This window comes from Chionomys nivalis, chromosome 13 (assembly GCF_950005125.1).
Source record: "Chionomys nivalis chromosome 13, mChiNiv1.1, whole genome shotgun sequence".
Classification (NCBI taxonomy): Eukaryota; Metazoa; Chordata; class Mammalia; order Rodentia; family Cricetidae; genus Chionomys; species Chionomys nivalis.
The window spans coordinates 45,724,044-45,796,132 of record NC_080098.1 but is presented as its reverse complement, the minus strand read 5'-3'; the positions used below and the strand labels follow the sequence as shown (position 1 = coordinate 45,796,132).

At 35.4% G+C, this 72,089-nt stretch overlaps 3 protein-coding genes across 4 annotated transcripts; 1 reads left to right on the top strand and 2 right to left on the bottom strand.

Annotated features, from left to right (window-relative positions):
- The first annotated feature begins 19,205 nt into the window (after positions 1–19,205).
- LOC130885516 (prolactin-3D1-like) lies at positions 19,206–25,023 on the top strand. The gene is made up of 5 exons (XM_057787054.1): positions 19,206–19,236; positions 20,187–20,344; positions 21,722–21,829; positions 23,664–23,843; positions 24,829–25,023. The coding sequence occupies exons 1-5, from the start codon at positions 19,206–19,208 to the stop codon at positions 25,021–25,023; spliced, it is 672 nt and encodes a 223-aa protein (XP_057643037.1).
- A 12,398-nt stretch (positions 25,024–37,421) lies between these two features.
- LOC130885515 (prolactin-3D4-like) lies at positions 37,422–42,092 on the bottom strand. The gene is made up of 4 exons (XM_057787053.1): positions 41,943–42,092; positions 40,396–40,503; positions 38,716–38,895; positions 37,422–37,610 (listed from the first exon to the last, which is right to left on the bottom strand). Exons 1-4 carry the CDS (start codon positions 42,090–42,092, stop codon positions 37,422–37,424), a joined length of 627 nt encoding a protein of 208 aa, XP_057643036.1.
- A 3,756-nt stretch (positions 42,093–45,848) lies between these two features.
- LOC130886172 (prolactin) lies at positions 45,849–54,009 on the bottom strand. Of its 2 annotated transcripts, none has more exons than XM_057788078.1 (5): positions 53,936–54,009; positions 52,084–52,253; positions 50,396–50,503; positions 47,455–47,634; positions 45,849–46,050 (listed from the first exon to the last, which is right to left on the bottom strand). In XM_057788078.1, the coding sequence occupies exons 1-5, from the start codon at positions 53,961–53,963 to the stop codon at positions 45,859–45,861; spliced, it is 678 nt and encodes a 225-aa protein (XP_057644061.1). In that variant the 5' UTR covers positions 53,964–54,009; the 3' UTR covers positions 45,849–45,858. The 2 variants fall into 2 exon arrangements, with proteins under 2 accessions (XP_057644061.1, XP_057644062.1); XM_057788079.1 differs by having other exon boundaries at positions 52,084–52,256; positions 53,936–53,963.
- Positions 54,010–72,089: the final 18,080 nt, after the last annotated feature.

Here is a 72,089-nt window from a genome sequence, read left to right as displayed (position 1 = left end):
CTTTAACCAGTAAGCCACAGCCTCATGGCAATACATACACTACTAGAAATGGGTTAAACTAAGATTTAAGAGTTAGCTAATAAGAAGCTAGAGCTAATGGGCCTAGCAGTGATTTAAAAATTTTAGATATTTACTTCCAAAATAGTGTTACAGTTTAGTCACTGATGAACCCTGAAATCTTTCTAAGTTTTTCTAAATGTGACTTCAATGTAGAACTTTCTCCTTCACCACAGCTTTCCAAAGTGCCCAATAATATGCAGATATGCATTTTCTACTTGAAATCATTTGGTGTGGGAGTTCCTTCTGTCTGTATGTTGCTTTTATTGGTTAATAAATAAATAAACTGCTTTGGAACTATAGCAGGGCAGAACTTAGCTATGCAGGGAAAACCAAGCTTAATGCTGGTACATGCTCAAAGGATTTTTCATCTTCTCACCCAGAATCTTCCTCAGATATATTCATTCTTGCTCATTCATAGTATCTAAAATTAGAAATAGCATTAGTGTCAATCATCTGAAAAAGAGACAATGATGAAAATGTGGCAAATTTATACAATGTAGTATTATTCTGTTCTTATGAAAAATGAAAATTTCAAGTAAATGGATGAGGCAAGAACAAACCTTGGATCCAGAAAAGCAAATATTAATTTTTTCCTTATATGTGGATGCTAGATTATATAATGTAGAAAGGTGAATGTCTTTAGACTACACAGCTTACCTGATTTATATCAACTTGACACAATAAAGAGGCATTGTGGAAGACTGAACATCAATTGTGCCATGTTCTTTGCAAACCCATTGAGTTCCAGTAAGTCTTACTTTCTCATAGACAGGGTAAACAACCAAAGAAAACTGATCTCATTACTAAAAATAGTAGAATGAAGAGTAAACACAAAGTAACATTATTTTGAACAAACAATATTAATAACCATATTAATATCTAATTAGTTTTCTTTAGCAAAATGGAGTACATAGTTGAAAATTTATATTTCTACATTTAGTCTATATTATGAAATGATTAACAAAGATTTATCAAATACAAATGCGTACTGTAGTCCTTGTCCTTTCTGCAAAAAAAAAAAAGGTACCTTTGAAGTTGCATGTCACCTAGTTCACCTAGTTTAATATGATGTCCAATGATGTTTGCTAACACTGAAGACTTTCTGAAATCAATCATTAATATTTCTCATGCGTCGGAAGAACTGCTGAAACACCTGGCGTGCGCAGTGGCTGCTCTTCGGGGGGCTTCTGGTAATATGCTGAAAACAGATACCTTTGTGAAGGACAGAAACCCTGTGCTTCTGGAGGAACCCAAGACTATACTCAGCGGGGTTAGCAATTTCTACCAATGTCCTTGTTTGATCCTATGCATAAAATTGGTGAATTGTGTAATGTGAAAAGAATTTTGAAGTGCTTATTTACAAGAGTGAAATATAGCTATCCGATTCGTTAGCAGTGCTAGAGAGGCTGCATGCAACGTCAGCAGTCTCCAAGTTTCTCTTCTAAGAAGCCCACACACAAGCGTTCTTAATAGAAAGTAGCGGCACGGCACTGTAATTTAGACAGTACATTTCCTGGATGTGCTGAACACTCTTCCTAATTCAGGTCTTATAACTGTCATTATCTGGATCTCCCTCACCTCTGCACTTTAGATGAAATGCTCATGTTGTGTAAGAATACAGACAAGAACATAAGATGTAGGATGTGTTCAGTAGAAACTTAAGAGACAATCAGGGCACACTATCAGAACCCCTGAAGTATGAAGGACACATCAAGGAATGCCCTGAGGACACCTAAAACTCACCAAAGTGAAAGAATTGTTACATGAACCTAACTGTCCTTTAGTTAAATTCATATCTATAGCTAAGCAGCACCTTGCTCGTGCACCGTGTGTCTACTTGTGTGTGGATATACATCATCTGAGATCAGTGATACATCAAGAAATCTGAAATTGTTTCCCTTCTCAGTTATGAGGGTTAATCAATTTACCTAAAAATTCAGGATTTCTTACTAAAACTTTATACTCTACTATTTTTTTTTACCAAACCTTTTTCAAAACTTAGAAAATTTGTGCTGGGTCTAGGTCGATGTCTTATGTATGTAAGTCTCTTTTTTCCATGTGTGAGGGCCTGAGTCCTGTTTCAGAATTTGTAAGAAAGAGATACGAGGGATTTGATATTCTCCTTCTAACCCTAACAGTAGATAGGCAGAATGAAGATTTTCTATGACTTCCAGATAGAAGTAATGTCAGTTATCTCAAAAATACAGGAAGAATTCCTTGAAGTAACTTTAACCAAAGTTAACCTCTGACAACAGAAACCATGAGCATATAAATATTCATGCACATATACCCATGTATACATACAGTCTTACATACTCGCATAGAAACAGAAAGTGTTAAGGAAATACCCCTGGTAATAATGTTAATAATAACTTTCCATTTGATGTTTAGTGTTAGATTAGAGTTGTAGAAAATGCCTACCATGCTTGGTCTGGACGGGCAGATTTGCAGTCATTTGACGAAAATACTCAACTTTTTTTGCCTTTATAAAACAAACCGGACTTTCTGAATGTGGCTGACCGAGAAGCCAAGGACAATGGCACTGGGTTTTGATCATACTGCATGAATGGGCTTTGTGGGAGCCTAGTCTGTTTGGAAACTCACCTTCCTGGACCTGGGGGGAACAGGGAGAACCTTGCAATTCCCATAGGGTAAGGAACCCTGACTGTTCCTTGGACTGGAGAGGGAGGGGAGGGGAATGGGAAGGAGGAGGGAAGTGGGAGGAGGTGGAAATTTTCAATAAAAAATTAAAGTAAAAAACTACTTAATAAGATATTTTTTAAAAAATAGAAAGATAATTAAGACATGGTGTTAACCTCCATTTTTCCCATGTACCTATACAGGTAATCACAAGCAGACACATGTATATGTGTACACCACACACATGTATCCATGGATATCTAGTAGTTTACAAAGGCAACTTTCTATGAGTGAATTTTCAGTCTAATAATAGAAAATACAAGTTCTATTCTACTGTAATATTGATAAGTATCCTTAGTTTTACATGTTCCCACAAGTACTAAATGCATCAAAATTCCTCCAGGGACCATCTGTAAACTTTATCCTCCTTAGGGACGTCTTAGACCAATTCCACATGTTTAGATTCCTGTGATTCTAAAAAACATGTCATGTTATATGTATTAAGATATTAAGTCATTCTTCCATCATCCTCTAGTTTTTAATTCACATAGCAGTGAAGACTCAATTTATATATTTGTGTCATTATCTCTGTCTTTTTTCTCTTCTTCACACTGAGGTTCATGACAGTTTGATTAGATAAGGACAAGTGTGAGACTAAGGCACTAAAGTTGATAACTAAAGGGTTTTATGGACAATGCCTCGCTACCTCTGAGAATCAGATGATTCTGTTTCCGACACTACTGCTGTCATGACACATTGAATGGTAAAATATCAAGGAATAGTGCTTTGATTAGGACCCACCCCATGATAGACTGTTCTCTCCATCTGTGTCATCCTTTCCAGATGCTGTGGATAGTCCTCTCTCCAGGAGGGCACACTGCTCATAAAAACAAGTAATTCTCAAAACGCCCTTCCTCCAACTGATGCACTTGTCACAGGCTTCAGTTCCAGTCCAATACTGGGACAATACAGCACTGAGACACTGTGGATGTGATTTTTACATATGAACCCCAATTACCTGATTATATCTATACCACATTTTTAACTGGGTTATTTATTTTCTGGGTACCAAGTTTTTCAGATTTTTATAAGGTTGAAATACTAGTCCTGGTAAACATCTTTCCTTATATTGTAGCCTGGCAGTTTATCTGAATGATGCTGTCCTTTGCAGTAAAGAAGTTGTTCAGTTTCTGGAGTCCAATTTATCAGTTGATTTTAGTGCCTGAACTATTGGAGTTCTGTTCAGTAAGTCTTTTCTTGAGCCGATGAGTTCAAGAGCATTCCCCACTTTCTCTTTTAACAAATCAGTGTATCTAACTTTATGTTGAGGTCTTTGATTTATTTACACAGGGTTATAAGTATGGACCTATTTATACCTTCTACTTTCAGCCATCTATTTGAGCAATACCATTTTTTTGAAGACGTTGCCTTTTTTCAACACATATTTCTAGCTTTTTGATATAATACTATATCAGGTATCTGTAGCTATAGGGACTTATTCCTGGGCCTTCTATTTGATTTCATTGATAAATGCATCTGTTTTTATGCCAATACCATGCTGGTTTTATTGCTATAGCTTTATTGTAATAAAACTTGAAATTGGGCACAGTGATATCTGTAGCAGTTGTTTTATCGCTTGGGATTGTTTTAGTTGTACTGAGGTTTTTTTTTTTTTGTTTTTTTGTTTTTTTTTTTTTTTTGCTTTTCCATATAAAGCTGAAAACAGTACTTTTAAGTGCTGTGAAGAATTGTTTAGAAAATTGATTGGGCTTGTATTGACTCTTTAGAATACTTTCGGTAGAATGGCCACTTTACTATATTAATCCTACTGATCCATAAGCATAGGATATCTTTCTTATGATATTATCTATAATTCTCATTTCTTCAATGTGCTTAGTAACTACCAAACTCTTTTCTTTTTTTGGGGGGGGGTTGTTTTAGGTAGCGTTTCAATTGTGATTAACAAAATGACCAAAGGCAACTAGAAGAGGAAATGAAATGTTTATTTCACTTCCTCTTCCAAATCACACTTCATCACTGAAGGGATTCAGGGCAGGAACTAAAGATAAGAACCTGGCGGCAAGACCTGAAGCAGAGGTCATTGAAGAATGGTACTTACTGGATTGTTCTCTATGACTTGCCTTCCATGCCCCATCATATTACCCATCTGGGGTGCTGTTCAAATCAATAATCAATCAAGAAAATGCACAGCAGGCTTGCTCACAGGTCAATCTGGTGAAGGCATTTTCCTCAATTGATGGTCCCACTTCCACAAGGCCTCTAAATTGTATTATGTGACATATAGAGGCCAATACAGAAGTCAAATAACAATCACATTAATAAATATGAAGTGAAATCTAACGTCCACATATAAGCAATAACATAAAATGTTTGTCTTTTTGGACCTAGGGTATCTTAATGACTCTGAGAATGAACAGCATGATTGATTCTGGCTCCATTCACTTAACCCCATTTTTTTAAACAGCTGAATGACGCTACACTTTGTAAATGTAGCAAATTTACTTATATGGGTGAATTTTGTGGCATATATATTTTTAGTTTTATGACTATCCAATCCTACTGATTTCCTTAAATGCCTGTACTACCAGAAATCTCTTTCTTTGCATTTTTATCACCATCTAATGTCATTTGTTTTATTATTTTTCCTATTCTTACTGATGAAGAATAAAATATGAAAGTAGTTCTATTTGACATTTTAGTGACATTGAACATTTTTACATGTTTTTCAACCATTTGTGTTTCAATTTTGAGAAAAATTTATGTAGGTAGGTCCATGTACCATATATAGTTTTTTGTCTCAAAGATCAGTTATTTTAAGTGATTTGAATTTTCTGTATACTGGACATCTGTCGAATGTAACTGATAAAGATGGTAAAACCCTTTTGTTGAAGATACGATTTAATTTCATAAAATAAGGTAGAAAAATCTAGCTGGTACTCAACTGGAAGCTTTACCCCTACTGGCTAGTGTTTTCATGCTAGAGATGCTATTAGTCCTACCAGAGTAGAAAAGAAGTCTGCTCTCAAACAGCTTTCACTCAAGAACTACAATAATGACCTGTCTGCAGGAAATGCCTACTGTGGCATATAGCACCAATGTTACATTGGCAACAATGTTTTGATTGGACTCAAAGACTGCTCTATGAGATGGAACATACATAGACATGGTATGTAAACATAGCAATACTCACAGAGATTGTGGCAGTATGTACAACCTCTGCATTAGATCAAACAAGACAATATCCTATCAAAGAGGAATGGATATTTGCCCAATGTCTCACCCATTACCAGACAACTGTTGGCAACAGATAGATTCCAGGTGAAAAATAATCAGTTTTCTTAAGTGTTGTGTCAATGAATATATCTACCAAACAAGAGCAGTTCATAGTCTTAAGAGTGGTTACTCTAGATAAGTTCTATGTTTTTGTTTATTATTTTTTTACCCTTTTAATTGAGAAGTAAAATATGAAGTTGGATGTGTGGAACATGGAGGAGGATCTAGAAAGAGTTCAAAGGAGAAAATATATGATCAATAATTTGTATACAATTTTCAAATATTATAAAAATCATTATAAGGGGTAAATGATTTTAGGCATCTGCTTTAAAAATAATACTCCACTTTAATCACTGCTGAAAGTTGAAAGTTTCCTGAGTTTTTAAAAATGAAGCTTCATAGAGAACTGATTCCTTCCTAGTAACTTTCTCAAAAGCTCAGTAGTAGCCAGAAATGCCATTTCTATATAAAATCTTTCACAGCCACAAAAAAAAAAAAATGTGTATAGAAAAGGCAGGAAGTCAAAAGAAAACAATGGAATATTATGGCCATTAATTCATAAGCAAGTGGGAAACGTCACACATGCATAAAAGCAGGACCATAGTTTACATATCAACTGCAATGAGCAAAGGCATATGAGCCTATTTGGGAGTGGCTCATGTTTTTGATTAGAAAAAAGAAGTAGTTTGTTTGAATTAGTAAACTTTCATTCTACTTAAACAGTGTTTGTTAAACTTTATCTCCAAATGTAGTTTTTACCTTCACCAAGATAGTGAATATAAATGTTTTCTATACATATTTGCTGAAGGAAAATAAAAATTTAGTTGTATTTGTTCCACACTCAGCTGTAGAGAAATTGTTATAGCAGTTTTAAATTTGATAAAAAAGAAATGAAACACAGGTCCGAATATAGGCAGCTTTTCATTTTTCTTTTAGGCAAAATTATGTTTTCTTCAAATCTATTTTCCATTACTTCCCTTCATTTTTTTCCCTGTGTGCTTCCTACCAGTTTTCTTTCAAATTCATATCTTGTGATTTTACCTTTTGGAATACATCCATTTAGTGCAGCTGGTATGGGTCACGGGGTTAGCATCATCTGCTTGACCACGGGTAGCCTCTCATTGGGTTAATTCTTCTATAAAATTATCTCTCTTTCCTCGAATAGTCACCATTGACATTTCTAATTTCTTTAATATGAAATTTCTTGGAGCACTAACTGAGAAAACTGGCTCAGCAAGCTGTAGGCTTTCATGAAGTCCCTTTTCAGCAATGATAGGTTTTTTACCGCATTGATCATACACAGCACTTATCATAATATTCACAGTTGTGATTTAATATGTGCAGTGGACCAGTTATATCCAGCAAATATTATCTTACCACAGATATCCATTATCTTCAGCTCTGACATTATTTCAAGTTCATCTTCCATGATAATCCCTGAGCCTTTTGAGAAGACAACAATATTTGTTGGAGGCAAACACTATTTTATGTATTTTACTGTTCCTGTTACCAATTGTCAGTTTCTGTACAAATACACACGAGGCTTCCTGGGTGTATGACCAAAATGCTTTTCCTAATTTGTGAGGTTGAAGTTGACAAAACAACATGTTCTCTGGCCTCTATAACTGTACACACACCTTACACATGAAACACCCACACACATACACACAAACACACACATACAGACAGACTTGAAAATGCCTGAGACCATCAGAAAAAAAACGACCCACTTATATGAATTTTACTTAGTCATAAACTATGAGTCAATGTTGAAGTTACAACCTCTGTTTGACATCAGACCACCTTGGCAAATCTACCAGTGTAAAGGAATTCCCTGAAAAGTAGAAGTCTGGGAACTGTTGGTCATGAGCTTTCCCAATGGCAGATTTACAGGAAAACTGACCATTTACGGATGGATTCTCTAACCCAGTTTCCAAGATTTTCCTAGAAACCAAGGAAAAAAGAATTAGTAAAGGAAAATGAAGTTAATTTTGTTTTTTACCTTCTTCCAGAACTGGGGAGAGTGTAAATTGTAAATTTTTTCCTTCCACCAATGCTTGGGATGATCCCACAATTTCTGAAACTATTTGGACGGAGTGTGGATTGTATCTAAGGCTGACTAGGATGCTGAGAATCTCACCCTATCTTAAGGGTTAAAAGCTACAGTCCCCATGTTGCGCTTGTTCTCAACTGCATACATATTTTTTTTCAGGCTATAAGAAATTCAAACATCACTGGTTTGCAAAGTTCTAAACTGGACAGACAGAAGATAGGAACTTCTCATCTCTTTTTGATAGTTTCTACTGAGCTGAAATGATACACAGCTGAGATATATCATACTGTGTCAGAGAGAAAAAGAGACATTTTGATAGCCAAAGAAGGGACACCATAACTATGTTCATAAAGTATTCTCAGAAATCATAACTTAATTAACTACAGGATGATGGTTACTATATAAGATCCAAGTAGTAAAGCAAACTGAACTGAGAAAAGAAAAGAAGCCAAATGGCCTACTATTTGTTTGAATTCAAACCGGTCCTGTGACATCGATGCATATTGTAATATTTTTTTCTCTTAAAATAAGAATATTGGTTTCTCAGAAAATTGAAAATCAACCTACCTCAGGACCCAGTAATACCATTCTTGGGCATATACCCAAAAGATGCTCAATCATACTACAAGAATATTTATTCAACTATGTTCATAGCAGCATTACTTATAATAGTCAGTATCTGTATAAACTCTAGATGCCCCTCAACCAAAGAATGGATAAAAAAAATGTGGCACATTTACACATTAGAGTACTACTCAGTGGTAAAAACAATGACATCTTGAAATTTGCTTGCAAATGGATGGAACTAGAATAAAGCATCCTGAGTGAGGTAACTTAGACTCAGAAAGATGGACATGATATGTACTCACTCATAAATGGACACTAGCTGTAAAGCAAAGAATATTGACCCTATAGTTTGTGATCTTAGAGAAGCTAAGTAACAAGGTGAACCCTAAGAAAAACAAACTTAGATCCACCTGAAGAGGGTAAACAGACAAGATCGGCTGACAAAAATGGGAGTATGGGGGGGGGTGGGAATAGGGAGGACAGAGGGGAAGGTGAGGGGAATAGCGGATGGGTGAGGAGAACTTGAGGGGACAGGATATGTTGAGATGGAGGAAAGACAGAGATGAGAACAAGAAAAGAGATATCTTGATTGAGGGAGCCATTGTGGGGCTTGCAAGAAAGTTGGCACTAAAGAAATTCCCAGGAATTCACAAGGATGACCCCAGCTAAGACCCTAAACAATAGAGGAGAGGGTGCCAGAACTGACCTTGCCCTGTAGTCAGACTGATGAATATCTTAAATGTCACCATAGAACATTCATTCAGCAACTGATGGAAGCAGAGATGAAGACCTGAATCAGAACACTGAACTGAGCTGCCAGTTGAAGAGTGGGAGGAGTGAGAATATGAGCAAAGACTGAAACTGTTTGCCCGAGCTAATGGGAGCTCACCAACTACAGCCCAACAAATAAGAAACCAGCGTAGGGCCAAACTCCTCCTGCTGAATGTGGGTGACAGTTTTAGGCAGTTTTAGAGTTGGGGCAGACTGTGGAGCCTCTGGCAGCAGCACCAGGATTTATTCCTACTGCTGTACTGGATTTTTTGGAACCTATTCTCTTTGAATGGATACCTTGCTCAGCCTCGATATAGTAGGGAGAACCTCGGACCATACCCAAAGTATTGTGCTTTACCCTTTCTGAGGAGCAGATGAAGAATGGGGTGGGGGCGTTAGGTAGAGGGAAGAGGTGGAGGGGAGGGAGTTGTAACTGGGATTGGTATGTAAAATGAAAAAAAATTGCTTTCTTTTTAGAATAAATAAATAAAGAATAAAAATAAACAATAGAAAAAAGAATACTGATATGGAGTGAGTTTTGCAGGTTAATATTTATATAATATTGAGGAGGTTAGTTTAGGGTGGAATGTATGAAGTGCATTTTTTTATAAGTAACAACAGATACTGCGATGGAAACTCCTCACCCTTCTTAAGTTGCCTCAGTAAAAAGACTTGGTCAGTAAGCAACCTGTAGACAGCAGACCCATTTAGTACAAATATACAGACCGAGTTGGAATCAACACTGCGGTGGAAACCTCCGAGATGCAGCTGTCTTTGACTCTTGCTGTCACTAGAAAGTGGTCATTTGTCTATGTACCTCAAAGGAAATGTTATCAGAGCATCTTTGTTCCGGAGTATATTTTCTTTGGTATGATCAGCTATGCATCTCTGTTGAATAGTTATTCGATCATGCTTCCTCTAGAGACATGGCAACACAGTAATTATATAATTTTAGGCTGTATTTGCTCAATTAACTTTGAAATCAGTGTTTTCAAATGGGAATCATCTTTGTGTTACAGACACATGACAACGCTCATAATTACTTTGCATTGTCTTTATTATGAGGAAAATATAGAGGACAATGTTACTAGTATTGAAAAAGCACCAGCTGTTTAATACTTTCATTTGCAAACATCACCTTCCAGAACAAAAATTAATACAACTCAGAATGATCTATTTATATTATTGAGATTTTGGGCTTTATTTAGAATACAAGATTAAATGAAGGATTTAATGTATTATGTACAAAAACAGGAAGCTTTAGTATTTCCAGGTCTTGGATATGTGTGCACAAATAAATCCACCTGAACAAGCAATCATTTATGAAGCCTAATGTAGACAGTGATAGTTTTGTATCTTTAGGAGTTTGGAGTATGTCAAATGAAATGCTAAAAAGAAAAGAAAAGAAAATAAGACTGGTGCCCTCAAACCATTTTGCCTAAGTGTTACATGAAAAGGTAATATATTAGTTAGGATCAAAAATTTATTTAATTAAAAATAGTTTGCCATAAATTACCAATACTTTCACAATGACATGAAGACTGGCTCAGAGTAATCAACGCTCCATGTATTTGCAAAGTGTAGAAGTTCTCCCAGAGCAAGTTCAGAGTGTGGGAAGTCTCTAATTTTTCCTACTCTGTTCTGTACTGGGAAATGTAACTATTGCTCTATACTATCCTAGTTGTAAAAGTGAATACTCTGTCATTAGAGAAAAACAAATGTAACAGAGGGTCCTGAGAACAATGACATTCCAAGATAATTTAACCATTGCAACTTCATTTGAATACACAATCTCAATGTTGTTTCACTGACAGCAGGGATGCACCTCTAGCTGTTGGTATTAAATCTGCTCCTCTGGTAGCTAGTAACCTCCAAAAAGATGTCTTTGTATCTACTGAAGACGTGTATTGTTTGGTGGGTGAAGAGTCTCATACTGCAAATGTCCTATACACGGAAATGTACCATGAGTTTGTAAGTGCTTTCTTTGGTTCTGGATTCTTATTCAATTCCAAATAATACACTCGTATAAGTAATAAAAAAAAGTCAGAAACTAAAATGTGGAATGCACACAATGGGGAGATTCATAAATTCTCAAGAATTTATAAAGAATGAAATATTTCAAGGTTTGCTATAACAACTTTAACAATAACAACTTGATTTCAAATTCTTCTTTAGATATCAATTCCTAAAAGTATTCCAGAGAACTGTGATTTCCTGAGTATACATTCAGAGATTCAGTCTTTGGGGGCTTTCATTACTCATATTTCTGAAGATATCTAGTTCAGGAGAACTGCATCGCAGGTAGTTGTGTGTTGAGAATATAATCAAAGTAAATTGAATCTCTATAAACAGGGCAAAATGAAAACAAAACAAAACAAAATTATGTTTTAAGGATTTAGCAGTAATAGTCTTTTTTTAAAACTTTGAAAAGAAGCTTTTATTTATTTTGTAGCATGTGCATTACAGACAACAAAACACAAGATGCCAAGAGCAGTCACCCAGTCATGTGCAGCTCAACTTGATGTGTCCCTCTGGGTGCTGCGAGTGTACATACATTTAGTAATTGAGGTTGTACAGTATGTACCATGCTTACCCCACATAAAGAGTTTTAATACAATAGATGGATAGAGTAGATGAAAAGAAATACATTCTTTCTTCTTTAGGGATGTAAGTGACTTTTTTCAAGATCCGTCAATGAGAAAAGCACAAAGAGGAATTCAACTCCAAATCTGACTTCTGAATATTTTTCTAGATTTGCAGGGAATGTAATTTCCTGTTGCTACTTCCCCTCGGTAGAGTCTTTTTTCTAAAATTCCTTATTTTTCATTCGCAGTCTCTCAACTGCACAGTATTTTTAGAAACCCAATATATTTTATAAACTTTCTGATAGTTATAATGACATAATTTGCATTTTAAATAATAAATAACTGAAGCATATATAGTTTTCAATTGTTTAATATATAAGCCTTTTCTTTAAGAATATTTTATGAATCCTTCATTCAGTAATTGCTAGTTAAATACCTTAAACTATTACTAGAATTTTAGGATTTACTGTTGATTATATCAGACTCCAGAGTGATAGTCATTAAACAATAGAACCCCCTCTAATGATCAGGTCAATTTTGATGAATTGTACATATATCACAAACTTGCTAAAGACATAAAGGAAGGTTTGATGATATTTGAGAACAATGTGATAAATACACAAATCATAATTAAAGGAAACAGAAAAGTTTAACACCAATGAGAAACAAGATATTAGTAAATACATATGAATAACAGCAATCTTATAACACAAATCTCAACTCCTAAAGAATGTTAATCAAAACCTGAATGAGAACTCTCTCCCTCTACTCCACTCCTCCAACACCTGATCACCAACTTCTGCCCTCACCTGACCCCAGTTTGCTCATAAATTCTATTTTATTTCCCTCTCTAAGGAGATCAATGCTGTTGGGAGCAGTGAGACCCCCAGATCCTGAATTTCTTGTAAACAACTTGTTTTCCCCTGATCTGAGTGCCTACAGCTGCTCTGAGCACGAGACCTTCAGGAGTTCCTAATGGCAGGAGAGTGGTTTCTGGTGAGTTTGGCTGGGGCGTGACTATCTCTATATAATCTGCCCCTGAACACAATAAAGGGGGCATTCTTGGGGAGTTCAAGGATGACCCGTGCCGCTGTCTCTCTGTATGTGTCTGTGTATTTTAACCTCCAACCCCCTTGCCAGAAGCTTGCGAACTGGGTGCCAGCGCACAGAGCGCAGACACGAGGGCTCGGGGCGCGGCACAATGCATCTCCAAGACCCTTCATTTTTACCTAATATCTCTGGGTATCTAGATTGTAGCTTGGGGCTTGATTATAATTGACTTAACAGCTAATATATGCACTTATAAGTGAATGCATAGCATATTTAACTTTCTAGGTCTGTGTTATGATTTTTTTCTAGTTCCTTCCATTTGTCTGCAAATTTCATTATGTTATTTTGTTAGCAATTGAGTAATACTACATGTGTAAATGTATCACATTTTCTTTATCCAATCTTATGTTGAGTGACATCTAGGTTGGCTCCGGTTTCTGGATGTTGTGAATAAAGCATCAATCACCACAGCAGTAATTTTTAAGACCTCTCTATGTTTTTAATGTTGCTTTCAACTTTAACATGCACACTGATTTCTTTTATAGACAATACCAAAGGATATTGACAGAGCTGAAGGAAAAATTTGAGCTTGAAAGCAGAGAGTTTTCTACTTACTGAGAAAAATAGACTATGTTGAAATACAAAAGTAACAACCATCATGTATTTGAAGAAAATACCGACTAAACATCAAATTATGTATACTAGTGGATATGGCAGTGAGAATTTTATGTAAAGAAACCTAGATTCTTTCTTGTCTGTGAACCTAGTCTCTAATGACTGAACCATCTCTCCAGCTCTGGCATAGTGGTGCACATCTTTATTCCCAACACTTGGGAGGCAGAGGCAGGCAGATTTCTGTGAGTGCCAGGCAGACCTCCAACCTTATCTGCAAAGGTACCAGAACACTTAGGACTGTTACACAGAGAAACATTGTTGCCAAATAAGCAACCTAAAATTCTTGATTCTGTAGTAAATACCTTTTAAATTTCTGTGTCTCAATAAATCCCTATTAGTGTCTCCCTTCTACCTCCAATCTTGTCCTTAATCTCTTTTTAAATAAAAGAATACTACTTTAAAAAAATAAATGATTTGGAGGTTGAATACATTTTAGTGCTTTTTTCAAACAACATTATTTAGGAGGAAAATACATTAGTGAAGAACAGAAAAGATTGACAGGCGAGCAATTCAGTTTGCATATATAGAGTGAAGAGAGGTAGGCAGATGGTGTTTCCTTCTTTCATCTGTTTCTAATTTTGTGTAGTTACAGACTTTTAAGAAATTAAAGTTCAGCCGGGTGGTGGTGGCGCACGCCTTTAATCCCAGCACTTGGGAGTCAGAGGCAGGCAGATCTCTGTGAGTTCGAGACCAGCCTGGTCTACAAGAGCTAGTTCCAGGACAGGCTCCAAAACCACAGAGAAACCCTGTCTCGAAAAACCAAAAAAAAAAAAGAAAGAAATTAAAGTTCATCAAATCCATTCATGTTGTGGTCATGTTTGTTTCTATTCAATTCTAAAATCCCAATAAATTGAATCATTTAATTTCTTCAAGGATTGAAGGTTTGACACAAGAAGTTGGTTAAGGGACAGGACACTCAGCATGTGTCACATTGTCTCCATCCATATTCCAAAGAACTATGAGCAAGTTCTCAAAACAAAAGTAGATTTCCTCCCTGGTCTCACCAAACAAGTGAAGCTAAGCAGAGGATAGTTGTGATGTGGTGTGTGTGATTACTGAGACCATAAGGTGTGTGCTTATTTCAAGCCCAGCAGATGAGGAAAGATGCAACTGTCAGAGAACCATCACATCATATAGAATCACTGAAATACCTGGTGTCTGAAGTGGCTATTTTCCCAGGAACTTCTGATAATATACTGAAAAGAGCCAATAATATGAAGGACAGGAATCATGGATTTCTGTAAGAACTCAAGACCATACTCAGCAGGGTAGGCCATTTTTTACATGTCTTTGTTGATTCTGTGCCTGAAATTGGCAATTTTTAAATGCCAATAAATTTTGAAATACTTCATTTGCAAGAGTAAAAATTTCTCTACAGTTCACTGGCTATTATGCTAGTTAAGGTCTGCTTGCAAACCCAACTTTCTCCGAGGTTCTTTAATAATATTTTCACATAACAATGATCTCAATAGAAAGTAACTGTGCTGCATAATAATTTGAGAGATAACTTTTTAAATGAGTGGACACAACTTTTTTTTTATTATGATCTTGTGACAGTCATTGCCTAGTTCTTCTTCAGCTCAATACATTAAATGACATAATAATCAAGTATAAGGATTCAGAAAAAGTACATAAGATGTAGAATACATATAGCTGAAATATATAAGAAAGTCAGGTTACTTTCTGTGCCAGAACACATGAAGTGTGAAGGACAAAACAGCAAATAATTGAGAATATATAAAACCTAAGTAACATGACTACAATCTTGACTATTATAGATGACTATCTATTAAGCTATATTTTTTAATTATATATTACATTTTTAAATGAACTTCACAATCACAATACCTTAGTCAAGATCAGAAATACATCTAACAAAATTGACCTCAAATTTGTATCAGTAAACCAAGACCATACCAGTGCAAATTATTCATATCTATATCATATCCCCTTTTAAATGTAAACGAACAGTTATAAACAATATTTGGGAATATGGACATAGTTCTGTCCATACTACTTCCTGCTGTTTGGGGCACTGTTAATCAGGTTTTTCATCGTGTATCCTGTGTGCTAGGTTCATCTCAGTCAGCAGTTGGGTGAAGTGATTTTTTTGAGGGTATTCACAGCAACCTTTCAGAAGTTCTTGTCACATCAAATTCTAGGAAATGTCCTGCTCTAAGTACTAGTTACTCTGAATGTATTGAATTTTATGTTTCAGTGTCCTACTTTCTTTACCATTTATTTAGAGGGAGAGAGAACATGAAGTTGGCAGGTAGGACATGAAAGACTTCAAGAAGGAGAAATAATAATCAAATAACTTGTATGCATTTTTTTTTTTTTTTTTGATTTTCGAGACAGGGTTTCTCCGTAGCTTTTGGTTCCTGTCCTGGAACTAGCTCTTGTATACCAGGCTGGACTCGAACTCACAGAGATCCGCCTGCCTCTGCCTCCCGAGTGCTGGGATTAAAGGCGTGCGCCACCACCGCCCGGCTACTTGTATGCATTTCTTAGAGAATAACAGAAAATAGGTTTAAAGTTAGATAATTTTAGAAATCTAATGCTCAATCTTAGTCACCGTCGAAGCCTGAAATGTTTCTAAGTTCTTCTAAATCCTACTGAGTGTGATAAATTTCAGCGTAGGCCTGAATCTGTGGAACTGTTTCCTACCTCAGCTGGATGAATTTCCCCAAATGGAATTTTTCACACTCTCTTAGGACATTTTGTTTCACTTCCCTTCTATCATTCTTTTTCTTAATAAATGTCTCACCAAGATGGACGGATTTAGTTTTAATGGCAATAACTGAATAGATGACTGACTTCATATAACTTCAATCTAAGTTGATTCCACATAACTTTGACTAACAGTTAGGAAAGAAAAAGTTTTTTAAATAAACACAAGATTGCCACATAAGGCTAAGCATAATCCCGAGTCTCAAGAATCTTTTTTGTATCGCGAAAACCTGAAATTTACAGCCATATATAAAAACAAATTGAGCAAAACATTCAACCAAATTATAAAATATACATTGTTTACAAATTGTTGAAAGAAAAAAACTGAATTTCATGATATTCGGTAATCACAGCATTCTTTACATATAAAAATCAGCATGCTAGAATAGAAGGCTCTCTCTGTGCATTGTTTTCTTATAAAGACCTGAGCTGGATCCTCAGAAATAATGACGCCTGGCATGGTGACATGCACTTGAATCCTAGTACTGTGGAGAAAGAAGTACAAAGATTCCTGGATGCCTGTCCATTTAGTTTAAACTAATTAGTGAGATTAAGATCAACAAGGCAATCTTTGTAAAATTATGTCAGCAGTATTACTGAAAATGGCATAATTTGCTGGTCAGGGTAACTGTACACACATACAAATGCACATACATGAAGACATAGAAACACCTGAAAGCATCACAAAATCAACCAGTGTGTATGTGTGTGTGTGTGTGTGTGTATGTGTAGTGTATAAAATGTGTGTGTTCAGATATATGTGTGTTTACCTATTCATCAAATGTGCTTTGAAGTAATAGTTACAGCCTCAGTCTTACATGAAAATACCAGAAAATAAAATTTACTAACTTTAAGGAATTTCCTGAAAGTGACCATAGGGACAGTTGGTCATGAGTTTTCTTGATCAAGAGTTTAGAACAAAGCTGTCTATTTGCAGGGGATCCTTAAAACCAATACTATCAGTTTCTACAATTTCATCAGAAATCAAGTAAAAGGAGAATTAGTAAAGGATAAGGAACTAAATTTGTTCTTTAATTTCTGAATAAACTAAGGGAGAATGTAAATTTCTCCCTCAACCCATGCCTGGGGAGATCCTACAATATTTGAAACTATTTAGGACAGAGTTGAGATCATATCTACATATGACTGTGATGCTGAAAAAATGTCTCTATCGTGAGCTTTAGGATCTGTGACCCCCATAGTATATCTGTTCTCTAGTTCAGACAAATTTTTTGTACCATATAATAAATTTAAATAAAATTGATCTGCAGAGTTATATTTTGGCTAGACAGAGGATAGGAATTTCTCATCTTTTTGGAGATTGCTGCTGAGCCAAACTGCTACATAATTGATGGATATGTTATAATGTGTCCACAGACAAAACTGATAGTTTGATAATCCAAAGGGTAGGGCACAGTCACTTTAATCAGAATATAATCAGAAATCAGAACTAAACCATAGGATGATGGCTATCATACACTTATGTATGATCCAAGTATTTAAGCATCTATGATAGGCTGTGGGGGAAAAAAGTATGTCTTTGAAAACTAAATCAGTTTTGGGTGAAACAAGTACAAAGGCATCAAAGTATGCTGTCATAATACCCCTTTTTATTAAGAATATGCAAGGGAATGAATTACGTTGACATGTTTATATAATATAAAGGTTGCATCAGGATGGCAATAGGCAAACTTATGTTATTGCAAGCAATTGAAAATCTTAAGATGGAAATCTTAAGATGGAAAGTATTTCTAAGGCCCTCTAAGTAAAACTATTTGGTCAATAAACAACCTGTAGCCACCAGAATTGTACAATTAGACCAATTACTAAAGAAATTGAATATTACTCTCAAGTAACAAGAATATTTTGGGATCTTATGATATGGAATCTATTACAAAATGGAGTAGCTTTCATGATGCCACCAGTCACTATGTAGATTATTTCAAGTTAATGACCTGAAATAGCTATAATTCAGGGATATGATAAGGACATCAGCAAATCTGGCAAAATGTAGAAAGTAGAGAAACTACAGCACAGCAGTGACCATTGCAATTGATAAGAATCTGAAGCCACACAACGAGTATGTTATATTGTAAAACAGCAAAAATAAACTGAACAGCCTAAAAATGTTATCATCTGCTTTTATAAGTTGACTTTTCATAAATAAATATGATGTGCTTGTCAAAATGCCTTCTAAACCTTTGTGATTAAAACTCCTGATTACTGGAACTGTTACCTAGTCTATTAAGATAAATATTTTACAATTTTAGTAGTTAATGTAATATAGTTGTTAAAATGCAAAGTTAAAGCAATCTGTAATAATTGACTTTTGTGATAAAAGGGTGAAATATTGAAAGCAATTATAATAACCAGAACCAGTAGGAAACTTTGTAGAAGGCGTGGCAGACCTATAAGATCTGGAACTAGGGGAAAGTATTGTGGAAAAAGCTTTCTCCTGCTTACCTGGAAATGAGTAATCAACCAACAAAGATGGAGTTGTTGATTTGGATAATGACTGGAACTCTATTGATCATATGGGGGAATGCAGTCTGATGACACATATTGACAAATAATTGTGGCAAATGTAAAGAAGATGTTAATCAACCCCGAGGAAAGAACGTCACCGATCTATAGGCATTGATTCAATATGGCCCCCAGCTCCGCATGGCTTTGGGCACAGTCTGGTGGTATATATGGGAGGTGGAAAGGCGACGAAAGGCAGAATTTGGTAACGCAGCTTTCTTGAATTGAGGATCACACTGTGGTGGATCTTCTCAGAGATGCAGCTCACTATGACATTACCAAGCTCCGGTAAGTAACCATTCATTATGTACCTCTAATATATAGAGTCTAAGTGAGCATTATTGTATATTTCTTCAAGGTTGTTTCTACGGTATATTTTCTTTGCTGTGACCTATTCTGAAATTTTGGGAAAATTATATTTGATTATGCTTCATCTAGACACAAGTAAACACAGAAGTGAAAGCCATCTCTATATTCTACTTGCTCACTTCGTTTCTTCTAAGAGTTTATCAACTAGAATCTTCATTGTGTCGCAGAAACAAGGCAGTTCTCAGTTATTGTGTGTTGTATTTAATAACAGTAGGGTAAAATAGGACAGTGTTACTAGTATTTAAGCGTCATTAATTATTAAAAACCTTAGAATTCAAAAGTTGCCATTTGAAACATAAAGAAAATACAAATACAATGCAAAGATGTTACAGAAAAATTATGCTATATTGAGAACACAGGGCTAAATAGGTGGTCTGATTTCTTCAAGCACAAAATCAGGAAGTTGTAACTAATTTGTGTGCCAAGGTTGGATATCTACGGAAATAAATCAAATGGAATAAACTATCAAATCACCTAACTCTTAAGTAATGTATACACAGAAAAAGAATTAGTTACAATAATAAAGTATTTTTAAAAAATGAAAGACAACCATAAATTTTCTAGAATTTCAGATACATGCAGGTAATGACTTGGAGTCTCTGGCACATGTTTAGACAAACTCCTTGTGTTTGTAAACCTGAGCAGCTCCTTTGGAGCCAATGCAAACTTTGAACTACCTCCCCCATTTCTAACTCTCTTTTGGAGACATCTATCTATTTCTCTGTATTTTCCAAATTGTAAAAGTGAATAGTCAGTTAAGGTTCATCAACCCAAATCACATAGCAGAGGCCGTAGGAGCACATTCACAGCTTCTTTAACTGTGTGCTACTTCCTTTGCATAGCTCATCTCATTGTCATTTCTCTGACAGCCGGGATGTGTGTGTTGCTGATAGTGTCAAGTCTGCTCCTTTGGGAGCATGCAGCCTCCAAACCAACTGGTGTTGTGTCCACTAAAGACCTGTATGATCGTGTGGTTGAACAGTCTCACACCACATATGGCCTGGCTGCAGATATCTACCATGAATTTGTAAGTAATGTCCTTACTTTGGGATCCTTATCTAAAAGGGCCTTCAAATAGCTGACCACTAATTAAACTGGAATGACTCATGTGTCCAATTACAAATACTTCACTTTTTCAGGTAATAGAAATAATCGTGTAATGGGAAGAATGCGGTTTCATAAAATATCAAAAAAATTGTAAAGTTTTAATGATATTTCAAGTTTTCCTGTACTAAATTTAGCAATAACAACTTTGAACTTCTTCATTGGAATTTTGATTTCCTGGTCATATTTCCAGGGATTCTGTCTTCATGGGCATTCCTTACTTACTGATCTGAAGATAACAAGAGCATGAGAAATGAAGTGAAGTTAGTTGTGTAGAGAGAAAACAATGTAAAGAAAATTGAAACCATATAAACAGTGAAAAATGAAAATGAAACAAAATAGCTACACATAAGTTAGTAAATAAAAGAATCCCAGTTTATTGTTTCAGTAATGAGTGTCTTAGTAATATTGAAGGACTGCTGTAGAAAGAAAATGTGTTCTCTCTTCCTTAGGGATATAATTCATCTATTCAGGTTGTGCGATTGAGGAAACAGCAAAGCAAATTTTCATTTTACATTGAGTATATAGATTACATATCTCAACATTTATAGGGAATATATATTCCCATAGTTATTTTTTGTTATTAGTTTTTCTCATACCCTTTATTTTTCTCTCATAAATTTTCAGATTCACACATTTCTAAGAACCCATTAACTATTTTAATTCGCTGATAGGTAGAATTAAGTAATTTGTATGTTCTTAATAAATACCTTATGCAAGTACATCCTTCATATCTTTAATAAATAAACATTAAATATTTTCTAAATTCTTACTTCACTCTTTGCTGAATATTTCCTTAGAATATGCCTAGAATTTAATGATTCATTGCTGACTGTAACAACATGAGTGAATCCTATATTTATCATGAACTTTTTACGGCATTGACACTTGGTGATGCTTGAAAGCAAATTTATGCATGAACATAACATTTTTAAAAAATAAAAGACTAATTTTTGCAAACAAAAAACAAGATATTTTAAATATGTATAAATAATAGCAATTCTGTGACTCTCAGCCTAGTATAACTGATCCTTAAAGATGTAGGTATTTACAAGTTTTGGTCCATTTTAGTGTTTTCTTTCCAAACAATGTCATTAACAAGCACTACAAGGGAAGAGAATGGAGGGTAGTCAGTTACTTTACTCATGTAAAGGAATAAAAGGTAAGCAGATGATGTTTCCATCGTTCTAGTGTTCCACATTTTGCTCTTAAATGTGAAAAATCTGCAGGTTATCAAACTATCACCTTGGTTTTTATTCAGTTCTAAATTCCCAAAAGTTAAATATTTAATTTCTTCCAGCATGTAAAGTTTTTCAAGGGAAGCTGGTTTACTGAGAGGATGCCCAGGATATGCCACACAGCTTCCATCCATACTCCAGAGTCTCGTCAGGAAGTCAATGAAACAAAAGTATGTTTCTTCTCTGTTTTTTTTTTTTTCAACTAAAACTGTCATGCTATACCCATGTTAATTGTGCTGTGTGTGATTACTGAGCCTGTAAGAGTTGTGATAATTTCAGACAGAATAGTTAGAGGAAGATGCCGCTGTCAAAGAAGAATCACATAATACTTTTGTTAATGTTAGCACTCAGTAAAATGCCTGCCAACTCACATGGTCCCAGAGTTGTAATTGTCCACATAGAAAACTACTTTTTACCAGCACCTTCTGCTTATCCCTGGAAAGTTTTGATCTGAACTGAACACACATTTCTAATATATTCATATAAATGTGAAGTAAGTACAAATTCCCCTCTGTTTGTGATATAACCCTAAAGAATCTTCCTATGGCATCATGCGACTAAACGAGCAACGTGTCCTCTAAAATTCCTAAACTATCCTGAACCCCTTGCTCTTTTGTCATTCTTTCTACAGTCCTGCCTCATGGATTTGCCTTTCCTATGTCTTAATTGAAATTAGGCTGTTTAAGAGATTCCTATGTAGAACATATAATATTCTTCTGGATGATTTCTCTTTTGATAAGGTCTATATATATCTGAAAATCTAATGTATATGTGTTCTGATCTCTTCCTTCAGGCTACATATGTAAGCATCAGTTTTATCTATATAATATTAATAATGTATATCCATCTCACACATATAATCTATTCTCCAGTCATGAAATTATTCCCAACACAAGAAATTTTACAGAAGATATTCTCTGGAATATCATGTGTTTATAATAAAGAAATAAACTGAGGAAAACACTTGTACATATTATTTTCTATACAACATAAATAGCATACTATTGATACAGAAATATTTTTTAATGTTGACAGTCTTTGATAATAGAACTCTTAAGAAGACAACAAACAGAGGCTCCAAACAGTATGCAGAATCCATTTCCCTTGAATATATGAATTTACACTAAACTTCTTTCATGCCATGCAGTTATTCTTAATCATTATTGCCTGATGCTCCTAGCAATATGTTGTTGATCAACACTTATCCGTCCATTTCGATCATAAACTTACTTTTCTATGAAATTCCACTTGAGCTTCTCTCTAGTCTTTATTTTCATACTCGTACAAACATCAAAGTCAACAACTATGAAAAAAACTTATTTTGTATGACTGTGTCTTTGACCTAAGAATTACCAGGTTAAAATTGCATTCTGATTTCTGCTGATGCCTGTAATTAAAGTAATGCTTTGTAATAAATTTTCATTCAAACATGTCAATAAATTGGCAACTTCTTTAGTGGGAAGAGATCTGGGATCATGCAGATAAATGAGAAATAGGATTTTGAAAAACATTTTGCCGGCATTCATCTGTTTTAACATTCTATTGTAATATAAAATATTAAGTAAGTACATGAGAAACTAATTTTTTCAGTATTGTAGAAATTAATTGAACCACTAACTCCTGACATTTTTGTCACCTATGTTACATGAGTCATGTCTTTGGACACCTACTAAGCTATGTAAAACCTGGTTTTCTCACAGACAGGTTAAGCCATCAAAGAGAACAGTTCTAACAAGTAAGACAAATGGTTGAATGTTGAGGAACACAAAATATGATCATTTGAAATAGCCAAATTTATTAAAATTCAATTACTTTTATTTATCCAAGTGGAATTCAGTAGTTGTCATTTTGTATTTATGCAATATTTATATATTATGAAATCATTAATATAATAATAGTAATAAAAATACACTGTAGATTGTCTCCCTTGTTAAAAAAACCACAAGAATCAATCTACCCATCTGTAAGTTACCTAGTTTAATATGATGTTCAATGTTTGTTTAGACTGAAGACCTTCTGAAAGCAATCGTCAACATTACTAATGCCTGGGAAGAACCTCTGAAACATCTGGTGTCAGCCATGCCCTCTCTTCCAAAACCTTCTGATAATATGCTGAAAACAGCCAATGCTGTGAAGGATAAAAATCTTGTTCTTCTGCAGGGACTTAAGACCATACTCAATAGGGTAAGTTGTTTCTACGTGGTGTGTTTGTTTTTCCTATTTATAAAATTCATGCATTATGTCATTCAAAAAGGCTTTTGAGACATCTGAAATACAAGGTTACTTAATAAGCCAATAAAACAGTGATTGCTGTAGAAAATAGTAGTATACCTCATATTAATTTTGACATTAACTTTGTTGAATAGGGTAAATACTCCAGTCTAATTCAGAAGATCTTACACCTGTCACAACCTAGATATCCTGCACCATAATACATTAATTGAAATATTCTGCTCACGTACAGGGATCCAATATAGTATGCAAATGTAGAATGGATTTCCCTGTAAAGAATAAAAGGATCAAGACCCTCTACCAGAACGAATATAGTATGAAGGGCACTTCATGGAAAGTACAGGGAGCATGTAAAACTCCCCAAGAACTGATGCTAGCCTTTTCATTGTCATTTAGTTACTTTCATGTACACAGGCAATAGTACCTTGCTGGTTCACTATTTGTCCACTTGTGTGAATGTGTCTCATCTGAGATCAGTGGAGTGTCAGAAAATACATATGCCTGACTCCAATTATGCTGGGTGTCTAATGCTTTGAACCTAATTTCCAGCATTTCTCACTATAAAAGTCTACTCCCCTATGTCTACCAGAGTTAATTAAATACTAAGGAGAAAGGTGCACTGGGAGATACATCATGTCTGTAAGTGCCTTCCTACCATGTGTGAGGACCTGAATCTAGTTTCAGAATGTGTGTCAAATGTGTGATGTGGTATCTTCACTTTGTAGCCCACAAACTAGGGAATCGGATCTAAGGGGTCTGCCATGAATTGCAGTTAAAAGCAGCTCTCTCAAAAATCAATGTAGATGTCACTGAAGGAATTTTACCCAAAATGGATCACTGACATCCAAATCATATGTATGTATTTTACACACACAGCAAATAGATACAGAAAATGATAAAACATAATATTAATAACACCTGTTCATTTAATTTTTAGACCCAGATTGTATATGAAGAAACTGACTCCCCTGTCTGGTCCGGACTGTCAGACTTAAAATCAGCTGATGAAGACACTCAAGCTTTTGCCTTTTATAGCCTGGTCCGCTGCCTGAAAAGGGATACTCATAAGATCGACACTTTTCTCAAGGTCTTGAGGTGCCGAGTTGTCTTTAATAGTGAGTGTTTGTTTTAACAATGAGTACTAAATGCACATCCCTGAAATGTCCTGCTGACAGAGTCCTTGTTGAACCAGAATTTTAATTCTTTTTTTTCTTCTCAGTTCATGCATGACTACAGTAGATTTCTTCTTATAAAATAAAATATAATTATTTTAAACAAAAGATTCAGTGTGATATTTTAAGAAAGTCTTCTGTTTCCATTTAATATAATATAGCTCCATGTTTTTCTGATGTGCGTATAAAAATATGAAGTTTGACAAACATGTAAGACAGCATAAAACTTGTTTAAACTCTTAGTGAATGAAGAGAGATCATTTATGTAAAATCAAAGCAAGAGATTCTTGCTACTCATAAGATCCTATGTATCAAAGGAATGGATGTCTGAGCTAGTTTATAAAAGAAAACTATTCTGTGAGCAAATTTTTAGTCCAATAACAAGCAATACAGGTTCAATAATGTTGGATTATCCATAAGTACTATGAATTAAAATGTTCAAAAATGTAATAGAAAACAAGTATGAAACAGATCTATATTTCTCTAGTGCCTTCCTGCCCCTTGATCATCCTTTGGACCATCTTAGGAAAGAATCAGAATTTTCCTCTTCTGTAGCTCAGGGTCTAAGACAATTTTAATACTTTAAAAGTAGAAAATAGAAAACAAAGAAATGTTTCCCACTTATGTAGACACAGTGCAGCAGACCAGTGGACATGGTAGCATGTCTCTCAGTAGAGACATTCTAATTGAAGTCTCAAGTTTTCAGACAAGATTAAGAGGAAGTATAAGTCAGCAAAGGTCAGCAAAGGAAAAGCAGAAGAGATATTTGAAAAGAATTAGCAGTTACTCACTTTGACACCAGAGTGGCTCTGCATTTGACTGCTTCTAGGGTATTCAACTTATAAATTGCATATAAACAAATTATTCTAGCACAGGAAGAATACCAGATATCGGATTAAAACAGAAAAAAAATAGTTGAATAATATTGATCTCATAAATTAATAAATCACATGATGAACACTAGAGGTACAGCTTGAGAAGAAAGGAATTTGCTTTTTAAAGATTTTTTTTCTGAAATTATGGTTATATGAATAAACAACTGTTATACTAAGATCAGTATAATACTTGATGCATTCAAATAAAAAATCCCAACACAATTCTTCACATACCTAAATACAAACAATATTCAACTTCAAATGGAAAAACAAAAAGTTTGAGGAAAGCTAAAATAATTCTGTACAATAAATGAGCTTCTGGAACTATCATCATCCTTGAGTTCAAGATCTTTTATAGAACTATAGTAATAAAAATAATTTAGTATTTAATAAGGCATTATGAACTGTCTCTTTGGAACTTATTTCCTATACTGGAATGCCTAAGAAGAACAATACTTAACCTCATATGAAAAAAAAATAATGTCAAGAATAAACAATCCTGTACAATAAAGGAAGTTCTAGAGATACCACCATCCTTGACTTCAAGCTCTTATAGATTGTTTTTGGTAAGATTGGCATTTTTAATTTGCTTGTCTTACCAATCCGAGCGTGAGGGATCTTTCCATTTTCTGATATCTTCCCCAGTATCTTTTTTCAAAGTCTTAAAATTCTTGTCACATAATTAGTTCACTTGTTGGTTAAGGAGTTACCCCAAGATAGTTTATATTTTTTGTGCATATTGTATAGGGTATTATGTCTCTGATTTCTTAGCCCATTTATCATTTGTATATAGGAAGGATACTGATTTTTTTTTTAGTTAATCTTATAACCAGCCATATTACTGAAGCTGTTTATTAGCTGTAGGAGTTCTTTGTAGAATTTTTTGGGTCCCTTATGTATATTATCATATCATCTACAAATAGCAAAAGTTTGACTTCTTCATTTTCAACTTGTATCTCCTTACTCTACTTTGTTGCCATATTGCTCTAGCTAGAACCTTGAGTACTATATTGAATAGATATGAAGAGAGTATACAGCCTTGTCTCATCCCTGATTTTAGTGGTTTCACTTTCAGTTTCTTTCTGTTTAGTTTGATGTTGATTGTCAACTTTCTGTCTATTGCCTTTATTATGTTTGTGTATGTTCCTTGTATCCCTGATATCTACAATATCTCCAATCTGTCAAAGATTTTTCAGCATCTCATGATCATGTGTTTTTTCTTTCATTTTGTTTATGTGGTGGATTTTATTGACAGAATTTTCTATATTGAATCATCCCTGCATCTCTGGGAAAAAGCCTACTTAGTAATGGTGGATGATTTTTTTTTATGTGTTCTTGGATTCCATTTGTCAGTATTTTATTGAGCATTTTTGCATCAGTGTTCATGAGGGGGATTGGTATGTAATTCTCTTTCTTTGTTGCATCTTTGGTTTGAGTATCCATGTAATTGTGGCATTATAAAAAAATCTGTCAATATTCCTTCTGTTTCTATTATGCAGGATAATTTGAGGGATATTGGTATTAGCTCTTCTTTGAAGTTCTGATAGAATTCTACATTGAAAGCATCTGCCTATTTTTTTCTTGGTTGGAATATGTTTAATGACTGCTTTTTGTTTTCTTAAGGGATATAGTTTTATTTAAATTGTTTATCTGGTCTTGATTATATTTTGGTATTTGGTACCTATCAAGAAAATTATTAGCCTGGGAGGTGGTGGCGCACGCCAGGACTTGGCAGGCAGAGGCAGGCGGATCTCTGGGAGTTCGAGGCCAGCCTGGTCTACAAGAGCTAGTTCCGGGACAGGCACCAAAGCTACAGAGAAACCCTGTCTCGAAAAACAACAAAAAAAAGAAAAAAATTATTCATTTCTTTAGATTTTCCAATTTGTGGAGTACAAGTTTTTTTTTTTTTGAAAAAAATTTCTGCCTCCTCCCAGCCTCCCATTTCCCTCTCCCTCCCCCCCACTTCTCTCCCCCTCCCTCTCCAGTCCCAAGAGCAGTCAGGGTTCTCCGCCCTGTTGGAAGTCCAAGGTCCTCCCCCCTCCATCCAGGTCTAGGAAGGTGAGCATCCAAACTGGCTAGGCTCCCACAAAGCCAGTACATGCAGTAGGATCAAAACCCAGTGCCATTGGGAGTACAAGTTTTTAAAGTATGACCTAGTGATTCTATGTATTTCCTCAGAGTCTGTTGCTATATCCCTTTTTTAGTTTCTGATTTTATTTATTAGGATAGTCTCTCTCTACCTTTCAGTTACTTTTGATAAGGGTTTGTCTATCTTGATGATTTTCTTAAAGAACCAACTCCTTTTCCATTGATTCTTTGCATTGTTTTCTTGTTTCAATTTTATTGATTCCAACCTTAAGTTTGATTATTTCCCATCATTTAGTCATCTATTTTCCCTTCCAAGGGAGATCCATTCATCACCCTCCCCCAGAGTCTGTGGTTTGTAGTATGATTGTTCTTTACGTCACAGTTAATATTAATTTATAAGTGAGCACATAACTATGTTTGTCTTTCTGGGTCTGGGTTACCTCAGTCATGATTTTTTTTCTAGTTTTATCTTTTTGCCTCCAAATTTCCTGATGTCTTTATTTTTGACAACTACACAATATTCCATTGTGTTAATGTACCGCATTTTCTTTATCCATTATTTGCTTGAGTGATACATAGTTGCTTCTAGGTTCTGGCTATTGCAAATAAAGCTGATATGAATATAGTTGAGCAAGTGTCCTTGTAGAATGATTGAGCATCCTTTGGGTGTGTTCCCATGAGTAGTGTAGCTGGTTCTTGAGGTAGATTGATTTCCATTTTTCTAAGAAATTGTAATATTAATTTTCAAAGCAGCTGAAGAAGTCTGTACTTCTATCAGCAGTGGAGATGTGTTCTCCTTGCTCTACATCGTCTCCAGCATAAATTATTATTTGTGTTTTTTAATTTAGTCATTCTGACAGGCATGGTGGAATCTTAGAGTCACTTTGATTTGCCTTTTTCTGATGCCTAACAGTGTTGAATATTCTTTTAAGTGTTTCTCTGCCATTTGAGATTCTTCTGTTAGTAATTATCTGTGTAGTCTGTACCCTGTTTTTTTATTGGATTATTTGTTTGTTTGTTTGTTTTGATGTCTAGTTTCTTGAGTTCTTTCCAAAATTAAATAATGGAGAAAAAAAGCATGAATGGTGCTGGTTTAACTTGATATAGACATGTCAAAGAATACAAATAGATCCATATCTATGATGCTGGACAAAACTCGATACCCAGTGGATCAAAGACTTCAACATAAATCCAGTTACACTGAAGCTGATAGAAAATAAAGTTACTTCAATGCCTTGAGTGCACTGGCCCAGGAGATTACCTCTGGAATATAACACCAGTAGCTCAGACACAGATATTGACAGTTAATAAATGGGACCTTATGGAGCTGAAAAGTTGTATAAGGCATAGGACACTGTCAGTAGGACACAATGGGAGACAACAGAATGGGAAAGGCTCTTTACTAGCCACACATCTGGCAGAGGACTAATCTCTAATATACATAAAGAACTCAAGAAAATTATGAACTCTTATAATGAGTATCTGATGAGCATCTGAGGAGTAACATGAGTGATGAGGTTTAGGGTCTACTCTACAAAACAAAACCATTACTGCTTTTATTGCCCAGTCCACAATCACATTACTTCTTATGTCACAGGTCCTAATGAATAACTTGGTGTATTATTCTTCTTAAATTAAAAAATAAAGTCACATAGTCCACATAGTCCTATGGAATATTCAACTCTTAATCGGGTATCTTAACTTCTTCCCAATATTCCCATGGATAAACATAGAAGAGAGATTTGAAAATTGTCAAAGCCAGAGGTAGTCATAAAATATTTGCCAAACATTTTACTGGACTATTTTCCAGAAATGACAGGTCCATTGTACATATTAATTCACATGATCAATCTTGCAAAAAAATCCATCCTTAATGAAAAAAGAACTAATGAAGTCTTATAACTTTCTGAGAGGTTAGTCACTGTGATGACTTTTGGAGGAAGTCTGAATTATCTATAAAAATGAAGCTTCTGAGATGCTTTCCATGCTCAGGTAGATGGTCCTAATTCCATTTCACATATACAGTGTTCTTAGTGGAGACAATGGGAATAAACCAGAGGACATGCGGTTGGAAGGAAAAAGTTAGCGGGCAAGCAATAAAGAAATTTAAAGGGAGGAACAGGTTGTCGATTTGAAGAAAACAATTGCATGTCTTGAAACTCTTGGACAATGAAAAACTGTGTATTCTTCGTGGCAGGTATTTGCTCTTTGTTATGAAATTATAGTAGCTTTCTCCATACCTGCAATGGAGCAATTATAAAACAAATTGATATTCTTATATCGGAAAAGAACTCCATCTTTATATTAACATTCTTGGTGGAGTTAAAGAAAACAAACTATCCTTTTTTCATTTTACATGCCAATCCCAATTCCCACTCCCTCCCCTTCTCTCATTTCCTCCACCCCCTCCCCAGTGCTCCATCCACACCTCAGAGGGTAAGGCACATTGCTTTGAAGAAGGACAAAGGTCTTCCTACTATATTTAGGATGAGCAAGGTATCCATCCAAAGAGCATGGGTTTCACAAACCAGTTTAAGCAGTAGGAATAAATCCTGGAGCCACTGCCATTGCCCCACAGTCTGCCCCAGTCATACATCTGTCACCCACATTCAGAGGGTCTGTTTGGTCGTATGCTGCTTCCTTCCTTATCAGGTTGGAGTTGGTGAGCTCCCCTTAGCTCAGGTAAGCTGTTTTAGTGGGTGTCCCCATCATGGTCTTGACCTCTTTGCTCATATTCTCACTCCTCCCACTCTTCAACTGGACTTTGGTAGCTCAGCTCAGTGCTCCACTTTGGGTCTCTGCCTCTGTTCCATCAGTTGCTTGATGAAGGTTTTATGTTGACATTTAAGATAATCATAATCTGACTACAGAGAAAGGCCAAATTGGTCATCTTCTCCACTATTGCTTAGGGTCCTTGTGGATTCCTAGATATTTCTCGAGTGTCAGATTTCTTGCTTGCCCCATAATGGCTCCCTCAATCAAAATATCTCTTTCTTTGCTCTTGGTCTCTGTTCTTTCCCCCATCTTGACCTTCCCATTCCCTCAAGTTTTCTTCCCCCTTCCCTTTCCCCCTCCTTTTCCCCCACATCCCTTCCTTCTCCCCCCATCCCCATGCTCCCAATTTTGTCAGGTGATCTTTATTTTTTTCTTCCCAGGGGGAATTTAGTTTGACAAAGTGAGGAGAGTGATTTTTGAGTCTTAGAATAGGAAAAACCTTTATAAAATAGTTTTATTTCATTTATTTGATTTTTTGTACATGCATGTGATACCCTTGTGGGGGCATGCATATGGGCATACACATATGGCCTATTGAGGTCAGAACTATTATTCCAGAGTGGGTTTTCTCACACAAAAAGCAGTCTAAGAGATTGCATTCAATTTGCCAGGATTACAGGGAGATGACTTTATGTGCGGAGGCATCTCACCAACCACACAAAATTATTGTTAGTTGAGTGAACTGAGCTTTCAGTGCATTTCTCACACTGCTGACATTGAAGAAACCACTCCTGAGTAGGTTCATATGTGGTTCATCACTGCATTGTGGCTTAGAAAATATGATCCTGATTTTATATATGTGATTTTTCCACTTTCTTATGAATTTATCTACTAAACTTCTCCCATTGCTTCATTTGGATTTCCTTTCCATCCTTTACAAATCTGCTGTGACTATGAAAGATTTTCAGGAGAAAGAACACATCTTGTTACAACTAGCCACTAAAAAACTGTTGGGAATGTCAGTTCTCTGAGAAGTTTCCATTTGACGAGCTTAGAAAGTCTTCAAGTTTCAGCAATGATGAAAATGGAATATTATTTTAGAAAAAGTAATCTTTAAAACATTCTATTTATTTTTTTGAGAATTTAAGGCAAGTTTTTTTTATCATATTATATCTCCTCCCAGATCACCTTCCATGTTCTACCTACCCAACTTATTGTTCTATCTCCCTCTAAAGCCACAGTAAAATAATAAACAAACAAACAAATCACAACACAGAATCCAGTTTGCCCTCAGTACCTACTGAGAGTGGGACCAGCCCTAGAATGCAGTTTATATAAAGGTAATTATCAATAAACTGCAGCAAACATTGTTCTGAACAAAGAAACCAAACATTTCTTCTAAAGGCAGTAATAAGACAAGGATGTCTATTCTATCCATGTCTCTTTCATTTAGTACTTGAAGTCTTAGCAGGAGCAATAAGACTATGAAAGGAGATAAAAGGTCTAGAGATAAAAACTCAAAACATTAAGGTACTCATCTTTTTCACTGTATTTTATTCTAAATGCTTTTCTTTTCTATATTTTTTTGTATCTGGAGGGCATTTTTCAGTGAGTACTGAAAATTTGCCCGTGTTTAATTTCCAACTGGTTAATATCCCCCTGAGCCTAAAACACAGGAGTAAAACAAAAGACAGTATTAACATACAAACTGAAAGTCATGGGCTACATTCATTGCTTATGCCTTAGACTCATGCCTTAGACCAAACACCCTGCAGGCAGACCACTCCCTAGGTAGAATTTCAAGTTATTTCCATAAAAGGAATTTGAACTTAGTTGAATTCTTAGACTTTTATTTTTGGTATAAACCAACTACTACCCTATTTCAGGAGCATGGGCAAGACTGGGAAATGGAAAACTGTTGTCCCAAGGCAGACACGATCATTTGTCCAGTTACAAAAGCACAGGCTTTATTAAAATTAATAAAAAGGCAGGAATTGCGGAATTACAGAATAGAAGAAAAATAATTCTGAATTAGTTTAAGCTAGTGAAATATTTTTGTAATAAAATAGTGTAAGAAATACTATAATATATATTATATATTATATTCATACCATTGTTTTTAAAATTAAATATTTTATACTTAAAAATTTTAATATAAAATTATATGTATATTTTATTTTTTTCAATTTTATAAATAATACAAAAAATATAAGAAAAATGACATTGAAGAATTTGAAGGCCTCAAAAATGAAAAACTTTTTATGTTCATTGCTTAGTAGAATTTATACTCTGAAAATGCAAAAGTAACCTAAATATTACACACAAATCAGAAAATTCCAACACAAATTTTCACAGGATTTGGAAAAATATTTGTTTTAGTATAGAACCAACAATAGCATTCAAGATACCTAAAACTATAATGAACAATGGAAAACTTTCTGGGAACATAATCCATCCCTGATTTTATGCTGTCATATAGAGCTATAGAAATGAAAGAGTTATAATATTAGCATAAAAGCAGATATTTTGATTGATCAATAGAATGGAAGACCTAAACAAAAGTTCACATACCCAGAGACACTTGCTTTGGGTAGAGAAGTCAAAAGCATACACCGAAGAAAAGACTCTAAATCAAAAAGGTCTTGGTCAAATTGGATAGCTATATCCACTTTTCTACAAATATGAATAAGCCATAAACAGGGATTCCTCAAGCAATCATTACTATCTAGAGGAAATAAGAGAATATTTGATTATTTTAGGGCATGGTGTTATCACCAACTGGATCGGTAGGGAGTGTCTATAATCCTCAGAAGATTACTCTTCGAGTTAAAAGTAGGGAACAATGATTCAAATTTATCTCATGAGTGTCTGCTAAGGAAATTAAATAAAGTAAGTTTCTGATATACTCTAGATGTATATAAACAGAAAGGAAAGAGACTTGCTAGAGACTACAGATCCACAGTGATACAATGCTGTCACTACTCCGCTGCTAGATTTGACCCGATGTCTGTGACAACTGTGTGCGTTACGAAGACAATTCCTTGAGTTACTTCTCTAGCAATGTGCACTCGGGGTGAGAGGACAATGCACAGAAGCTACAGGATGACACAGATGGCAGAGCTCTGTTGGGGACAACAAGATCTAGCCAGGGAATGTCTCCTAATAAAAGTCACTATTCCTTTAAGGGCTCCCTCAATCAAGATATCTCTTTCCTTTCTCTCCTTCTTTGTCCTTCTCCCTTCCTGAGCATCCCATTCCCTCATGTTCTCTTCCTCTCTCTCTTTCTCCCCTTCCCCTCCCCTTTGACCATCCCTTCTCCCCCAGACTCCCATTTTTCTCAGAAGATCTTGTCTGTTTCCCTTTCTTGGTGGGCTCCTTGTATGTCTCTGTTAGGGTTCTCCTTGTTAAATAGCTTCTCTAGGATCATGGACTACAGGTCTAATATCCACTTATGAATGAGTACATAACATGTTTGTCTATCTGGGTCTGGGTTACCTCATTCAGGATTTTTTTTTCCAGCTGCATCCATTTGCATGCAAATTTCAAGATGTCATTGTCTTTTCACCTCTGAGTAGTACTCCATTGTGTAAATTTACCACATTTTCTTTAGTCATTCTTCAGTTGAGGGGCACCTAGATTGTTTCCAGGTTCTGGCTATTATGGATAATGCTGTTATGAAAAACAGTTGAGTAGTTGGAAATATGGCACTAAGAAAATTACCATGAATCCACAAGAATGACCTCAGCTAAGACGCTAAGCAGCATCAGAGAGGATGCCTAAAGGGACCTTCCCCTGTAATCAGATTGATGACTACCTTAATTGTAATCATAGAGCCTTCATCCACCAACTGATGGAAACAGATGCGGAGATCCACAGCTAAACACTAGGCTGAGTTTCCAGAGACCAATCCAAGAGAGGGAGAAGTGATAATATGAACAAAGAGGTCAAGACCATGATAGTGATACCCACAGAAACAGCTGACCTAAGCTAGTGAGAGCTCACTGGCTCTGGACTAAAAGTGGGGGAACCCACATTGGACCAAACTAGGCCCACTGAATGTGGGGTACAGTTGTGAAGCTTGGGCAGTCTGTTGGACCACTGGCGTGGGACCAGAATTTATCCCTAGTTCTTGCATTGGTATCTTGGAGCATAGTCTCTTTGGAGGGATACCTTGCTCAGCCTAGATATAGGGGGAATAACCTTGGTCCTGCCTTGAAGTCATGTGTCAGACTTGAATCCCCATGGGAAGCCTTACCCTTTCTGAGGAGTGGATAGGGATGGGATGTGGGGGAAGGGTGGGGTGAGAGGAGGAGAAGGAATGGGAATGGGGATAGCTTTTTGAAATGAGAAAAGATTGTATTAAAAATGGACAGAAAAAAAAAAACAACCAAAATTCACTATCCTTTGATGCTGTCCCACTGGTATTTTTGAGATAATACTTGTTTGCCCAAAGAAAAGCATCTGCTTCTTAGAGGAATTTTATTTGATCTTTAGTCAGTGAAACTCTTTAGTTATCAAATTTAGCATATCAAGATTTTACACTGATTTTCTCTTCTTAATTTTGAAAACATTGTAGGCATAGATAAATATGGAGAAGAAAGAAAAGGGAGAGATGTTGTAAGAACATATCCTTCCAACTTTCTCTGCTGTGCAGACTTAATAACTGGATGATGACTAGAGGATGTTAAATACCCTGCCTGTAAGAGGAAATGTTGTCAGAACCGCAGTAATCCAAATGCATGGAATCCTCCTACAATAGAACCACAGTAATCCAAACACATGGAATCCTCCTACAATAGAACCACAGTAATCCAAATGCATGGAATCCTCCTACAATAGAACCACAGTAATCCAAACACATGGAATCCTCCTACAATAGTCCTAAGAAGGATCGTGATTTGAGATAGGTGATGGAGAAATATAGAGCCATTCCCTCTTTTTTCCTAATACATCTTGGAACACATAAAATCGGTGGTACTTCAGGAAAGTGCATTAACATACAAGTTGTACGGTCTTATTACCATGAAAATTTGTTCACTGAATGGCTTGTCTTTATATATTATCCCAGATGTCCATCCAAAAGATTTACTTAGCATTAACAATGGATTGCTTCAGTTTAAATTAATTTGGTCTTCTTTATGTACTCTGATTATATGTCAGTTGTCTTATTTCCTCTTAAAAGAGTGTATCTGTAAAATTTTTTCAGGACCATCACAAAACAAAGGATTGATTGTACATTAAATAAACAGAAGAAACTGACCATTTTTCACTTTGTTTTTTTTTTTTTTTTTTTTTGGTTTTTCGAGACAGGGTTTCTCTGTGGCTTTGGAGCCTGTCCTGGAACTAGCTCTTGTAGACCAGGCTGGTCTCGAACTCACAGAGATCTGCCTGCCTCTGCCTCCCGAGTGCTGGGATTAAAGGCGTGCGCCACCATCGCCTGGCTCGTTTTTCACTTTGAATTGGGCATTTTAAAAACTATTTTTGAGAAGAAATCCATTGCAACAATGCTTGCATTCAAACATTAAAAGTTTGGAGGGAACTGAAGGTCTGGTTCACCTAGGGCCATCTCAGCAGCATGGTGCAGGGATGTGAGTGCACTTAACAGTTATTTTTCCTCCATTTTTTCATATTATTTTGTTACTTAAATTAGAGAAAATTTTAAATTTGAATATATTTCAATCACATTTCCCCTGCTACAAGTCCTTCCAGATCCTCTTCTTCTCCTTAGCTATCCAACTTTAATTGATTTCTCAAAACACAAACAAAAACCACATACAACTACAAAGCCCTCTCAAACCAAGGAACAAAAATAAATCAACCATAAGCGGGGAAAAAACCAATCAAAAGGTAACTAAATAAAAGCACACATATAAAAAAGAAAACAAAACTTTGAGCTGGGCGGTGGTGGCACAGGCCTTTAATCAGCAACTTGGGCGGCAGAGGCAGGAGGATCTTTGTGAGTTCGAGGCCAGCCTGGTTAACAAAAGCTAGTTCCAGGACAGGCCCCAAAGCTACAGAGAAACCCTCTCTCAAAAAACAAAACAAAACAAACAAACAATAAAACAAAAAACCCTTTAGAGTTAATTATATATTGTTATATTATTCAACTCCTCCTGAATAAAGACCTGCTCTGAAGTGGTCGATATATCCAGTGTCACTCCATTGGAGAAAAGTGATTTTCCCTCTCCCTGAAGGTATAAGTGATAGTTCAGTTAATAGTCTTTATTGTAGTGGCAGGGTTCCATTTATTTATTCATTCAAGTTTTTTAATACGACAAAATAAAATACAGATCAATGAAAGGAAAAGGGCCCAAGAGAGGGCAAAAGATGAGAGACCACTCATTCCCACACACAGGATTCCCTTAAGAACAATACAATGGAAGCTGCAATGTAACTGCAGACATACAAGCCCTGTGCATGCTGCCTCAGTCTCTGAGTTCATGTAAGCTTTTCCGCTATTGACCTAGAGAGCCTTGCTTTCTTAGGGTTCTCCATCCCCTGTGGTTCTCGCACTTTTTTGCCTCCTCTAATGCCGGATTCCCTGAAGTCTGAGGAGAGGGATTTGATAGAAACATCCCATTTAGGGCTGAGTTCTTCAAGGACTCCCAGTCTCTGCATAATATGTGGTTGTGGATCTTTGGGATATTTTTCTCGTCTGGTGCAGGAGGAAGTTTCTCTGATTAATAGTTCTCCTTAAAGATGACTCGGGCTTTCAGGACCTTGAGGTAACTTTCAACCTTTTGTGTGTCCCTTTTCAGGCAACGGCAGAGGTTATACATAACAAAAAGGTGAGTGTCTTCATCAGATGACTGAAGTTCTCTCAGTCCTGACCAATGAGGAGGAAAATTTTCTATAGCTCCAGGCTGGGTCTACACAACAAATGGATAGATATCATTAACATTATAAAGATTTATTTCTCCTCCCACTTTATGTGTATATGAGTGCATAGATGTGTATGTGTACAGGTGTATTTGCAAATGGATTTGCTGATCAGTAGTCAGTCTTCAGTAAATATCCTCCAATGAGATTACTTCTTTTTACTTTATTCAGAATCCACTTTAGATCTCCATATGTCTTCCTCCCTAAAGCTGCCCTTATATGGAGAAAATGTTACACCCCTTTTTGACAAGAATAATGAGATTAAATCAGGTCCTAAAACATAGAAAGATATTTACAGACATGAAATATATCCTTAGGCCCAGCAGATATTTCTTTTAAATTTTAAATTGTTCAGTAGAAAATAGAGGTATGTAAACTAGTTATAAACCATGGATTTTCAAACACATGGGCCAAGTACCATAAAGCCATTAATAATCTAAGCGTAGAAGTCCGATGAATGTACATATTTTGGTCATGCTGTTGATCCCAGATGAAATATATCAATATACAAGTAGGCAGATGGAAAGCCCCAAAGTTGTACTTGGCTTCACACAGAGATTTGAATCAGAGAAAAATGGACCAGCTAGTATGAATTCTTTCAATTCAAGGAATATTATATATCCTTAATACTTTCCTTGATGTGTCTTTCATAATTCATGATTCTAGTAGAGTGTCCTAATCTTTTAACTTTCAACTAAATATATTCTTTGCACTATGCATTTTCTGAATCCTTAGACATGATAATCTTATTTCATTCAGTGTTTTAAGATGCCGTCCAGGAAAACCAGGAAATGGCTGTCATAAGAAGACTGTCTACATTAAGCAGGGGTGTCCACAGCACCCCAAAAGCTACTTTCCAAATTACTATGAAGAACATTGGCTTTTTGTTGATGGTGTCAGAACCACTTGTTTACACAGTTTTCAGTAAACACCTCAGGTGTTAGATTTACAAGTGGTCCCTTACTCGCTCAATTCTCAACGAATGTGATATAAAAATTTCTGTCTTGCAAATGAATTATTTAAAAATTCTCCTCATTGTCCAAAACACCACTTTTATAAATAACATAAACAAAGAAATGTGAAGAGACAACTTACCCTGCTCAGTAGGATCTCAAGTCCCTTCAAAAGTTCTATAATTCCATGCTTCACATCACTGATTCTTTGCATCATTTCATTAGACTCAGTTGGGAGAGCAGCCGTGGCAAGTATCAGGTGTATCAGAGGATAGTCCCAGGCACGGGACATTGCTATGACTGTTTTCAGAAGGTCTTCTGTCTAGGGAAGCACGATAAAAAAAAAAAAAAAAAAAACACTTTAACTGAAGTGAGATTCAAGAGGGTAGATATCTGTTGATTTTACACAAAGATGGTGAACTATAATAGATATATCTTATTAATACATATATTTCATAGTATCTACAAATTGTAGAATTATAAAATTTTAGCTACTGTACTATAGTTTGTTAAATAAAATTAGATCTGAACAATTTTCTTTTCTATTGACAGGTCAAAATAATTGCTTTTTATTTTCCCTCTATATTCAACAGTCTGTCTTTGTGGTTCTTGACAGAAAATGGCCCCCAAATAAAAAGTGTGACTTTGTTGGAGTAGGTGTGGTCTTTTTGGAGGAAGTGCATGACTGTAGGGGTGGACTCTGAGGTGCCACATATGCTCAAGCTATGCCCAATGAGACAGTTCACCCCCTTTAGCCTTTGGATCAAGATTCAAGGACACTCAGCACCAGCACCACAGTCTGACTGCACGCTATCTTATCCCCCGCCCCAAAGATGATAATGCATTAAACCTCTGTAGCAAGTTACCACAATTCTCTATAAGAGTTTCTGTGGTCATGGTGTCCCTTCACAGCAATAGAAACCCTAATAAAATATGTTCTTTTGTATTACTAACCCTCTCTGTGAGAAAGCTAGGCTTTCTGGGACTCAGTAAGTGACTTCAGGGCTTGGTTTTAGATAAAATAGATAACAACACTGTCAGGTGAAAGTGGTCCAAATAATTTCCACACTAATAAATCAAACTGGTCTCTCAAATATCACTCTGGGCTTTTGTATTATGGTAGAGTATTAAAACAATGGCATATTGATGGAAACATAGCTTTCAAAACCATATTTTTCTACATCTGCATGACGCCCCATTATATGAGTACACATATAAATTTTATGGTAAATCAAATCAAACCCTGTTTCACAAAGAGAGCGAGAAGGAAAAGATCCTAACACAGAACTATGTGTTTGTACAGACTTCCTCAAACAGGGACCATCCTGTGACACAAGATAACAGGAAGAGAAGGAGCCTCTTTTACAGTCTCTTTCCTCTAATGGCAAGAAGAAGGCGGAAAGTCAGGGAAGACAGCACACAATGAAGAAACTGAAGTAGCATGCTGCTAGAGGAGGGGCCTTTAGCATCAGAACATAAAAACTACTGTATCTACATTTCTTGCACATGTTTGTGAGTGTATACCCAAACAAAAGTGTCCAATTCATATTGAAGCTTCCCAGAGAGTAATAAGAGCAAGCCCACCATGACGATGCTAGAAATTGTCCTGGTAACTTCTGCATTTGCTGAAATGTAAGTTGGCATTGGCCTGGTGGGTAAGTTATCAACTGTGAGGTGTGTGAATTGTTTGCTATCTGTTGCTTCCTCCTCCGTGCTGTGCATCAGAGATCACCCATATTTGGCCCCTGTAACCCACGTGAAAAACAACTAAACACTGTTCAGTTTTATTTGTTTCAGTGAAAACCAAGGGGAAAAAACCTACTTTTGTTTCACGGATTTGCTTAATATTCTCTGGAGTCGTGATGGATGCAGTGTGGCACTCGATGGGCACCTTTTCATTTAACCAACTTGCTTTAGCAAACTTTACATTCTGAAAGAAAAGATATGATTCAGTGTATTGGATTTCGGAATTGAATGAAAATATATATGACCATAGCATCAATGTTCTTGACAGAACTTATTTTTAAAAAAGTCAATGAGAACATAAAAATTAAAACACCGGAATAAAGCAAATACGTTTGCTCATTTTTTCCCCTTTAGATAGCCAATCTCATTTACTGACCTCCCAAGCTCTAACTCTTCTTTAATATTCTCTTAATTGTCCCTTAAAATGTTATTATTGGGAGAACAGGAACCAGAAACCTTACAAACTCCAAATGAAAAACTTCCAGTGTTAAGTATAGTTTTCCCTAGGATTTGAACTGTGTTATAAAATAGTAACTTTTTGCAAATTTATAAATGTCTTCTTTATCCATTGACTCAAATTGATGTTCTTCCTTTAATTCATAATTACAAATTTATCTTTATTCTAACATTCTACCATGTCTTTATATTTGAATAATACTATATCAGTGGTGAAAGTAGAATGAAGTAATGTTGATACAATCAAAATATAAAAAAAAATATCTAGCCTTATTTTAAGAATCTACGTCAAAAGGAGTGAAGGAAAATGCACACAATATTTAAAGTTTATATAATAATCAGTTGTGAATTATATTTCCTCGAGTATTTATTTTTTAAATACAATTTTTTTAATACTAGTCATGAGAACATTTGGAGGTTAATGGGTTTCTGGGAATGCCATGAAGTGGGAAAATTGTGAGTGACAATCAGAGAAGGAAACGAGTAAAAGGAGTTTTCACCAATGAGTGAACACACAATGGAGATGTTTTCTAAGACAAATTCTCCCAGCTCTTTATCTTGTATTTTCCTTCTTCACAGAATCCAGAGGTCACGTGTCATCATTAGGAAGGGAGGACACATTTCCCTTCTACACAAGCTCTCTTTTGCCCACAGATGCTACACACTGAAAATATTAAACAATATTTCTTCACATTTTGGAGTATCTGAGCAGTTGGATGTCACCCCCTCCCAATTTACATGGTTGTGATTATTTAGCTTTTATTCCGTTCATTCAATTCACTGCAGTGTAATCATCCTACACTGAATATCTGCAGGGGGTGAGTTGAGAATTTCCGTAGAGAGTGGAGTCCTCCATAAAAGACCAAGAAGTCACAGTTCCATCCTGTGATTCTTTGGGGATTTGATGTTAAAAGTGAAAGTTCAAATTATGTTTTTATTTTTAAAATCTATTATTTAGAAAATTGAAAAATTATTCCATTCTTAAAAAACGCTTGAGATTTTATACAACCTCCCAGGTTCTACAATTCACATTTTATTATCTGCTTCTTTCTATTACCTATAAAATTTTGTCACATCAACGTCAGATCGTGGTGATTTCTGATTTAATTAGTAGCATTTTCTGCAGTCCCCATTAGAGAGAAAACAAGAAGCAAGCGAGGAACTTACAAATTCGTGGTATATGTCTGCGGACATGTCATAGTTGGTATGAGATTGTTCAACCACATGATCATACAGGTCTTTAGTGGACAAGACATCTGGTGTGGAGCACACATTCTCCCAAAGGAGCAGATTTGCCAACAGCAGCAACAGACACATCACCGCTTTAAGAGAAATGAAATGAGAAAATCTTTTCAATGGAGTCATCAAGAGTTAAATTGTCTCTTCTGTAGGCCCGCTGCTACATGATTTGGCTTGATATCGGTGAAGGGAGAATATTCTTTTTAAACTGGGCCAATATGGGGAAATAAATATATTTCTCTGACACACAGCTTAGAACCAGAGAAATCATTCCACAGTTAGGGCTTGCAAGGTGAACTTCTCAACTATGCAAATATGTGGAGCTTTAATTAACCCTAAGTCAGGGTCTTTAAGTCATTCTTGGCACTTGTCAGAAAGTCTTAGGGTTTTATATTCACTTTCTATTTCAGGAAATAAACTTGACAGCTCCAAGTAATCCATTTTCTTGTAAATACCCCTTAAATGTTAAGATTGTTAGCTCAAGAGTACTTTTCTTTTTTTCACGCCCTTTAACATGTTCTAAATTGGTAAAAACACAAACCTGCTATTATCAGCTATTTAGGCTTCATAAATGAATGTTTATTCAAATTGATGTATTAAGCAAGCAAATACATATCTAAACCTTGGGAATCAAACATAATTATAATTTCCTCTTTCTGTACCTAAAATAATTAGATCATTGAATCTTGTATTCTTCGCAATGAACATTTTCTCTATAACGCAAATTGGTCTCTTCTAGAAGGAGAGCATGCAATGGAAAATGTTTACTACAAGGTACCCCTTAGATATCAGTATTACTGTCCCCCCTTACCTATCAATATTGTCTATCAATAAAATGCAAAATGAAAACCACTGATCTCACACTTGACTGAGTGAGTACATCCTAAAAACATTCTCTACTCTCTGTTGCCTTATCTCCAGGTGAGGCATAATAACACTGGTTCTTAAAACAGCAAACCTGATCACACCATAGAAAATATACTGTTCACTGATGACAACTTATGCTGGAGAGGTTGTGGGGTAAAGGGAACACTACTGCATTGCTGGTGGGAGTGCAAGCTGGTACAGCAGCTTTGGCTATTAGTATGGCAATTTCTCAGAAAATTAGGAAACAGCCTTCCTCAAGACCCAGCAATACCACTTTTGGGTATATACCCAATGGATGCTCAATTGTATCATGAGGACATGTGCTCAGCTATGTTAATAGCAGCACTGTTTGTCATAGCCTGAACCTGGAAACAACCTAAACGCTCCTTGATCAAAGAGTGAATAAGGAAAATGTGGTACATTTACACAATGGAGTACTAGACAGCAGAAAACAAAAATAATGACACCTTGAAATTTTCAGGCAAATGGGTGGAGCTAGAAAACATCATATTGAGTAAAGTAACCCAGACCCAGAAAAACAATTATCAGATGTACTCACTCATTAGTGGTTATAAATATAAAGCAAAAAAAAAGAATCAACCTACAAATTACAATCTCAGAAAACCTAGACAACAATGAGGACCCTAAGAGAAACATATGGGAAGTAGAAAAAGGCAAGATCTCTTGAGTAAATTGTGAGCATGGAGACCATGGGAAAGGGTTGAAGGGGAGGGGAGCCAAAAAATGTATAGCTCAATAAAAGAAAAGAAAATATACTTTTCAAACATACCTTCATGAAATAATTCATTCATAAAGCTTAGGGGAATATGACAGAGGGGTACTTACAGGAGCAGGGTTGAACTGAAGTCAGCTGCATCTCTTAGAACTTAAATCACAATGTAGTCTCCAATTCAGGAAAGCTGCTGTTTCACCTCACTACTGGTTTCATTCAATGTTCTACATACTATATATACAAGCAGAATTACTCAAAGCTATGCAGAGCTGGGGGTACAGATTGAATCAATATCTATAGATCATGACCCTTTCCCTTCAGGGAATATTGACATCCTATTTACCTTTAACACAGTCCTACTTATATGTGCTACTTTGATTTCCCCCATGTTATCTAGAGGCTTCAAGTCATTCTGGAAATCTCCAAGACCATCTCTGTTTCATAGTTACTCATTTCCAGATTAGTAGTAGAAATGGAATTTTTACCCAATATTTTGTCTTAATTTATGATCTTATGTCTGTAATATTTTCTCCAGAGATTCTTGAGTGTTTCAGGTGATGATAAAGGCTGTCAATGTTTATAGGAGGATGAACCACCCTATCTCAACAACAGTCAATAATCCTAGATGTTTTAATCAAACACAAATCTATTTCCTTAGCCATAAACACTGGGAAATGTTTCTCTCAACAGATAGGTAGCAGTTCTGGGAATCAACAGATCTGACGAAAATTGTTTAGAAGACACTTTGACAGATCCCATCATTTAACAAAACTTTGATCAGATCCTTATTGGTGGGGGATGACTTCCTTAAACACTGTTATTTTTTCTGTTTGCTTTTCTTACTGTCTTCAAATATAACATCTGAATTTTGTCATGTGAGGTGAGCCTTAAATCAAATCACATTGTTGTTGATTGCAGTTTGCAACTGTTGTGCCGCAGTTTCTTTAGCAGAGAAAACTTTGCCAGGCTTCCCTTACCACATTGTTGAGCTATACCAATTTTTGACAATTATCCTGAAATATTCTATTGAGGTTTTTTTAGTGTTTCAGGTGATAAATCCTTTTGGTACTATGGAAGCTATTGTAAGGGTTGGAAATTTCTTCATCATTATAAACTCATTTTTTTAAAAAAATTATTTTGCAACAAAATATTCTTCAGCACCTTCAGTAATAGTGTCTATGCCTTTAATTATGCTGTGTAACCAGCAACAGTTCAGAAGTCTATGTAGATTAGCGGCATCATGTGCCTCCTTTTCTAAAATCTCCTGAAACAGACCTTATGCATTCGCCATTATTCAATGACTTTATAAATGTCAGAAATGTCTATTCCTATGTCTGATGGGTACCTATGTGCAAATTTTTAAACTGTTAGATTTATTGGTTTTCCAGATGCATTTTCCCACTAATAATTCATGTAGATGATAGAAATTTATTTATAAATAAATAATGGAAACTTATTTACCAGTTTCAAGAGAATGAAAAATTGTCAATTAATATTTTGTAGGAATAATAATACAGCTTTAAGAACGTCTCCTACAGTATGGTTTGTCCTCAATCTGGTATCAACTCTTTCTCTGAAAGCAAGTTGCTCAGTATGTACGGAAAACAGTGCTCTACTTAATTTTCTGTAATCTGCTATCACTCTGTCTGAATTTCTTCATATGGTCATATGGAGTAAAATGATTAATGTAAGGTCAGTCCAGAGGAGAATTGGTGAAGTGAATTTTTAGAGATATCTAGGGTGAATACATGGTTGTATGCTAACACTTTGGGATTGCTTAGCTGCTACTGTGCTGTCTAGAAGCAACTCAGTTCCATAGCACTTGGTTTATCCAGTTCTGTACTAGAAATCTGTCTCTTAGAAATGGTCTAGCTTTCCATCTTTTGGGTAGACCAGATGGACTTCTTAATAATGACTTCTTTCTTCAATTCTGAAACTCTTTGTCCATATTAAACTTTCTACACTTTTCAGTTTCTTTGCCATCTGCATTATTTATGAGCCTTGAGCCTGTGATTTGTGACAAAATTTGATGATATGATGATGTCAGTGAAACATTTTATAATAAATTAACAAACGAAACATTGACGGACTGCCTTTTCAGACTTCAACATTTTCAAAATGTTTTTATTCTTTAAGAAGAGACCCATGCACCCAAGCATGCACTGAAAGCCATAGTGCTAGTAGAAGTTTTGAAGACATAGACTGTTAAGAACCATCTCAGAAGTACATGGAATGAATGTGGGCTTAGCAGTTGTTGTTATGGACAATTCTGCATCTCAGGAGCTTGAGATAATTATCAACCTTATGGGAATCCCTGCGCAGGCAGCGGATCTTGTTGTAAAGAGCCAAATCTCTGGATTCTTCATCAATTCCCTGCAGGGATGGAAACTGTGACCAAACGGAGTAGATCTCATTTCCTTTGGCTTCAGGATAGGCCTAATTAGAAAACAGAAAATTCAAATTCATATGTTAGCATTTTTATATCTTCATTTCATCTTATGGATGAATGCATGTTTTGGAGGAAAGACCAATGTAAAATTTTAGCCAGATTCATGGATATTTTTAGGCAGGGTGCAAGTCTGTCAGGCATCTAAAAGTTTGAAGCAGAGTATATAGATATGTTTTGTATTAGGCATGTGATCTGAGTTGAAGTTTGTCTTTTCCATGTATACAGACAATAACCAGGTCCTCAGACTTTACCAAGGTATGGCGAAAGAGGGAGTGTCTGCTCCCTTACCTAAAGTGCTAATGTGTATTAACAACAACCTTGTACTTTGCTGCTTCTGATAATGGATCATTTGCCATCTTACCGTTTTGAACTGAATTGCACATATTTGCAAACTTAACAATGAGGACGAATATTTAATGCCTTATCGTGCCTTGCTATGAAATTATCACTAAGTCAGAATGTAGCCTCACAGAAATGAAGACAATACCTTGAAATCAGAATGTTTATTGCATATGTTGCTGGTTTAATGGTTTTATTTGTATTTTCATTTGTGTGTGTGTGTTCATCAGAAGTACACGTTTTCATAGAAATTACAAAAATATGGCATTTACACCAAAACATATATGGTGTTAATATACACCAAGTAGCTAAGAAGAAATCTAAAGCAAGTGGTATGTACAAACTCCTACTTATTTTTATCAAATGTATTTTATCTTTGTGATTTTCAGAAAGCTGATTTGGTATTAATTTCACTAGCACTGACAATTATCATAACTGGAGAAATTAAAAATACAAAATCAACTTTAAGTATGTTCAATGATACGAGTTTGATGTAGGAAACCAGAGTGAAACAACATGTAGGATGAGCAGTTTTAACAAACTGTACCTCTTTTGAGAGTTTCTGGAACAGTATTGATGACCCATCCTTAACTTTCCAGTTTTCTATGGGCGGGAGAGATTCTATTTGATTTTGATTTTCTTTTCTCTCCCTTAACACTTTACTTTTCTGATGTATTTGTGGAAGAGGCATATAATACATATACATATATATGAATTCTCTTCAAGAATGCTTTATCTTGTCAATTTTTTTTAGTCTGTTTTTCTTTTATTGTGGAACACTTAACCATAAGTGTGTAAGAAACAGTAAGCCGTTTGTTAATTACTAAAAAGCATCAGGAAGACCACACCCATCCAACACTGTAGTTGAAGTCCAGGATTTAGAGATATTAGAATTTACTGTGTAGGAATCTAGTTCTTGTTTTAATAGCACTCTACAATGTAGAGTGCCTGAGCTTCATTCTTGCAAAGAGTTTTTTATAATTTGTTTCTCATTGTAAGCATCAGCTGTTGCATAAATAAGGAAAGCAATGAAGTTTCAGGGAACTGCTCACCTGGCCAAGGATCTTCTCAATTCCCTCTAGAAGGCGCTTGTTTTGTTCCCCAATCTCTTTGGCTCTTGATATGATAGCATCAGAGGCTTCATGAATACCATCTACTTCAGTTACTAGTTGAAACAGAGGGCCATTCCAGGAGTGCACCAAACTGAGTATCAGGTTCAGAAGGACTTCCGGCTAAGCAATCATGTTGAACAATAGTTAAAGTAAGTGAAATACAGCTGAGTTAGTTACATATGGCTTTTGTTCACAAAAGTGGAACTAAAATATTTATTTTATAACTATGTGTGTACTAATATGTTTCTAGAACACAAATGTTAGAGAAAAGTCAAGGTTAACTATTGGCATATACTTTGAAAAAGACAAACAAAAAATGTCTTATTTAAATTACTACTTTTCTTTCTTTCTTTGTGTGTGTGTGTGTGTGTGTGCACATGCAGGTATGTATGTGCAGGCTTTTGGAAGCTAAAAATCAATGTTAAGTGCTATCCCTCACATGCAGTTCACTGTTTTGTGAGACATGGTATCTCCCTAGCCTGAAAATTTCCCAGGAGCCTAGGCTGACTAGCTAGACTGTCTTCACTTTTCTAGTGCTGAGACTGTAAGAATGCAGGCTCAGGCTTTGTTTGTTTGTTTGTTTTTGACAGTAACCATGGTGAATTTTTTTGTGCTCTTTTGTTTTGTGTCTTGGCTGACCTAGAACATAGATTAACCTGTTTTTGATTCCTGAGTGTTAGAATTAAAAGCATGCACCACCATGCCGAACTACTTTCATGACTGGATTTTTAAAGTTTTGAGGATCAACTTCAGATTCTCATACTTACATGGAAAGAAATAAATTTAGTTATATCTCCTTAGCCTTTAAGTTACTGGCTTTTCTACTAAGACAAAAATTCTCTGTGCTGCATAGCCCTCTGCAATTTTACCTTCTGACCTCATCATCAGGTCTTTTTTTCTATTTTATTACCTTGTACATCCAAAACAAACAAAAGTTTGGTGGTACTCAGTAGGTACCAGAACTCAGGAGGTTCCAGGAGGACATCAGGGAAGATACATACCATCCTTATCAATGATTAGGAGCCCAAATAATTTTCACACTAATAAATAAGACTGATTATTATGTGAATATATTATTTTTATATTATATTTTGTTAAAAGAAAGATACAATAAAAAGTGCATGACTCCCTTTTCATCATTTCTAGAAGAATGGCCCATTAGTTGGTGTGTACAGTGAAGAATAAAGACACAGTACTGTATTTAAATAAAAGCATAAGTGGAAATCACAATGGAGTTGAACACCCAGTGTTTGCTCACTTCCCAAACTGTACAATAAACACAGCATCTTGATTTGAAATGCTCACTGTCAAGATGCTTGTTGTGTATTTGAGTGGTAGTGGAAATGATGGGTAGAGCACAATCCAAAGAACATTACAATAGAAAAGTATAGAGCATTTGAGGGAAAAGAGTAGGGCAAATTGTAATGGCAACACAGGTTGCTGGGAGCACAGCAGCACATGAATAAGAGAGCTTGGGTTAGATGAAGCCTCCCCTCCTTTTCTACCAGCACTGAAACTGACACAAACTCAGTATTACCTCTTGGAGGCCAAGTTCCTTATCTCAGCAAGTGAAATAATAATACATTGCAACGTGGAACTTTTTGTAAGGAAGAATTCAAGCAATGTAAATAGTGTGCTGTGTGGAGAGGCTAGCAATGGAGCGTCTTTCACCAAATATATTTTTTGGTCCCCTCATCCTGTTATAGCAGTTTCTCTTTGGTTACCACTTAATATTAATGAGAATAGAAAGAATATAGAACTCAGATGTGTCTAATAAAGTAGGGAACATATTGTACTTTGTATGTAATTATAAATATCACATAAATTTATATATAAATACACAATGTGTATATATATATATATATCGATATTGATTAGATGTGTCTAATAAAGTAGGGAATATATTGTACTTTGACTGTATGTAATTATATATATCACATAAATTTATATATAAATACACAATTTATATATATATATCGATATTGATTGATTGAGAAAGGATGAATGTCAGTAATTAACCAAGTAGGCCAAAACATCTTTTGAGACAAGATCTCTCTCTAATGTAATCATCTTATGTATATATTTTGATTTCAGACATGTTAAGACAAGGTTTATAAAATTGATAATTAGACCTGCTATAACATTAAGATGTTATTATTATTATTTTTTTTGGGGGGGGTTTCGAGACAGGGTTTCTCTGTGGCTTTGGAGCCTGTACTGGAACTAGCTCTGTAGACCAGGCTGGTCTCGAATTCACAGAGATCCGCCTGCCTCTGCCTCCCGAGTGCTGGGATTAAAGGCGTGCGCCACCATCGCCCGGCCAAGATGTTATTATTATAAGAGATCCCAGACACTTATGTGAGAAACACAAGCATGTATTTTCCCGATACTGCTTCACGAGGAGACTTTCAGTTAAGGTACGGAAGAAGGCAAAGAAGTCTGGGAAGAATGCAGGTGTTGTTAGAGAAGTAGAAATAGGATCAGGAGAACAACGTAAAAGTTAAGAAGCGAAAGTGTAATGGCAGGTAATGGATGCTGCCTATGGAGGAGTTCCTGAAACAACAAACAAATGCAAATGAGTTCTCATTTCTTACATATGTATGAATGTGATGTATTCATGATCATGAAATTAATTTCAAAGTTTCCTCCAGAATAACAAGCAATGTCATCTTCATGGACAGCTCATGGCTCAGTTATTAAGTATGTCATTTTACTCTTATCCCTTCTCCAATGTGTATTTTATTTGGCAAATAATTCTTTCTCTCTTCCGTTTTTCATGTGTGATTACTATACGTATCTCAGTATTCTAATAACCTGGAGAATACCAAAAACCTGTGTACTACGTCAATTATGTCAGGCATAAAATCAGGTGAGGACTCACAGGGACCTGCTGGGCTTCTTCCTTGTCTTCCGGGGTAGCTAGGGAAGAAGTGGGGCAGTCATTGATGGCCTTGGCAATAAACTCATGGTCTTGAGCATACCGCTTTTCCTGGAAATGGTAGAAACATCACATCGATAATGTTTAGGAATTAAAAATATATAACCAGAATATTAATGTGCTTTGTATATATTTGAGTTTTAAATTAGCATAACACTTTTAATTAAGGAAGTAAATAGCATTATTTTTACTTATTTCCCAATTATATCCCTATTTTTCTTACCATCAATGTCTAATATTCCAACCAAGTCTATACTGTCTTGTTTCCTTGTCCTATCTTTTTATAAATTACTATTCAGAAATAAGCATAAAATTACCGAAAATATAAAGATCTCTTTAAAATGTCATTTTTTATATTTGAGCAAAATGCCATATCATGTTTTATCTATATTACTTTATTTAATTTTCCCATGACTTCATATTGATATGATTCTCTTAAGTAGTTATTATAAAGCACAAATTTTTATTCAAGTGCTTCTGAATCTATATACTTGTATAGTACAAATTTCTTCATAAATGCTGAATATAATTATGTGGATTGTGAAAACATAAATGGAAACACTGAGCATATATCTTTGAAAAATGTTAAGCAATAAACAATTAAGATAAAAAGTTATCTATTTTTTTATTTTGAGACAGGATTTTTCTGTAGCTTTGGGGCCTATCCTGGAACTAGCTTTTTTACACCAGGCTGATCTTGAACTCACAGAGATCCACCTGCTTCTGACTCCTGAGTACTTGGATTAAAGGCATGAGCCACCACAGCCTGGCCTAAACAGTTTTCTAATATATCAATTACAATTAATGTTTAATCATTTAGATAATTTTATTACTTATTTATTGTATAAAGTATCATCATAAACTAAACTTACTAAAAATTCTGAAAATTTAGAAGAATTTCTAAGAAGATTTCAAAAGTAAAGTATGATCAGTCAGTAACTCAAAGAAATGCCAGTGAGTAAAAAGAACACTATGAATTAGTATTTATTGCTAATGATGAGTTACTTTATGCATACACATTGATGTACTAAAACTGTCACTGGCCATGTACTTGTAGACTAACTTAAAGAAATAAAGAAAATCATCTAAAAGATCTTCAGCAGCAGAAGACCTTTTCCTACTTCTGAAGGAGCCTTCCTATAGTAATTAAAACCATGCTCTCACAGTTTTAACACGGGACTCTTAGCACTGGGGGCTGTCTGAGCACTGATTATTTTTATTTCCCTTTCTTCATGTGTGTTCGCGTTTGGTTAATTCTAACCCATCCACAAAGTTTACTAATTCCATGATGTTTCCCTTCACTGGGTATCTGCAGAGCATAAGTGAAAAATGCCCCTGGAGCCAGAACCCACACATGCAAAACTAGGAGTTTAGATGCTTTCCCCAACTATACTGAGGGCTTTACATCTCAAGTTTAAGTTTAGAAACATATATTACAAAAAAAGGAAAATCATTTCCCTTTTGCAAATCTTTAATATTTTGTGAAATTGCCTCGTTTTTGTTCTACTTTTTATTAGCTAGCATTTCTTTTCCCGTGAAGATGTAGTCTTTGAAGTTTGGATCATTGTTTACATTGTACTGTAGCAAAGAGGCCCCTTTCAACAGATGCCAGAAATGAATGAAGTACTTACAAATTCAATGAACATATCTGCAGACATCATATAGACGTAGTGAGAGAGCATGATCACCCGGTCAAACAGCTCCTGGAGAGTCATCTGGCAGTTCCCACTGTGACAGATTGGCAGGGGGTGCACGTTTTGGCAGAACAGCAGGTTAGACATCACAAGCAGCAGGAGTGTCCCTGCTCAGGAAACACAGACGCTAGTGTGAGATGATTTTGTTCAACTGAAAGGAAACCTTATCTGTCTCTAGCACTTTACACGAATGGTTGCATCTGTGGGGAAAGAAGACTCAGCATCTTCCACGTTGCAAGCTTACCCATATATTAACATTTTCACAGATATGTAGCTTGAATAGATTGGCTCTTGTCGTTTTGTATTTGGCTCAGAAGCGGTTGTGTGCTTTGTAAACATTTTGAGCATAAATCACTGGGCACAAATCAGTCCATGCTACTGTATTAAGTCAATCTCTGAAGACAATTTTATGTTGTGGTAGTTTCTTCTGGTCTTAAGTAGTCACATTCTCTAACCAAACTGCTATACAATGTTACTAAATAGCCTATTAGGCGAAAATATAAAGTGCAATTGGAATACAGTTCTTATAAAATACTTCTAATTTTCCAAAAACGTACTTCAAATATATTTATGTAATGCAAAATACATAAATGTGTGTGTGCACGTGCACGCTCTTGCACTTATGTGTGTAGTAGGAGACTTGGTAGTTTATATGTGTGAGAGAAATATGCTTTGCACATATGAAGCTATAGCCGTAGCTCTTGTAAATTCATAACTAGATAGATAAATCTCTAACTCTAGGTACATTTTTTGAACATTTATCATTTGAGGGATTTTCAGTCTAAGATCAGATAAAATAGAAAAAGGGTTTGTTATACATATTACACAACACATTTTATGGTACTCCTAATACTTTCGTCTTTTTTAAATATGACACCAAGAAAGTAATTTCTTAGTACTAGCCTCCTTACTTTCCCCCCTTCTACTGAAATGTCATCTGGCTTCAATCAGATTGTTAGAACAGTTTAAAACAGATACCTACTATCATTATGTGGATTATGCCTGCATCACTGAAAGTTTCACCAGATTTATTTAAACTGGCCAACTTATTCAGAGATTTGGCAACCAGACAATATTTACTGCTTTCTTCTAGAGTCTGACAGGTGGACCCAATGTTCCTGTGGTCTGTGACAGTACAAGTTCTCAGTCTCAGCAACACCAACTCTGTGAGTGGGGTTTCTCCTTGTTCTCAAGCTGACTTTGCACTAGAGGATATTTGAGATCATCCATTCTTTCTACCTAATAGCTGCCAGTAGCACCCTCCTTTTTCCTTTCTTACTTCCATTATGTTAGCACAAATGGCTCTAGATATTGTCACAACCCTGGAAGGACACCTCTCCTGTTAGAAAGCCACTGATATAAAAGTCCGTTATATTAAGTATGAATAATTTCTTAAGTAATAAGAGAGACTTTTAAACCTCGATAATTCCAAGACAACTACATCTCTGAAAAGGTGGTGACTCATAGCTGGAGTGCAAGGTAGGTGTCCTATGATGCTCCCATTACCTTCTGTGAAATATAAACAACCCTACCACCCTTGCTCTAAACTTAGTTTTCTTTTTTTTTAATCTATTGCTATGAATAAGGGATTAAGTTATTTTGTACATCACCACAGCTTTCTTGGGTTCATGTTGGCTTTAGTCATGCCATGTCTGGAGAAAAGCAGTTATTCCCCATCCCCCTCTAAAGTGGAAACCTGCATTAGGTAAATTTTTACACTAGGCAACCCCATATCCCCTCCACCAAGAAAACAGAGAAAGACAATTACTCACTGAACTACAGCACATACCTTTTCGATCTGACCCTTGGATGTTCATGATGGTGATTATTGCTGAGAGCACCCTTCACCAAAGAAGGCCCGAGAGAACCACATCTTTCTCATCCGCAGATATTGGCTTTATAAACCTTTGACATCTTCATGAATAATATATCATCAGGCAGTTTCTTTCCCTCCCTGTCATCTATTTCCATCATTAAGATTGCCCCCATAATTTTAAACATCAAGTGGTATTTTATTTCTTATTCATATTCAGGAAGACATATTGGCCAGAAATGAAGGATTTTGATTAATTACTGCAAAAGGAAATGAAAGAAATGCTGGGGGTGAGACCTTGAGTCTAGTCTGAGCTAGAGAATCTATAAAACTTATAGAAGGTGATTCCTTTAGAATTTACCCTTATTTCTTCATAGAATCTACAACATGTATAGTGGTTTTTGGCTTACAAAAGAGCTTCAGACAATGCAGTTTATAAAGTTTATCATTCAAGATTATTGGGCGATTAAAAGTTTGAATATATATGCACTGAACACAAGGAAATGTAGACGTAAGTTTGAAAGAGCAGAATTTTCTGTTCCCTCTAACGCTCTGAGTCCCTATAGCTGGGCTTTGACTTCCAACAACCTATTTTGTTCTTTTAAAAGTAATATGTGTGAAAAAGCATGGGATAAAACCGGACTCGCTGAACATAGCGGACAATGAGGACTACTGAGAACTCAAGAACAATGGCAATGGGTTTTTGATCCTACTGCACATACTGGCTTTGTGGGAGCCTAGGCAGTTTGGATGCTCACCTTACTAGACCTGGATGGAGGTGGCTGGTCCTTGGACTTCCCACAGGGCAGGGAACCCTGATTGCTCTTAGGGCTGATGAGGGAGGGGGACTTGATTGGGGGAGAGGGAGGGAAATGGGAGGCGGTGGCAGGGAGGAGGCAAAAATCTTTAATAAAGAAATAAATAAAAAAATAAAAGTAATATGTATGATGGTTATGACTTTTGGTTAAAACACACAGTTTTATATGTTCATCTCTTGACTTTAGTATGTGAAGTTGTATTTTTGACTTAATGTATATAGTAAAAAGCAAAGGTTTGGGGTGCAAAGAGTGTCTATGCAAAGGCAGTAGACACTCTTTTATAATGAAGTTAGATATAAAGATGAGAGTTGCTTGAAGACCAATGGGAAGACTGTGAAGACAGAAAAATGCCAGTTACGATGAATCTATGTGTACTCATATCTAAGGAGAACCAGATATCACTCATTCCTTACTCAGTTTATCTAGGAAAGAAGTATAGTCATTTTTAGGTCAAAATATAGTTATGCATACTCACACACACTTGTTTTCACGTAGACACAAGTACACAATAAAATCAACCACAAATCTAGACACAATCTCCTCTTACCTGGAAGATACAGATAAATAAACTGTTATTAACTCAAGATCTACCATCCTCTTCTGACCCCAAACCACTCTAGGGCAAAGTGACAAAAATGCATTTTCCATGCACTCAAAAGTTCCATTCACCTTTTAGAGATTACCTAAATAATATTATTATTATATTGAATAAAAATAAAGTTGCTGATGACTTTCTTTAATTTTGGGGTTCATGCATCTGAAGCAGTTTGTGACCTTTAGTTTTGGCTTTATTGGGTATGGGCTAACAGATGCAGTATTTTTTTTTTACCAAATCATAACATCTTTTGATGTTTTCCTTTACTCTATTTTAAAGCAATTATATATATATATATATATATATATATATATATATATGCCTTGTATAGGTGTGAGTGTGACTACAGATACCACAGATTCAAGAAAAGGGTGTTACATGCTTTAGAGCTAGAGTTACAGGTGGGAGGAAGCCTCCAGAGTAGATGCTGGGAACTAACTTGGGTCCTCTGCATAGCCATTGACAGGGACTGTTGACCTTTGAGCCATCTCTCCAGCCTTTTTTCCTTACAGTTCCACATATATGTGCCTTAGTGATCTACCTAGTTTGTGCTCTTATAGGAATTAGAAATCTTACTCCAGAATACCATTCTGAGCTGCATTCTTGATAAATGTCCTAGTTTTCTTCCTAATTGCCTTAGTATAATCAATGTCAGGTTTCAAACTAGAAAAACCAATGTGCTTCTCACAGATCTATTTACCTAAATGTAAGTTTGATGTCTTTCCTGCATGTATGCTGAGTATCCATCTATCCTCTCAGACAAAAAATCTGAAATTTCACAGAAGTAAAGATATGAAATCCCGTGAAGCACTCTCCTTTCCCCGCATAAACTCCAGCAGAAGGAAATATTCCCTAAAACAGAGGCTGACAACATAATCTTGAAATTTAAATGTGTTATCTCTTTTTTGGAGACCAGAAAAGGAGAAAAAGTGAGAGATGTTCATTGATTTACAGGACTGCAAAGCAGCACATTCCTCCCTAAAGTTTACAATTTGCTACTCGCTGTTTCATGGCCCCACATTTCCTGTGAATGGAGATTGTGAAGTCTAAACGACTCACAATCATTTGTATGTGAAAATTCACAACTATACCAATTTTGCAAGCACCTTTTATGTTTCTATTTTCACTTAATATTTGTATATGCTGTTTTGTAAATATTCTGTTTTTCAAAGTGTGCCCTTAAATGAGAGAAATGAAAAACAAGGAACATACTCTCATTTTTCAAAGTTCATTTGCTTTCACTTTGGATTTGATGGTTCCTGGTAAAAGTGGGCTGACAACTAATTTTTTTCAAAGACATCAGATTTACCTAGACCTTGTATTTTATTCATTTTTTATTTATCTGTTCTGCAGTTAGCAATAAACTTGTTTTTCTTCTACAACTTATGATATAATAAACACTTCTAAAGTATTGTATCATCTGAAAAAAACATATAAGATATAATGAAAGAAGGAAAAGAAATTGTTGCTTAAAATTCTCCTAATAAACTTAATGAATGTATCCACTGGGTATTTTTTAATTTACATTAGTAATTAATTGCTTAACAAAAGAAATTTGCTAATTATAAATGGTGTATGATTTATGAATTTAAAATTGTTAAACATCTGTCTTTCAAAAGTTGGTGTAAATCTTCTGACAAACTATCATCATTTTCAGCATAATAGGTCAAATAATATAAAGAAAGTCTTGGAGAAAGAGCCAGGGCTACTTTCTCTAATGGTCTTTTTTCCAGGGCAGTCAAAAAATGATCAGTAAATTTCATCTTATTATTTAGGTTATCTCCATGAATATCTATACCTTTTTCTTTCTAATTGTCCATGCCCAATGGAAAGTATATTTGAAAAGAGTTCACTTCCATCATCAATCAATAGTGTACTTGTCTATCTATCAGTGATCATTCTCTATAATTTATCTATGTATTATGAAGACATGCATCGATATCTACCCATAATATATCTATTTCAATGTAGTCTATTATCTATCTCTCATCTATCTACCTATATATTGTTGATATAGTCCATTATCTATCATCTTCAAGATAATCTAACATCCATCTACTTGTTGATTTATCTAATCTATTTATCTTCCTATTTTTAGATTGATTTCCATTTATCAATCAATTCACTGTTCAATCTACCCAGCCAACCAACTAACCAAACATTCATTTATCTATCATTATTAATCTAATGAGAAATAAGACTCCGATTCTTGCCTAGATTCATAAATTTTGTAATTCAAAATTGTAAATAACACTAATGCCAGCAGTTACAACAGAATGCTAGAGTACTAAGGGGACCAGAATGACAGGCAATAATTCTTTGCTGCTGGATCGAGAGATTGTAGGACTCATAGGTAGGGAGCTGCTGTAGTGGGAGGGAATCCGGACACTTGTGAGGTCAAGACACTATTGTACAGAGAACTTCTTCAATATTATAATAACTCATAAAGCTTTATATGTGTTGACACTTTTCTTCCACCTTCCTTCACTGATAATTCATACTGAAAAGTAAGGCAAAATCTTGAAATGAAATGCCTTCCTATCCAGCCTGCTGCTCATTCATCCTGAGGGTTTTTAAAATTAGCTTTAAATACCTTTTCTGTATTATGACCTGTATCATATATTTTATTTAAAATACCTTTACTGCTTCTTTAAGATTTTGATTTATTATAGGTGGGTATGCTGATCACCTTCATCCCTCTCTTCTATCTTTTCCCAGATCTATCCTCCAGCCCATACCCTTAAAACTCTGAGTTCATTTACTTTAAATTTTATGATTTTATGTGCCCCATATTTCCCCCTGTGGTTCCCCCACTTGATCATCAAAATTCTTGAGCTCTTTTTAAATTTTCATCATTTTATATTTTTCATACATATCATAGTGAGTCCATTGCTTTTATATACATATTTAGGGTTGACCACTTGGGATTGGGTAACATAACAGAGAGCTCATTTCTGAAAAGAACTGATTCTCTCTCTCTCTCTCTCTCTCTCTCTCTCTCTCTCTCTCTCTCTTTCCATTAATTGCTAATAGCTCCTCAGTTAGAAACTGGTCTTTGTGAGATTTTCCTTGTTCACATGAACTTGTAAGCTAGAGCTGACATTCTGAAGGTGTTATTTAGGCAACCCTGTTTTTGGGACTTCATGTGTGCAGTTTGTCACTCATAGAAGATAGTATTTCACAGCAGGTATCCTAGTCTTTTGGCTCTTACAATCTTTTAGCTCTTTTCTCCTCAAACCTTAGGTGTATGGGTTTTGTTGTAGTTTCATCAGCTGAGGCTTAGTGTTCCATTGTCAATTATTCTCTGTATTTTGACCATTTGACAAGTTGTGACTTTCTTTCATGTTCTTTCTATGGTGCAACAGGAAGCTTCTTTATAAAAAGGGGAGGACTATACTCCTCCATAGGTATGAGGGTAAATATTTACATTGCAGTTTAATAAGTAGCTGTGGCTTCTCCTCTAATATCCATGGCCTCACCAGTTTATCTAATTGATGAAACATTTTTTTTCTTAAGCAATATGTAATTTTATATTCAGATAATAGCTAAAGCAATAATTGCTTAACTAAACCCCTTGTCATTTGGTATTAACATGAAAGAAAATCCAAATATAGATATGAATTAATTCCTTGATAATGAACTCTATTAGTTTACAACAAGTAAAAGATATAAAATCAGCATCTTTAAATGATAGGGCACAAGAAAAGTTTTAAGGTCACGAGGAAGACATCTGAGGGGAGAAAGATCACAGAATATTGAAGGTGTCTGTTTCTGATGAAATGAATGTATATTACACTTTAAAAGTTAATAAGTACATCTGTGATCAAAAGTAGAGAGCAGTATGGTTTTGTTGATTTTGTTGTTTATAAACAGATATCAAATGATACAGTCGGAATGATTTTGGAAATAAAAGATTTCACAAGATAATGAGAAATAATGCTTATAACCTAAAAATTTTTAAAGAGATTGTAACCTTTTTACTTGTGAAAATATGAAACATTCCATTTGACAAAAGTTAAAGAAAATAATAGAAGGAAAATACACAAAATTAGAACGAGTTCAAACATATGGGGTTTCTTTAGTTACTAAGAGAGAGAATGCGGCACTCTCTTTAAAACACTTCAAAATTCAAATTCATGTCTGCATTCAAGTAATAAAACTTTAGGGAAAGAAAGATTTCTTGCCTTGTCTACTCTATCTACTTTATAGCCAAGACTCTTAAAGTGCAAACAAGAGAAATATATACAATGTCACTTAATGTAAATGTTAAATTTTATACAGCCTTTAGAAATGGCAAAGGAACCTAGAAATGTGTGTGTTTATGCTTAAGAAGAAGGATGGGCAGAGAATTGTGTAGAAGGATAACTGGAGAAGAAGAAGTCTGTGCTAATAGTAATAAATGTAAGTGAACTTAGAAAGGTTCTTTGCTTGTTTGGCTCTTAATCATATCACTGTCTTTGAGTGCCAGGGAGGTGTCCCTGGAATACAGGGTCTTGTGACCTACTTTACAGAAAGTTCTGGAAGTTCCTTTACGTACTGCTTCAGGGGACAGGGATGAGAGAAGTTCTAAGAATGGCCTCTCTGCTTCTACATTCTCTTAAATAAAAGGCTGCTGTAAGTCAGGTAGGGCATCTTGGGTTCTTTAGATGTAAAACTGGTTTTCCAAGGACAAGGAGTTAGTGGGTGCTTTTGTTTCATTTGGGACACATGTGGATGCCTCAGAATATTTTTTTATTATACTGCTGCCTTTTGATAATTAAATGCCAAATGTTATGCTAATTTTCTGACATGCACAACAACCTCAGAGCAACATTATGCCATCAAATGCTAGTCGGAATCTATTAAGAAAGCCTGATCTATAGTGAGGTGCCTAAGAAATGTTAAAGTTTATTCTGCTAAAAGAACCTAGGAATAAAATGATTCCTAATGAAATATTGCTATTCCCATGCTTCTACATAGATCCCAGAGCATCTCTCAGTACTCATATGAGAAGCTTCTTCTTGTAATAGATGATAATAAGCAAAAAGATCCACAGCACACAGAGACTGAAAGGCTTTGGAATGCTCGTCCCTAAATGGGTTGTTTTTATCAAAACCCTACCCTCAAGACTGAGGGATTGATATAGAAGAGGAGACGGAAAAATTTTAAGAGCCAGAGATGATGAATAACTCCAAGGTAATAGCATCATCAAGACACAATGGGATTGAAATACAATGAACTTAGAGAGTCTATGATAACACCTACAAGACAGCACAAAATGTACTTCATGTGTTTTTGTGATCTTGTTTCTTTTGGTGCTTTTTGCCTTATTGGTTCTCCTTTATAAAGATTGTTTTGCTTAGGCCAGGCGGTGGTGGCGCACGCTTTTAATCCTAGCACTCGGGAGGCAGAGGCAGGCAGATTTCTGTGAGTTAGAGGCCAGCCTGGTCTACAAGAGCTAGTTCCAGGACAGGAACCAAAAAAAGCTACAGAGAAACCCTGTCTCGAAAATAATAATAATAAAAAGATTGTTTTGCTTTTCATTTTTTTAATCATGTGCTTTTTTTAATTTGAGAGAGAAAGAACATGAGTCTGAACTCATAAGGAGGTGGAGAGAATCTGCGAAGCATTGGGGGAAGGGAAATAATATGGACAAATTATAGTCTATGAAAAAATATACTTTTAATAAAAGATATAAACCAAAAGGGAAAAATATTAAGGTATAAAAATGGGCAAATGAAAAACTACATTTAAAATTGCTGGAGTCACACATCTATTAATGAATAAAAGTGTTAAGTTAAAATACTTTGTGATATTTCATACAAAATCAGTGAAGAAATAATATATACATGCTGGATCATTATCTTTGTTAAATTTTGGTCAAGCCTACATTCTTCGGCTTGCCCAGCTATTTGGTATCCAAATCATCATATCTATGAATATGACCCCAAATCTGTACCTTCCCCTCTTAGTGTTCTGAGTTCCTATCCCTCTGACAGATATTCCTACCTACATCATTAAACAAAATACTGAATTACTAAAGAAATGTCATTTTCGCTCTTAAGTTCATAGCTTCTAATATTAGCACCCCAGCTGGTATCTCAATGTGTCCTTGTCTTTCTCTTGCATCACATTCATCACGTTGAGAGGTGGACATTATTTTGCCCCCAAAGCCTCCATGAAACTCTTGTTAATCCTCTCTTCGGTTTAGCTTGACCTGAATATTCATAATCGACTTTCTCTTCTCCTTCATCTAAACAATACAGTTACAATCTCTTCATTCATCTTGCAGATTATCATTCGCAAGAATAACTTCTGAGCCTTCCTATTTGTTTTAGAGTGTGGTATTCATTGAGTCAGAAGAACAGTAGGATACATCTGAAACAAAGCAGCATTTTATGGACAAGAAAACGAGACAAATTTACTCAGTGCCTTATTAACTGACTTTGTAAACACAAGTACAGCAGTGGTGCTTATGGCCTTGTATCGTCAGGATCATCTGTATTGTATATGGCTGTCAAAACATTGTATATGGAAGTCTTTATGTGGAGATGAAGAGGTGACCTTGAAGGTATACTGAAAACCATGTTATTACCTCAAGACAAAAATGTCAAGGTAATTAGATTAGCAACAAGCAACACGAGAGAAGTGCCTTCAAGGAAACATTGCCCCTGTCAAAGGGAATGAGAGTACAATTCTAAATTATGCCATAAAAACAATTCAGTTGTTAGACAGTTTTTAATATGCTGTGTAGATAAGTGATACAAAGCTCTTACATTTTTTTTTTAACTTAAATTGGTCCTGTACTTATCTTCCATTTTGGTCTCTGGAAGTTATTTTACTAATATGAGTCTTGCATATGTCATAAAAATCTTCATTTAACTTCTCTACTTGTCACTTCTATATCATTAGTGGATGAAAGTCACAGGTATTTTGCAGATTAAAAAGAAGATAAAAGGTTACCTGTCAACTACTTGAGAGAGGCAGTATTATTAACACCATTATGGGTGACTTGGCATTTGGATATTCCCTCTTCTGCGAGCCATTTTGTAGTCATCTCTAAGAAGTCGGTGGAATAGATAAGCAATGGGTGTTTCTTCCTGAAAAGGGCATTGGTTTCATGCAGTGAAGAAGAGAGTGGATACAAGCTCTAGTTTCCAGCAATTTCCAGGAACAAACACAGTATCATTGCAATAGTGAAGGTCAGAGATTAGTTATGTGGAAGCAGAAATAGGGTTGTGTGCTTTTATTGTTTGCTTCTAGAAAATTTCTTAACTATGGTCACATTAAATACTTAGGAAAGCCTATTTGATCATTTAAAAAATGAGAGAAGAAAATGGGGATGATCAAAGTAGAAGATATACAAGATTGCATAAATGAATTTCATTATTTTGAACAATAAATATATTAATGAGATAATATAGACAACGGATTTTATGTTACATTTCAGAGCAATAAACTGTAAAATGAAAATATTTTTGAAGCATACAGGACCATTATTTTGAAAACTATTCTCTCTTTAAATAAAATTTATTAGTAGTGCAGTTACTCATATGAATCAATATTAACAGATCTTCAATCCCAGTCCCCAATGGAGAGGTTTGGTTGTGTGTTTTTGTTTTTTTTTTAATTTTCAAGAAATGTCATATCATACTTTCTTCCATGTATTTTCTCTGTTGCCAGCTTTCCAACATTATAATAACTATCAAGATAATCCACTTAACATTAAGAAAGTTTGATAGTGGCTCAGAGTTCTGGGGGCTTCCATCTCTGCTTCTCCTGCTTGCATCTCTGGGGCCTATTGGGAAGGTAGCAGCATTGCTCAGTGAGATTGCTTGCGTGGCAGAACAGACCTCTCAGCTGGTGGCTAGAAGGAAAAATTAGGAAACAGGAATGCTAGATCATTCTATCCACTTTAAGGGTAGGTTCTCTAGTGTCTGAGACTTCCCACTGGACACCCCTGATAGTAGTGTCACGAGGCCATGGTGTCACCTGGCCCTGTAACATTTGATCCTTTTTGAAGACCCTTAAGAATCCTGTCAACTTAACTCCTAATTTTTGTTCAAAACATTAAGAACTTTTTTAAGATCAACAAGCAAGAAGGTTAAAAACAGTCACAAATTGCTTATTAAGCTTCGAAGGCCCAAACATATCTAAAGTGAACTCTCAAATACTTTTTGTTTTCTAAATTCCAGTCGTTCAAACCTATTATTCCAGAAGGCAGACCAGAATCCTTTGAAATATGAACACTGCCATATTGTTACCAATGTTGCTTGAGAGCTTTAACTATAAACAGCATAGAAGTAGTTTGCTCCCTAAGTACATATTGTGGCAGGGCAAGACACACACACACACACACACACACACTCACTCACACCACACACACACATGTTTATATATATATATATATATATATATACACATACATACATACATACATATTATATACATACATTTACATGTGCAGAATCATGTAGATGGTTGTGATAACTTCAACTGTATTGCAAACATTCACTTTGTTTAAGATTCATTAAATGATTTACCAGTGGTTTGACATTTTCAGCTGTGTTTTAAAAGAAATATTTATGGTATTTGGAGAATACAAGGCTGTTTCTAGCAATGCAACTAAACATGAAAATGATTCTCGTGGATTCTTAGGTTTTTTTTTTTTAAAGTTGAGGACACAAAATTAGAAATCAAGCAGCTTTTCATGAACCTAAAATATGCATGTCACAGATATGGTTTTGAAAAACAGACTTTAAAAAAACAAAGGTGCAGATAGCATCTTTTCATCCATCCCATTTCCACTCAATCATTCTTGCTTCAAAGGTTAAATTCAAATGAACACTGACTAATTATTTGTGTTTTAAAAACATTCATTAAAATAGAGTATACCTTTCTATTTAGCCACTTCCTTAATGAATATATTTGCATTCAATAATAGAAAAGCACCTTTAGAGATTTCCTGCTCATTTTCTCCACCTTTATCCTGAGCATCTGGATTTCCAAGGTTAAGACCAAAGGCTTTGTGAAATGTCATGGCTTTGACATTGTGAAAAATAAATCAAGCCTTGTAGTTTATTTCGGTATCATTTCAAGCTTAGAAATTTGATCCCCTTAAACATGTAGCCAAAAGTGTTGTTTTGTAGTTTTATGGAAGGTTTTATCCTGTGTATTTGTGTTTATAATATTCACATCTCAACACAATTTATAAGAATGACATTAAGATTGTTTTATTTTCATTGCAGTTCAAAATTGTAAGGTAATATCTTAAGCCTTATCTTTATAGAAAGGTTTTTATGAGTCAAAGTCAAGACTGTAAATAAATAAAAAAATAATTTTTTAGAACAAGTTCTAATCCACTGTTATGGAGTTGTTTGTGTATATGTATATAGACCCAAATATACACATAAGGGAAAGTGGTTTAGAACATAAAATACAACTTATTATTTTCTCTTTTCGTTGTCTCTTTTGATTGTACCTTAGGTAGTAAAGAGACCCAGGAACAGTGTTAGTCAGACTTAGTATTTCAAAAAGTATATTTATTAATATCATATTTTCTGCCCATGTCTTATCTCAGGTTTTAGATGAGGTCAACTCTTCCTCTATAATCTGTTTACCCATCTATTTACATATATTTATTCATTTTATGTTCATATGTTTTATTATTTAATTGAATAGATTTTATATATTCATTTTATTAATATATGTAACATTTATATTTAATAAAAGAAATACATAAAACTAAAATATAAATATATTTTAAACATTTTACTATATACTTACTTCTGTCATTCATCTATCTGTTACTATCTATTCGATTATCAGCCAGTCAATCTTGTCTTTAATCTATCCATTCATCTATAATCTACCTAACCAGTCATTTATTGAACATCATGTAGCTATCATATGTTTATGTATTTCATCTCCTTATCTATCATCTATCATGTGTCTTCTTTGTCTTCTTTTAATCACCTTCCTTTACTTTTACTTTCTTTTTTAGTATTTATGGTTCTAATATAATTTTGGGAAGTTTAGTGTCACTGTTTACTGTATCCTGTATATCTTCATCTGCCATTTTTTTTAATATAGATGTGTTCATGCTGGTATAGTCTGCTGTTTCCAATTTAGACTTCCCTACTCTACCTATTCAGTCTTCCAGACAGCATTTTCAAACACACACACACACACACACACACACACACACACACACACACACACACACAACCACTTTGAGAAATACTTTTGCCTGCGTTTATGTAGCAGAGTGACATTAATTTCTTTTGAACAGAACTGGAAGGAAAGGTCTAATAACTGTTGTGACTGAGTCTGTGCGTCACAGTCTCCCTGGAACTATTAGAGTTTCTGTCATGTGTTGGGACTAATGAGTCCTGGCCTTCATCTGCTCTTCCCTCCTAGAACCTTCTAATTAAAGTTACTAGAAGCTGTGCCTAACTTAGAGGATCAGAGGATGGGATTTTCACCTGTTGGCCATTGACTGCAGTGTATTTAAGCCTACATGGTGCTAATAAAGAGTTGCTTTTGGTATCACTGTTAAAAGGCCTGCGTGTCGGTCTGTCTCTGCGTGTGTTTTCTCAACCTCCAGCCCTTTGCCCGAAGCTTGCGAACTGGGGTCTAGCGCATAGAGCACCTACCGGGGCGCGGTGCAGGGCAGTCATGCATTGACAACGCGTGTTGCTTATATTGATAGAGCTGCAGATTAGATTTTGTTAACCGTGCACTGTGAATGCTTATTCCGTGGAAACTAAATGCATCTCTTTTCTACTGTTGAATTGAAACAATGTCCACCATTTTGAAAGGTTGGTTACAACAGTTTGAACCCTTCTGGTTTTAGTAGATGCTGTACACTTTGAAACAAATACTCCAAACTTCTCTCAGGCTAGTTACCATTAATATTGTTATGTTGCATCTAAAATACTGAAACGTTTGAACTATAATCGTCTATTGACATCCTTTGTGTTTTGCACTTTGCTGCCATACATTATAAGGACAGAAATTTTACAAATCACAAAAGAATGTTGCTTTAGCTTTAAACAACTGTGTCTATTTTTAGTTTTAGAATGTGCATAGGAGAATAGTATTTGGTATTTCTGATATTTTCCTCTTTTTTAAGGGATCCATGTTTATTATTGATGTCATTTTTATAAAGAATTTCTTTTAGCATGATCTTTGGTATTTTTTTCATAATTACTCATTTGGTAAGATTTATGATAATCTTTTACTTTGGTATATATTTTCATTTTGTATTTACATATTTTTCATCCGCCCTTCCATCCTTCCCTCCTGTCCTTTCTTTCCCTCTTTTCTCTCCTACTACCTCCCTTTCTTCTTTCCTTCCTTGCTTTCTCTTTTTCTTCCTTGCTTTCTCCTTTCCTTCCTTGCTTTCTCCTTTCCGTCCTCATTTCCTTTCTTTTTTATTCTTTTTATTTGAGATAGATTTTCTCTATGAATCCAGGTTTTGAACTCATGGTCTTCCTTTCACAGTCTTCTAAATGCTAGAATTACAGGGTGTACCGCCATGCCCAGTATTGCTTTTATTTTTGAAAAATAGTTTTGCTGGTATTAAAAGTATCATATTTTAATTTTCAGTGTTTTGACTATTCCTCTGGGTCTTCTATGTGCCATGTGTCCTCTTTTCTCTGTAGTTTTAGATTAATCACCAATTGTTAAACTACTTGTGGTTGCCAAGAGTGAAATGTATTAATTTCCTCTTGAGTTTTGAAATTTCTTGTTCGTACCACACTCTTGCTTGCACATTATCTTTGAATTCACTTGCTTTTGTTTAATTTACATAATTTCCTCTATAGATTTATTATATTCACCAACTTTCTTACTTTTGTTCATTATTTTTTTGAAACTTTTTGTCACACTTTCTATCCATCTGAAATTGAACTTTATGGACACTTAGTTTTTGGACCTTTTCAGTTTCTTCAAGGTCTTTCTTTATTCCTCAACAATACTTTCTATTATTCTACCTTCAAAGTCACTGACCTTTAATTTCACAGTCCCCCTTTTTGCTAACCATCTATAATTAATAAAAATAAATACTATACTTTTCCAAAAATTTCGATTTCAGTTTTACCTATTTTTTGCTGCTGAGATTCCTGTATTTTTATGTTTCTATGAGCATTTTCTTTTTCTGTCAATTGATCATAAGTCTTGTGTGTTCACGAGGGCAAATGCATTATCTCAAGACTGACTTATGCTGATTGAGGTTTTTATTCCAATAATGCCTATGGTCTTCATGTTTCCACAAGCCAGGTAATTGGATTGCTCTCTTTACATTATAAATGATATGCTTATTTGGGGTTTTGTTATGGTACATGAAGAATGCCTCTAATTGCTGATTAAAGAAGATAAGAACTTAATGTTTAAATCCCATCCCTCATCAGCTCTTCAGATCAAATGTTTGTTTATGGTGCTTAGTCCTGCTGCTTCACATTTCTCTGACACACAGTTCAGCCAACTATATGTGCATACTTCAAGATAACTCCTCTCAGTCTATTTTCTTTCTTGACTTTGTGTTCCATGTTCCTATGTCTAATGACTCTGAGGTTTCCATCAGAGATTCAGCAACTCTGAATGGCATCATTATTCTTTCACCCAGGCCAGAGCCATGAAATAAAGGCAAAAATTCCTGACTTATGCTTACAAGGCTTCCTCTGTAAGTCTCTGTGTGTCATTCTCTATATTGTTCAAGTTGGGTTCATAAATTTCAAGTTGCTTATTATTTTCTTTTTTTATTCTGCTCCTTCCTGCTGTCTTTACTTTTTTTCCATCCCTTTCCTCTTACTCTTTTCTTCTCCTTCCTTATGACTTCATTTTACTTGATCCCTTCATTTTTCTGACTGTTTTTGTTGTTGTTGTTGTTGTTCTTCCTCTCCCTGTATAGCATTTTCTTTCTCCAGTATTCACAGTAGAAGATTCTACTTCAATACGAGAATATAAAGGCAATAAATCTTCCTTTATAGTCTAACAAAATGCATAATTTTGATATTCTACATTGAAAAATATAAATATTCCCATGGTTATTATATAAGTCACTAACTCTTTTAAAAAGATAAAGATAACTCCCGTTAAATAAACATAGATCCTATTAGTGTTTGCAAAGCTGAATGCTCATTTTACTTGTTATAGAAGGAATATAAGAAGATAATCAAAAGTCCACTTCTATCTGAAATACCAACTCTCTTATTTGTTTTAAATGCTCTTAAGTTCAATATTTTATTTCAAAGTTATCTTTGAGAAAGAAGCAAGAAAATATGTCCACAGATGTTGCTGCAATCAGGTCACCTTAACTTTTCATGTTGTTATGAAGTTCTCAATATTGAAACATTTTTAATCCTAAAATTAAAAAAACATACTAAGTGCCTTAGAGAAAAAGAATAATGTAGTCAATGAATTCTAAAGCTAATAAGAACCCAAGACTATAACAGGCAAGAATTTAATCTTAACAAAGCTTGATAGATGAGAGTTTCTCTTCCTGAATGAGAGTAAAACATGGTTGTTTTGCAACTTGTTCTTGGATGAGTGACAATTAGATAAGCCAGATTTTATCTAGTCTTAGTCTAGTGGAGAATAGGTATACACCATCCAAGACAAAATTTTTTCTACAATTGGTCAATGGAAGCAGAGAGATGGCTCTCAGAAAGAATAAGCAAATTTAATAAATTATTTCTTAATCTGACTTTATTATAGCAAACAAAGGGTATAATAGCTTTTTATGTGTATGTACATCTTTTTTGTATATACATATATCGCATTTTATGAATTCACACTTCTGTTCATGCAGAACAGTTAAAACCTTATACAAATTAATTTTTTGTGGATAAGAGGAGCTATCCTAAGCTCTTGGTGATGGATGGTCAATTATTTACTGGCATGAGTAAATATTTGATTTTCTTCCTTGAAAATATTATCTAATATGATTCCAATGTGGTTGTGAGTGGGTCCTTATGACCATGAGCTGGGGCATCAGTGATGGTTTAAATGTGTATGATTTTCACAGGAACTGTGAACTAGCAAGTGGCATTGTCTTTGATTTAGTTTCAGTGCACATTGTCATCATGGCCTTCTGCTGTCCCAGATGGGTACTGTATTTTCCACACATTCGAAGAGGTGTTGATCCCTGAACTGTGCAGATGTGAATCAACTATTTTCCTTAGCTCTGGGTTCACAGAAAACTTCAGTTTTCAAATCCCAAGCCTGGACTCTATTTACTCCTCACATCCTACGGTCCTACTCCCAAGCCTGGACCATTGACTTCTGACCATCCCATAAATCTGTTTCCAAAACTGGACTGTTGGTTGAGTCCTGAACATCCCATGGTTCAGCTGCTGACATCCTGTTTTCCTATTTCACTTCTGTTTTTTTTTTTCTTTTCATCAGACTAAAGGACCGCTTGATATTTAGATTTTTCATGAGTGTTTGTATTTCATTTTCCTGATATCCATTCATGCACTTTGCTTCTGAATTTCAGTACCTACATGCATAGTAATTAATCTCCTTCCTCATCTACAATTTGTTTGTCGACTTTATTATACTTTTTAATGTATGAAGCTTTCCTTTCACTACCAATCACAACTTAAGCTGGTTTGTCACTTGTGTATTGCGCTCAGATTTGCCTAAAATTATGAGGTGTCAGCTTCATCATTGTTACACTCCAGTCCTCCTTAAATCCAGTGCTAATTTCCAATTCCATTCCTTACCCCTTCTCCATTTTGGTCTTTCTCTATTCATTACAATTTCAATACTTTGATCCTTAATTTTGATATTAATGCTAATATGCTATAAACCAAATGAACTAGTAGTTAAAAGTATAACAGGACTAATCAACATTCTACTTCAAAAAATATAATCAATTTGCTGCTAATTTCTTTCTATATAGACAGATAAATATATATCCATAACAACACTGAAGTCATCTAGCTCACTATTACTAAAAATGTGGTTCAGTTTTGAAATAGAATTTAGAGAAACATCAATATTGCATTGCTTTGTCCATGTCTCATGAGTGAGAGTATTGACTATTGCTCAATTTCAGGCAATTTTAGAGGTCTAAAGGATGATTGCCATTGAGTGAAGGATGTATATTCTGAGCTGTGACCTTCAGAACAATAGATTAAGTTGAAAGAAATCAGGCAAGGCAGATGCCCAAGTCTTTTATTGCTCTAGAGGGAAAAGCTAAATATATTTAGTTTTTAAACTCATCAAAGTTGTTCATTTTCCTCTTGCTGTTTGTTACACTGAGTTTTTGTGTCTATGTGGGAATGGAGAACTTTCCCATGAGTGTATCTGAGAAAACACAGGCTGAAAAATTATGAAGTTGTCTAAGTGCCATTTAGTAGAAGTGTTCGTGGTTTATGCAGCCAACAGTGGGAAGAAATGATGAAAGTCTGTCTCTGGCATCCCTGCTTTGGATCTTCCGAATACTTTCCAGTGCCTTCTTTTTAGTGGCTGCCGATGGGTCAGACTCCATTAACATGGTCATTAGTGTGCTTAGCAGATGATCCTCACAAGAGCCAGATTCACTTATCACTTAAAAAAAGACTGTTAGGAGTAGAAGCTACCCATCCTCTCCTTTCGAGAAGATCCTAAAGGCTGCGATACTACAGAAAGAGAAGTTAGCTTGTGCAACCTTAGGGATCCATTCATCCTGCCAGGACTAGATAAATGGAGAATCTTTGAGCTGCTGGAGCATAGTAAATGTTGTCATATATGTATGCTATTTTAACCCAGCCATATGCATGTGTGTGTGTGTGCATGCACACACATGTACATATACAACTAAAATGGCAGTATAAATTAAGACTCATTTTGTATTTTACAAATAGTTAAAGATCTAAAAATTAGACACATTGCTACTTACCTTGCTGTTAATTACACTCTTAACAGAGTAAATTTGAAGGAGGGCAATCAATTTAAGGCCCATATAACAAAAGCTTTGAAATCATGATAGAAATTTAAATATTCTTGATTCTAAAAAACAAAAACAAATAAAGTTGGATATGTTTTAAAGCATACACATGCATGCACACACAGTACGTCTTAACAAGGGTGCCATTATTTTTTTTTCTCTAAGACAATCACAGCATTTGTAACAAAGGATCACTGAAAGCATTCATTTTGATGTTTGTGTGTGCCTGAGCATACTTGTGTTCATGGACACATGTGCATGAACATATGGAGGCCAGAAGTTGACACCAAATGTCTTCCTCAATCACTCTCTACCTTATGTTCTGAGAGAAGTTCTGCCATGGGCCTGGAACTCATCGACGCAGAAAGCCTAGCTGGCAAGTGTAACCTGGGGATCTGATAGATGAACTGTCCAGCTGTGGGATACAGGTGTACACCACCACGTCAGGCCTTTACTCAAGGCTGGGCAGTTCAAATCAGAATCTCATGCCTGCCCGTGCTGCAAGCACTTTATAGGGTAAGCCATCCCTCTAGCCTAAGGATGGATGTTATTATTTGAACAAAACTTTCTGTTGCCTGGGCACTTCACACCCTAAAACTTTCTGGAACCCCAAGTAAAAAATGGATAAACTTGCTGTCTGTGAAATATTACCATCTATGACACTGTTTTGAGTTCCTTGGATGTATTTTTGCTCTGAAATGGTTTCTAGTAACACTTTATTTACCACATAATACATATTTTGTATTAAAACAAATTTGCCATTTCTTGGTCTATACTATGGAAATTTAAAATATTTTCCAG

Excerpts from the sequence above, each read along its gene's own strand:
- LOC130885516 (XM_057787054.1), top strand. The coding sequence starts at position 19,206 with ATGCAGCTCACTATGACATTACCAAGCTCCG. Across the intron at positions 19,237-20,186 it reads TATGACATTACCAAGCTCCG|CCGGGATGTGTGTGTTGCTG; the intron begins GTAAGTAACCAT and ends TTTCTCTGACAG. Across the intron at positions 21,830-23,663 it reads AGGAAGTCAATGAAACAAAA|ACTGAAGACCTTCTGAAAGC; the intron begins GTATGTTTCTTC and ends ATGTTTGTTTAG.
- LOC130885515 (XM_057787053.1), bottom strand. The coding sequence starts at position 42,092 with ATGTGTCTGTTGCTGCTGTTGGCAAATCTGCTCCTTTGGGAGAATGTG. Across the intron at positions 40,504-41,942 it reads CAGACATATACCACGAATTT|AATGTAAAGTTTGCTAAAGC; the intron begins GTAAGTTCCTCG and ends CTTTTCTTTCAG. Across the intron at positions 37,611-38,715 it reads TTGAGATCCTACTGAGCAGG|ACCCAGCCTGGAGCTATAGA; the intron begins GTAAGTTGTCTC and ends TTTGTTGTGTAG.
- LOC130886172 (XM_057788079.1), bottom strand. The coding sequence starts at position 53,963 with ATGAACATCCAAGGGTCAGATCGAAAAG. Across the intron at positions 52,257-53,935 it reads CCAAGGGTCAGATCGAAAAG|CAGGGACACTCCTGCTGCTT; the intron begins GTATGTGCTGTA and ends GTGTTTCCTGAG. Across the intron at positions 46,051-47,454 it reads TTGAGAAGATCCTTGGCCAG|GCCTATCCTGAAGCCAAAGG; the intron begins GTGAGCAGTTCC and ends TTTTCTAATTAG.